Source organism: Lynx canadensis, chromosome A1 (assembly GCF_007474595.2).
Source record: "Lynx canadensis isolate LIC74 chromosome A1, mLynCan4.pri.v2, whole genome shotgun sequence".
Classification (NCBI taxonomy): Eukaryota; Metazoa; Chordata; class Mammalia; order Carnivora; family Felidae; genus Lynx; species Lynx canadensis.
Genome location: NC_044303.2, coordinates 165,259,963 through 165,332,051, shown reverse-complemented (window position 1 = coordinate 165,332,051; position 72,089 = coordinate 165,259,963). Strand labels below are relative to the sequence as shown.

General features: G+C 34.3%; 1 long non-coding RNA gene across 1 annotated transcript; it reads left to right on the top strand.

Moving 5' to 3' along the window:
- Positions 1–34,253: 34,253 nt before the first annotated feature.
- On the top strand, positions 34,254–52,003 carry LOC115506330. The gene is made up of 3 exons (XR_003966333.1): positions 34,254–34,361; positions 37,766–37,770; positions 51,993–52,003. It is a non-coding gene; the product is annotated as an uncharacterized LOC115506330 (long non-coding RNA).
- The last annotated feature ends 20,086 nt before the right edge of the window (positions 52,004–72,089 follow it).

Here is a 72,089-nt window from a genome sequence, read left to right as displayed (position 1 = left end):
CATTCTATCAAAAATATGCACCCGAATTGAGCCATACGATTAAAGTTTATTGTCAGCATAATCCCTCTCATCATCCAACTGGGCAAAACCTGAGACTGTTGAGATCTTAGTTAGGCCACCCTCAATAAGAGTGTTAATTTAATTGTGTTAGGTTCCAGTGATTTACTCTAATTATGGCAGTATCAAAGATGCTGGCATCGTCTTTGATAGTTGGGTACCCACAAAGTCCCTTGACTTAAAAGATATTTGCAAGTCAAGCTCCCAGATCCAAAGCTGCCTTAAAATTCCACAACTGGCTCAGTCTTATAATTCCATGGAGACACAAAAATATGACCAACATCAAAGTAAAAATTCAGTAGAGAAGGATATTCTATTCCCATATCCCAGATGACAATGCACTGCGCCCAGAATTCATGTTTTCATCACCAAGGAGATAACTTCATTTCATAGGACATTGTCCCAGCCAAAGACCTCCCTATTGGAGATGATTTTTTTTCACTTGCACCAGAAACACCTTCATCTCAGACACTGACACCATTGACCTAGCAATGTCTACAGACTATGCCTCCTAAGACATTGACAAATTGGACTTGGTATATTTATTGTTTTTCTTCTTTTGATACATAGAGATTCCTTACAAATGATGAATTCACTATTTATTTAGTCCGACTCTCTCATACTTATTCTCAGCCAAAATGTATACACCTACACTCCTGTGCCTGAAAGGAAATCAGATACAGGTTAGTATTATCTATGCTATTCAAAAAATTAATGGAGGGGTTCCTGGGTTACTTGGTTGAGCACCTGACTTTGGCTCAGGTCATGATCTCACAGTTTATAAGTTCAAGTCCCGCATCCGGCTCTGTGCTGACAGCTTGCTTTTGGAGACTGTTTTGGATTCTGTGTCTCCCTCTTTCTCTCTGCCCCTCCACCACTCTGTCTCTCTTTCTCTTTCTCTCTTTCAAAAATAAATAAACATTGAAAAAATTTTTTTAAGAAAATTAATGTAGATTAGTGTTTTTCTGAGGGGGACCTGTTTCACATCAGTCATCCCTTGATGCTCTGGCAAGAAGACTCCCACTCTTCAGCACCTTCTCTTATTCCCAACCCCAGTTTCCACTATGACCTTTACCCAGCATTTCAGACCATGCCCACCACAACCACTTCTTCCCCTAGGTTACAAACAAATACCACAGATTTACCTTAGTAAACTATCTGTTCATATCTTCCAACAACATAAGCCTGCCACTCTGACTCAAGGAACACACCAAAATATTACTGCAATTATATATATATATATATATATATATATATATATATATATGTATATCATACTTTTAATACATTTTACAAATCTACCAAGATATTATTGGAAACTCTGAAATTCTTGACCTGGTTTTTTTTTTTTTTGTTTGTTTGCTTTTTGTTTTTTGGCTAATGCCATATCATGGGGAAATTAGTTAGTTATGGGATGGCCTAAAATACTTCTTATACTTCCATTTGTCTTCCTCCATTTACTCTCACACTAAAACATTTTCTACACCGTTTGGGCCAATTTGTGATGTAATATTCTCTATATTTCTCTACTATTTGGCCCACTCAAACACACCAAATAAGCTCAAAACTAATCTCAAGACATCAAGGGGTTAACTGCAATATAATTTTTGTTGTTATTTTCTTTTTTTTCAACACTGCCTTTATCCCATTTTGAGGTAATGCTTTGAGGTTCTGGTTACCTTTCTTGAATAGCTGATTGTGTTTACACCTACTATTTCCCTTATGTGGCTCTCACACATTCCAAAGCCACTATACACTAGCCTTCACTGTCTGGGAGTAATATATCACACAACTAGGAACAATCCGCAGTCCCCAAAGTACGTCCTTGTCTTACAGACTTCTCTGTTTTGGATCTATAAGAATAATAAATTTTGTCTTTCATCTGTATGAGTGTCATTGTGTTGTGTTCTGCCATCAAAAATAATATTTTTAGTCCTGTAAAATATGTATGCAACAGACACTCTTGGCAATAGACTATATGTGGAATTAAGTAAATATATTCAGGAAAGTTAAAGAAAAAAATTGCCTATTCTCTAGATAAAATAACCCTATGTTCTGTTTTGGAGAACCCTAAATATAACATACCATCAGTATCTCTCCTGCCAGGTAAGATTGCTATTTCTACAAACTAAGATGTCTTCAATTTAAAAGCTTTATGTTTGATTTTCAAACTGTGCACACCACCCTTCCAATTTTTCACCAATGTGTCTTTCTGATGTAACTGTCTGCAATAAGGAATTGTGTTAAATTTCTGACTCGTAAATATCTATGATGAATTTAAGATATCTACAAAAATTATATGGAAAATGAAAAAAAAAACTATAAAGGTAGCAGTTGATTTTTACACCACTTCCAAATTAGGCTGGTGGCTTCTGTTCAGTAATGTGATAATGATAATAGTCTAGAAAGAAAACAGAAAACACAGGTGATATATATAATAAATACAGTTAGGCAGCTTTTTATTATTAATTAAAAAATGTTTACATTTTGAGAAAGTGATGAGCTTCTATAAACACATTGACTATATTCTTCTATTTGCAGTGTATTAGGCAAGTCAAATAACCTAATCTTATATAGAAGATATACAATGTCAATATATAGATGGTTACAGTAACTACCTCATGGGTGTAAGTATTAAATAAATACTGTATGCAAAGCATTTAGTGGGGATCATGTAAAATGGACTTGATAACTTATTGTTATTGGTAGTAATATTTAAATTATTAGCATATTAAGGGATATCAAGGCATGAAGTATTTAAAAAAATAAAATAAAAACAACCTCAGCTTGAAATAGAATAGGTGTTTGAATCTAAAGTGATCAAAATGAGATATGTGATAAATTTGGACAAAATATGAATCAGAAGGATTATGTAAATCATCCTCACATCTTTCTCCAAAAGTTGGGAATCTATAACAAAGTACAGCATTTCAAAGTGTTAAAATGCCTGCATTATTGTTAAAAAAAATTCCAAACATTCTAAATAACAAAACCTGTGAAGAATCATTCCTGTGCTCTTGAGAACTCTCCAAATTCTCAGATGTGCACAAACCATTTTACTCAACATAGTCTTTTTTTTTTTTTTTTCAACGTTTATTTATTTTTGGGACAGAGAGAGACAGAGCATGAACGGGGGAGGGGCAGAGAGAGAGGCAGACACAGAATCGGAAACAGGCTCCAGGCTCTGAGCCATCAGCCCAGAGCCCGACGCGGGGCTCGAACTCCCAGACCGCGAGATGGTGACCTGGCTGAAGTCGGCCGCTTAACCGACTGCGCCACCCAGGCGCCCCTCAACATAGTCTTTATTTCAAGTTACTTAAACACAAATCTAGCCTTTTCTTTGCTTTGGGTAGAAAAATCTGCTACTGTTTTGAGATACTTTTCAAGTTTTTATGTTTCTTGAAGGATGTGTTACCACTGGATTTAACTGAATAAATTTCCCTTCACATTTTAGCAGTTCATTCCATTTTTCAAACTATATTTCTAAACTATAAATGTTTCCTTGTATTTTTATATTATTCACACAGGCTATAATTATTAGGAAATGATTATTTTTGCTATATATAAAAATCAGACCATCTAAGCAAATGTATTCATAGAAATTGAAGTCTTGTAGAACGAGTTATTAATATTCCATGAATAAATATATTCATGAAAACATGATTTGAAGGCATAGTTTTTCTTAAAAAAAGACAAACTGATGTTTATTCATTTTAGTTTCTACAGAAGAGTTATTCTGATACACAGTAGGATAAATGATCTATGTAAAAATGCTAAAATGATATCTATCCAATTATGTAGAAGGCTTTTTTTCTGTCAAATCAATAGGTTCTATCAAGCCCATAAGGTAAAATGTTAAATGAAAGATAATTCTTATATCTATTCACAGTTTCACAATTTCAACATCTCTCTGTAAGATATTAGACAAATGTTAAAGAATATTTATTTTCTAATATGTAATTGTGATGCCAGACGTTAGAAAACACAAGGTATGAATCCATAAAGTACCTAACAAGTAGAGAAAAGAAAGTAATACACACTTCTTTAAAGTACAAACTTTTATTATATAATTCATATATAAGTAACTTTGCTAAATTACACTTGATATCTAAATTACTTTTATTTTTTTTAATTTAATGTTTATTTTTGACAGAGAGACAGAGACAGAGCATGAGCAAGGGGTGGCTGGGGTGCAGAGAGAGAGGGAGACACAGAATCTGAAGCAGGCTCCAGGCTCTGAGTTGTCAGCACAAAGCCCGATGCAGGGCTCAAACTCACAGACCGCGAGATCATGACCTGAGCTGAAGCTGGACGCTCAACCGACTGAGCCACCCAGGCACCCCTTATATTTAAATTACTTTTATTTTTTTAAAAATTTTTTTTTTCCAACGTTTATTTATTTTTGGGACAGAGAGAGACAGAGCATGAACGGGGGAGGGGCAGAGAGAGAGGCAGACACAGAATCGGAAACAGGCTCCAGGCTCCGAGCCATCAGCCCAGAGCCTGACGCGGGGCTCGAACTCCCGGACCGCGAGATCGTGACCTGGCTGAAGTCGGACGCTTAACCGACTGCGCCACCCAGGCGCCCCTTAAATTACTTTTAAATGGGATATCAGAAGTAAAAATATATTGCAGCTGTTTACTTTTATCTTCCATTGACATAAGTATATGTCAATTTTCTTAATTTTATTACTTATGATTTAAACTCTACTTGAGTTAAATTATGTTTATGTAAATTCCTTCAATGCAGATATTATCTTATTTAATTTCATAATTACACATTTTATTAGTCAGGGTTCTCCAGAAAAACACAAATGAGAGAATGTATATGTGGGTGTATAAGTGTGTGTGTGTGTGTGTGTGTGTGTGTGTGTGTATACATATATATCTATGTGTATACAGATACACATACACAAAGAGATTTACTTTTAGGAGTCATCTCATGTGATCATAGGTGGCTTGGTGAGTTCAAACTCTAATGGGGGCAAGTGGCAGACTGGAGACTCAGCAAAGAGTTGCAGTTTGAGTACAAAAGCAGTCAGCTGGTGAATCAGGAAGAGCCAATGTTGTGGATGAGGGGCAAAGGTAGTTTGATGAAATCCCTTCTGGCTTGGGAGAGGTCAGACTTTTATTGTCCTAAGACCTTCAATTGATGGATTGAGGTTCATCCACCTTATGCAGAGTAATCTGCTTTATTCAAAGTCTAAAGATTGAAATGTAAATCTAATCCAAAAACACCCTCACAGAAACATCCTGAATAATGTTTCACTAAATATCTAGGTTTCATGGCCCAGATGAGTTGACACATAAAATTAACCATCACACATACACATTTCCATTTTCTTTGTAGTGAACATAATAAATGGAATAACTAGAAGTAAATACTTTTTATGTATTTCGGTCCAATATTATACTAAGGTCTTGCTATAGCTGATTATTGTGCTAAAACTGATAATATTAGTAATAAAACATATTTGTACCTCATATTCTACAGGTAAAAATGTCTTTTTTTTATTTGACAGAGAGAACGTGTGTGTGTGCACACAGGCAATTGGATTGGGGGGGGGGTGTGGAGAGAGAGAGAGAAAAGGGAGAGAATCTTAAGCAGGCTCTATGCTTAGTGAGGAGCCTGACATAGGACTTGATCCCATGACCCTGGGATCATGACCTCAACCAAATTCAAGAGTTGGACGCTTAATTGACTTAACCACCCAGGCACCCCCAGGTAAAAATTTCTTAAAAGAGCTTCTCTCATATATAATGGAAACTATCTAAAATATCACAATACAATTATCGTGAATATTTAGTAATTCTTACTTCTAGTAGAAGAGTCTGGCTACAGTCCCACCAGATTACAGAATACAGAAGAACCTGTAATCTCGTTACCTCACGATTAGAATCTGCATTTTCTATTTCAGAGAAGAACTGAAAACTATTGAAATAAAACACAACAAACTGTAAGGTAGTTCTCCCTAAAATGGCATCCCTCAAGCTGTTTAACTTCAAACAATATCAGTATTCTATTTCTATTTTTTTAATGTTTATTTATTTTGAGAGAGAAAGCATGATCAGGGAGGGGCAGAAAGAGAGGGGGACAGAGGATCCAAAGTAGGCTCCATGCTGACAACGGCAAGCCTGATGCAGGACTTGAACTCATGAACCATGAGGTTATGACCTGAGCTGAAGTCAGATGCTCAATTTACTGAGCCACCCAGGCAACCCTCCTATTTCTACATTTTTAGACTTAATAATTTGAAACAGTTCACATAGCTATGTGTGAAATACACACATAATTTGAGTGCACTGTAGTGTGGGAGGGGCAGAGAGATGGAGAGAGAGAAAAAATCCAAAGTAGGCTCCACGCTGAGCATGGAGGTTGCCTCGGGGCTCAATCCCACATGCATGAGATCATGACCAGAGTCAAACTCAAGAGCAGGACGCTTAATCGACTAAGCCAGCCAGGTGCCCCACAATTTTTTTCTGTATAAGTTTAATCTCATTTTCATAAGCATGTAGTTCATGTTTCCATTTGTTTCTTATTTAAAATTTCTATATCTGTAATGAGATTTCCCATCAGACCACTCACTATGTGTAACTTTTCCTTATTTTCTTGAGCATATTTATAACAGTTGTCTATTTATTCTAACTTCTACGTAATTGCAGGATTAGTTTTTATTGTCTTTTTCCTTGTCTAAGGGTAGTATTTTTCCATTTTTTCACATATTAAGTACATTTTGATTGCATGCTGGACATTGTTAATGATACATCCCAGAGAATTTAGCTTCTGTTATATTTCTCTGAAAAGTGCTGACTTAGACTCTGGCAGGCATTTGAATTACTGGTACATTTTCTTCATTCTGTTAATCTTTTATTATTATTATTATTATTATTATGTTAGGGAAAATATGATACAGTTTTTGCTTAGTCCTACAATATGTCCTTTTTCTAGGGCATGTGTTTTATTTTTAAGATGTGATCTCAACTGAATACCTCATTGTTCAGAAGGTCTCTCTATTCTGGGTGGACTATAAAATTCCAGTGTCTTTCAGCAGTACTGTACTTTAGGAATCTTGATTCATTTTTTATACCAGTAGCACCTGTTCTCTTCTCAACCTTGCACTCTCACCCGTGAATGTACATCCAGAAATCAATCAGGACTCAAGGCTGAGCCCGACAAATGTCTAACTAATCTAATTCCTTCTGGCGACTTCTTTCTCTTCAGAATCTTGCCCATGAATTCCAACCACTTTGTATCATAAAAATGCTCTCTATGCCTCCTAATTGTAGAGACCATCACACTCTGTCAGGCTTCATCTCCCTGTGTGACAGTCAAGAAGGTAAACTCTAGGCTGATCTCACATGCTTCCCCTTCCATAGAGGATTAAAGTCCTATGCTGCCTCTCTTGTCCAATGCTTAAAATGAGTTGCCACACATATTTTGTCTTCCTTTACAGTTTTTTGTTAAACTCTGGAAGATCTTATCTAATACCTGTTGCTCCATTGTGCCAGATATGAGCTGTCACTCTGATTTTAACTTAATTTTTTTTCTAATCAAACATTTCACCCCCTCCTCACAAAAACTTTCCAAGCTGTTAAAGCATGTCTCTTTCCTTACTCTATCTCCATTCTTCAGATTAAAAGAGAGATCAGTGGAGTTGTTTTAATTATAGTATGTAAATATTCTTAAACTTCTTAAAATTTCATAAGGTTCTCAGACTATAACCCATGACTCTTATCATATATTCCTTTGCTTAATCTATTACACTAGAGTGTTTTCTACTTCTACAACACTGTATGATCTACAAATCATAATGCTTACAAATTACATCAGAAATAACTTTAAACACTCAGTTTCTTATTTTTTTAAGTTTATTTATTTATTTTGAGAGAGAGAGAGAGAGAGAGAGAGAGAGAGAGAGAGATTGAACACACGAGTGAGGGAGGGGAAGACAGAAAGAGAGAATCCCAGAAAGGCTCTGCACCATCCATGCAGAGCCCATTGTGAGGCTTAAACTCAAGAACCATGAGATCATGACCTGAGCCCAAACCAAGAATCAGATGCTCAATCCAAGCACCACTACTACTTTCTTATTTTCTTCTAAATTTTTAGATAATGAAAGCTTCCTTAAGATATCAATTTTTCTTGCTATTATTTGTTTGAGCTTTCTTTTTCTAAGTTTTGGACAGAAACAAAAATGGGCCATAAAATTCAAGAAGTATATCCATCTCTTTTTACACAATTCCTATAGAGAAATAAAACCAAAAAAATTAAACCTTTAATTCAAATGTTACCATGAAAGGGTTATGAATTGTCTGTTCTTTCATTTTATCTTGTTAGGTCTTAGCAATCTAAGATACTATAGTTACTGTTACATATATAGTTTTATTTACTAAAGTAACAACAACCTCCTCTAGTAAAAAATCCCCACCCCCTCATATTAAGAAAAACGGCTAAACTCCATCACAAACAAATAAGAAAAGCTGTCCTTGGTTAAAACAGACAAACAAAAAAAAAAAAAACAAAAAAAAAAAAACAAACTCAACACAAGTGGTCTGCAAATTGTATCCCAAAAAACTGTAGGAGGTAATTGCAATTTCCCTATAAGTAAACAAATTCTTCTCTCACACCCTAGTTTCCAGGGATTTACTGTCAGTGGGTTTCACAGCATTGAGCTAGAAATACATAATGAAAGGGAGGAAATAAAGAACTATTTAACTTATACTGATCAAGAAATAAAACCATATTTTTCTGCACCACTGCTATTTCTCAGCAGGTTACATATGTACAGGCTGATATACATTCCAGATCCCACAGGCTCTTGAAACTTAAAGACCTCAGTGTCCTTGGCCTGCTTATGACTTACAAGAAACATAAATATGGTTTGGGGATTAGGAGTAGAGGCATTACATGTTGCAAATTTTAAATTGTCAATTAAACAGCATCATTGAATCCTGAGAAGAACTGCCAAGGGCATGTTTGTCTAAAAAAGGATGGATTAACCACAGACAGTCCCCACTGACATTTAAGATACATATCTGTGATTCAGGACACTTGAGGATCCATATCTAAACAATGCGATCACATTTCAAGTGCTGGAAGCAATTTTTGTCTTAGTAAACTGAAAAACCCTCAATCAAACAAAGAAAAACACGCAAGATATACTTAACTTTGGAAACTATTTGTCAGCAGCATTTATATTCACCATTCATACATGTGATATTAAGCAGGTACAAAAATACAGGTCCCTTGGATATGGTTGTATTGAATATAAAAATAAAAGACTGAGTACCATTTCTGTACTCTATAGCTTTTGTTGTTTGGTGAAGATAGTTTATTTGCTTTTATGAAAGGAAAGATTAATAAACAGAAAAGTGTAAACACTTGAGCTGACAGAAATTTAGAGTGTTTTATGTTTCAACTTACTATCCATATTAATTGTATTTCCTTTCACAAAGAGGTAAAATAAATACAAAAAATAAAAACAAAATCAAAATAATAAATCTCTGAGCCCTTATAAAAGACTACAATCCCTCCCCACTACTTTTTTAAAGAATTTCTTATAGCAATCTTTCCATGAATTGAAGGAAATTGAGAATGTTTATTTTAAATAATATTAATTATATTTTCACTTTTATTTGTGTAATTCAGTGATATCACAATTTTTTACACACACACACATACACACACACACACATACAAATACATGCATATCATGATGTTATGAATTATTTGCTCTCCACATTAAGAAGTACACTAGCATAGGGGCGACAGGCTGGCTCACTTGGTTAAGCATCCAACTTCGGCTCAGGTCATGATCTCATAGTTTGTGAGTTCAAGTGTCATGCTGGTCTCTGTGCTGACAGCTCAGAGCCTGGAACTTGCTTTGCATTCTAGGTCTCTGTCTCTCTGCCCCTCTCCCACCTGCTCTCTATCTCTCTCTCAAAAATAAATAAACATTAAAAAAAATTAAAACAAAGTACACAAGTGTATCATTTAGTAGTTTTTAAAATAAAATTATAAAAAATGCAACATTTAATGGAAAGTGGCATCAATATTGTTTTAAAAGGACTTGTAGAAGATGGCAAAGCAGCATGGAGACCCCGAATTTGTCTTGTCCCTGAAATGCAGACAGATCAGCACCAAACCATTACAAATACATCGGAAAGTGATCTGAGGATTAACACAACAATCTGCATAACTTGAGCCACAGAACTTGGCAGGTACGTGGTGCAGAGAGATGAACTGGGGGAGAGAAAAGCCATGGAAGGTAGGGAGCTGTTTATGTGGAGAGAGGACAGAGAAAGAGAAAGGGGAAAAAAGCAGCACATCAGGATGATGCAAAAAAAAAAAAAAAAAAAAAAAAAAAAAAAAAAAAGCATTCAACCAAAAGTAGCTGGAGAGAAAGAGAAAGAGTGAAAACACTCAGAGTACTGAACAAGAAATCTGTTCTCCCAACCATTGACAGGAAGAAAGGAGAGTGTTTCAATATCACCAGGATTCTATAAACAGGGGAGCTCAGAGTCTGAAGTTTCAGAGCTTAGTGTCTGGTGGTGCTCTGGTGAGGAAACAGGGCAAATCCCCAGGAACAGGCAGCGGGGTCTGAGGGATCCCTGTGCCACATGGAGAGAGGCAGTTCCTTTGCTTGGAGTGCATTTGGTAGAGTTCATATGGCTTCTCCACAGGCAAAGGTCCCATTGGAGCCAGAGAACAGCCATGTTTGCTGGTTTTGGGACAAAGATGACAGAGTGTGGCAAAAACTGGCACCAGCTGTGTGGTGTTATTTTCCATAAACTCTGAACCTCTACCACTGCACAATCGCAGGGATGTTTTCTAGAGCAAGCCAGCACCTGGTCATTGCTTTCTCCCCTAGAGAACTGGCATGGGTCCAAGTCATGGGGGACTCTGAAGTGTGAAGTTCTGAAACACAACCCCATCTGAGATAAAACTCAGGAAGGAGGTGCCACCTGGCAGGCAGATAGCTTAGGAATGCACAGGATAGAGTCAAGGAGTGGACAGAAGCCTGAGAAAAAGGAGGGGTACTTGATCCTTGGTCGTGAAACCACCAACTTCCTGTGCCAGAGATTAGGGAACTGGGTGAAGCCATTCCCACCTCTCCCACACTTGTGCATGCAGGCCACACTGAACCAGTAAACTAAGCTAAGCACCACCACCTAGTGGAGAATGGAACCACTACACCAAACCACATCCAACTGCACCCACTAAGCACATCCCCTAAAAGGCCAGCACAAGTCACTTCATCTGCTTAGTATATTGACTATAGAAGGCTTCATAGTTTCAGTCCTAAGGGAAACTGGATGTTACCTCATTTGGATTTCATTCTGTTTGTTGCTTCACTTATTTGTTCATTTTCTTTGCTTCTGTTTTCACTTAAATTGTTTTCTTTTTTTTTTTTTCCACTTTCTTGGATACAGAAGGAAAAAAATATTTTTTTACTTTATTTTTAAAATTTTTTATTCTATTTCATTTTCTTTGTTTCATTTTATTTTATAATTTTTTTCATTTTTTAAAATTCTTTCTTTTATTTTTCTTTTCTATCCCCTTTTTTTTAATCTATAATATCAAGTTTCTTTCAACAAACAGACCAAAACACACCTAGGAGCTAGCTTCCTTTATTTAATTTTTTGTTTTGTTTTCATTTTCTATTTCTTATTTTATTAATTTTTTTCTTCCTCCCAAATTACAAAATGAAGGAATTCACTCCAACATAAAGAATGGAAAGAAACTGACAGAGGCTTAATCAACACAGATATAAGCAGAATGTCTGAACTAGAGTTTAGAACCATGATAATAAGAATACTAGCTGGACTTGAAAAAAATATAGGATCCCTTTCTGTCGAAATAAAAGAAGTAAATCTAGTCAGGACAAAATTAAAAATGCTATAACCAAGATGCAATCTTGAAAGGTTGCCACGATGGCAAGGATGGATGAAATAGGGCAGTCAATCAGTGATATAGAAGATAAAACTATGGAGAATAATGAAGCAGAAAAAAAAGAGCAAAACATAGGCAAAGACGTATGATACAAGACTTAGAGAACTCAGTGACCTACTAAAAAGGAATAACATCTGAATCATAAGAATCCCAAGAAGATAAAGAGAGAGAAAAAGGGGCAGAAGGTTTATATGAGCAAATTGGAGCACAAAACTTTCCTAATCTGGGGAAGGACAAAGACATCAAAATCTAAGAAGCACAAAGAGCTCCCATAAGATTCAATAAAAACTGACCATTAATAAAGCATATGAAAGTCAAATTCACAAAATATACAGATAAGGAAAGGATTATGAAAGCAGTAAAGGAAAAAAAGTTCTTAATGTATAAGGGAAGACAGATCAGGTTTGCAGCTGACCTAGCCACAGAAAATTGGCAGGCCAGAAAGGAGTTGTACGATATATTCAATATGCTGAATCAGAAAAATATGCAGCCAATAATTCTTTATCCAGCAAGGCTGTCATTCAAAATAGAAGGAGAGATACCAGACAAACAAAAACTAAAGGAGTTCATAACCACTAAACCACCCCTGCAAAAAAATTTAGGGGGGACTCTTTGAGTGGAGAAAAGACAAAAGAAAACAAAAAAGACCAAAAGCAAGAGACTAGAAAGGACCAGAGAACATCACCAGAAACACCAACTCTATAGGCAATTCAATGGCACTAAATGCTCCAATCAAAAGACACAGGGTATCAGACTGGATAAGAAAGCAAACTCACCCATATGCTGCTTACAAGAGACACATTTTAGACATAAAGACACCTGAAGATTGAAAGTTAGGATATGGAGAACCATTTATCATGGTAAAAGTCATCAAAAAAAAGATGGAGTAGCCATATTTATATCAGACAAACTAGATTTTAAAATAAAGACTGTAACAAGAGATGAAGAAGGGCATTATATCATAATTAAGGGGTCTATCCAGCAATATCTAACAATTGTACATATTTATGCTCCCAACGGGAAAGCACCCAAATATATAAATGGATTAATCACAAATATAAAGCAACTCATTGATAATAACATCATAAATGTAGGGGACTTCAACACCTGACTCACAGCAACAGACAGATCCAATCTAAGCAGAAAATCTACAAGGAAATAATGGCTTTGAATGACACCCTGGACCAGATAGACTTAACAGATATATTCAGAACATTTCATCCTAAAGCAGTAGAATACATAATCTTCTTTGGTGCCTATGGAACAGTCTACAGAAGAGCTCACATATTGGGTCACAAATCAGCCCTCAACAAGTACAAAAGTATTGAGATCATACCTTGCATATTTTCGGACCACAACATTATGGTGGTCTTTCAGATCCAAGAAAAAAAATTTGGAAAGACCATGAATTCCTGGAGATTAAAGGACATCCTACTAAAGAATGAATGGGTTAACCAAGAAATTAAAGAGGAAATTAAAAAGTACATGGAAGCCAATGAAAATTAAAACAGGACAGCCCAAAACCTCTGGGATGTAGCAAGGGCGGTCAGAGGAGGGAAGTATATAGCAATCCAGACCTTCCTAAAGAAGGAAGAAAGGTCTCAGGTACACAACCTAACCTTACACCTCAAGAGCTTCAAAAAGAAAGCTTAAAGCCTAAAAACAGTAGAAGAAGGGAGAAATTTAGGGAAATTTACTTGGGGAAAAATCACTTTGACATTGTCATTATTTGTAAACCACAGAGTAACAACCTAAATGTTCATGAAGTTGTACAACAGATGGAATACAGCAAAACAAAGGAGCCCTAGAGAATTTATAGTCAAGTAGCTCTGATATCTCTAGTATTAAGCAAAACAAAAGCATGATTTGTCTAGTCTCTTTGATGTTTACCTATGAGATGTAATTAATGTTTTCATTCAAACACTTTTCACATGATTTAGCACAGCCTAATGCACAATTTTAAATCCATCCATACATGTCACAATTATTGTAACGTGATTTGCCCAATACAAGTCAAAATATAACTGTAGTGACACTTAGAGTATGTTTCCCTATTCCTGGGATGTTAGTTTCTCCATTTCCCACATTACTGATTTGATTACAAGCAGAGAGTGAATTTTATATTCTGTAGATAACTGAAATTTAGAAACTGACAGGAAAATAAGTTTACAATATAAAGGCTACATAGGAATTGAGAAAAATGGAATATCTTAGATAGGCTTTGAAAAATAAACTGTGCCCTTCATTTCTACCTTTTTTATTCTTTCCCGCCCAGGAAACAAAATCCTCCACAGAGTTTGCTGTGAAATTGAGCCATGTATCATGACGTACTGTTTTAGCCAGGCCAGTCACTGTCCAGGCACAAGTTGCAGATTCCCACTGCACCTTCAAACTGCATGACAAATAAAGAATCACCCTGTCAGGATTCCACCCTAGCTTACCCAAATTGACAAAAAATTTCTGAATTACACTGTTCCAGGGCTCCTGCATTGACAGGAGGCAGTCAAGCCTGACAGCCCTTTCCCTCTTGTCTGTTATCTTGAAATCAATTGCACAGCCTGATGCACAGAATAATGGCTGTGGACTATTCTGCAGGACTTGGCCCATCTGGTCACTGAGGAAGACAGCATTGCCGGCTTCCTATCGACCTGGGAGGAGCATGCTGCTACACAGAGGTGACCTCCATCTCTCCACCTGGCCCTGCTATTGAAGAAATCAGTTTCACAAGTGTGCTCATTCAGAAATAAAAACAACTTTGCACCAAGGTATATTCATCTTTGGCTTTAATTAAGAGCTCTGGCCACTTTGAGATTAAATAGTGAAGTGTAAGCAAATGAAAGGGCATGAATTCTTTGCATCTGGCACCATGTTTTGTGTAAATCCCTTTGTTAAATTCTTGAAAATATTTCAGTAGAGGAAAAAATTAATTTGGTTGTTTTATGAAATCCCATATATTTTGCCTTTGAAGAAAATTCTTATATTGGTGATATAATACTTTTATTAGCAAAGTTGACTAATTTTACTACAAAGATTAGTATTTCTCAAGTTGGTTCTCTCAGGTAAAAGATCAGTTTGCATTTAATTGAAGTTGATTACGTAGCCTACTTGTTTTACATTTAAAAAGAATTGTGTTATTGGTGAATTATAACAAATGGACCTTGAATCTATGCTGGCTGCCAAGTGCTCCTGACTTCTTTATTGGAAAGAAAAAAGAAAGCAAAAAGAAAGCAAGCAAACAAGGTAGGAAGATGAAAGAAAGAATAAACAAAGACTGACTTATATGTTTAAGTTAGTGAGATTTATGGATGCTTGTATTTCCATTGTTTTATTTTTATAGTTTGTTTTTAGTATTTTTTAAAAACCCACAATTAGCTTTTATGAAATTTCCTTGTGATTCCACTCCATAAATTGCCATATAGCACTGAACATATAGCATTACAAAAGTCTGTTCATTGGATCTCCTGCCCCATTCCTCCAACAGCACATTCACTCAGCTTTCCAAACTGATCTTTTAAGAACATAAATCAGATCATGCTTCTTTTCTGCTCAAAATCTTCCAGTACTTCCCATGTCACTCAGAGTAACAACCAAACCCTCTTCCACTACAAGGTTATAGGATTGGTCCCCACCTGTCCCTCTGACTTTGTCATCTAACAGTCTCCACTCCTGCTCACCCTGCTCTGAATGGAGCACTGTTCATGACCCAGGCCTATGACTTTCACATAAGGTGGTGTCATATGTTAAAATTCATTTGGTCATAGATGTCTGTTAAAATGCTCAATATAATCTCAGAGATCACAAACTTCATGAGGTTAAGAATTTTTCTGTCCTGTTTACCACTGTATTTCTAGTACCTAATAAAGCACATTCAATTAATGTAGTATTAATCATTTAATTACCTTACATAAGCACTATGAGGACAAGATTCTACAGGTGACTGTTTTGTTTTGTTCATCACCTTATTCATACTACCTGGGGGAGCTTTTGAATACAAAAGCCATTTAAAAATTTTCTGAATAAATTGACCTAAGAAAATAAATCTATTAAGTAAGTGTAATGTGAAACCGGGACAGATATAATTTAAAGTACTTATATCATGGTAAAAATTATGATTCTGCCATTTATAACTAGTTGTGACTTTGGGCATAATACTCAAGTTAATTCATTGCCTTCCTCTTCTACAACTGATAGGGAGTACCACCTCCTAATAGGTTACTGTGGCAACATTGGTAAAGTTCATGTAGGAATACTGGTAAATTGTAGGTGATTAAAAACATTCATCTATATATTACCAACCTAAGTAGTATATGTTATACTTCTATGTCTGAATGATTGTAGTTGTATGTGTGAATGATTTAGAAGTGATTTTTTTAAGTTTATTTATTCATTTTGAGAGAGGAAGAAAGGGAAGGAGAGAGGGAGAGTATGAGCAGGGGAAGGGCAGAGAGGCAGAGAGAGAGGGAGAGGGAGAGAGTACCAAGCAGGCTCAGTGCTGTAAGCACAGAGTCTGACACAGGGCTCCATAACATGAATGGTGAGATCCTGACCTAAGTTGAAACCAAGAATTAGGTGCTTAACCAATTGAGCCACCCAGGTGCCTCTAGAAGTATTTTTGAAGCCTTCCTGCCCCCATCTGTTTGCATCTATAGAACATAATTATCTTCTTCTGGGTAAGATGGAATACTGAAAGATGAATCACAGTGAGCAACAGAAATAAATTCCTGGTATTCATACTGCTTACTGGGATTCTTATTCTACCCTGCTCACTGCTATTCTTATTATGTACTAGACAGGACATAGATAGAAGAAAAATCAAAATCTCTTTTTGTTTATTTTTAAAATCTCTTAGAAAAAAAAAAAAAGGTATTCTTTTTCTGCTTTCCATGAACTTCAGAATGAAGCCCCAAACTATTAACTTTAATTAATTCAAATCAAATTGAAATTGTTAAAGTCTTAAGAAAATAGCCTACTGTGTGAGGCCAATTAAGTTTTGACCCAGAGATTTAATGAGTAGAACTCTTGGCTATACATGGTCAATAAAATAGAAGAATCCAAAGTTTAAGAAGATTTGTGGTTGGGTTTGATATTACAGAACACACTCAGGCTATTGGTAGAAGCACTCTCTACCTACTGTTTCATGAGAGTAAGTCATGCAAAGAAGGTCAACTTTGACAAAAGAAACTTTCGTTAATCAGGATTTCTCAATTATCAAATTAGTTTATATCATACAAGTTCAATATTTTTCCACATCATAATGAAGATTAGATATTTCATATTCAAATAGTCTAATGTAAGACATCTCAAAATATGCCATAAATCAAAATCATAAATGACCAGCACTGAAATTGGAAAATCAAATATCATTGTGCTTTATGAATTAGAAAGGAAAAAACAAAAGATCTTTGCTATTGAAAACCAAATAGTTCTGAGAGTTTACTAACAAGAGATTTTTTTTTTAATGAATATCATTATTACTGTATAGTTAAGTAAATCACAGATGTCAAGAATGCATTATTCATTTGTCTAATTTCCTATTCATTCTGGGAACTGGTCCCCTTCTCACCAATGTTTAACAAGGAATACCTATTTAAATACTTTGACTCTGCTCCACTGGTGACAGCTGACTGGTTCAAAAATTGGTGGCTGATCTAAACTGGACTAACAAAAGTACCATCAGGGAATTTTGACAACGGAAGTGAGAAACAGAATTAGATATTCCAGGGACAAACTGGAAAGTCACAAAGCTTCCGCATTGACAGCAGTTATGCCTGGTATAATATAAACTGGAAAGCCTAAGAAGAAAATGTGAAGCATCTACACAGTGGAGACATCTGAATGGCTTTGGAAAGTCTATCTCCACTCAGTTGTTCTTGGTTCTCACAATAAACCATCCCACCTTTTAACATTTCCATTGTTACTTAAATTAGTTTAAGTTGGGTGTGGCAGATACTGCCAGTAAGCCTCACAATAGCTCTCCTTTCCTTCCTTAGTAGCAGAACACATATGCAGAACTCTCACTAGACAAATGGATAAATTAATTCCCCCACATTTCCTTGAAGCTTTATGTGACCATATCACTCCTTCTTTCTCATTTTTTGCAGGATAAAATGTGGATGTAATGGGTGAGGCTCCCAACAGCTATCTAGATATACAAGGTAAAAGTTGTGCATTGAAGTTAATACCATAAAATGTTAAAAGGAGGCAGGATTTCTGTATCTTTGAGCCACCATACCAACTCTGAACTTCTTATGTTTCTATGAAAGATAAATAACTTCTTTTTTATGGGCAACTGCTATTTTGCATTTTCCTTATCTCACAGACAATCTTAATCCTAACCAATAATAATACATTGGCTTTCTGTCACTTGGAAACAAATATATAGCAAATATATCAACAAATATAACAAATATATCATCTTACAACAAATATATCATCTTATTATAACAAATATAACATTATATATTATAACAAACATTATAAATTATAACAAATACATCATCTTATTCATTTATAATCACAAATTCTGTTTCCATTTATCATATAAATAGATGTGATAGAAATGACTAACATCATTGCCATCTGTTAGCTAATATTTGCGATTTTACTTAAGCCAAAGTTCATTACTTCATTCCAAATTGACCCATCCTAAAACTGATGGCTTCTGACAGTAGCAATGCATTGTGGTCTGTCAGCTATAAACTGAATTTGGATGCACTGAATGGAGCGTCTTTATTCTCTGCACAGTGATGCCTACTAGTTTTAACTGAGGCTTCCCATGTTAACACTGGAAGATGGTGTCCCAGTAGAAGGTAGCCCTTGAAAAATTCTTTCATACGATATGAGATGACTGTGTTTTAACATAAGATTTGCATATTAAATAAAGTGACAAGCTAAATAAGAGGATATTATATTTATCTAAAGAAAGTAAAATGAAAAGAATCATTGTTTTTCTTTCCTTCATAGTATTTTCACCTTGTGTGTTCAAATTACTTAAATAACTTGTTATCCAAGGAGAAAACCTTTACTAGAGGCCTATATAGTAAGTCTCTAGCTCCTACCAATTTCACCATCAGCAAGTCATTTTATCTAATTAGATATGTGTTTGTTATTGTTATTCCTTCAAAATTTATTTGTACCATCCTCTCTGTCTATATGATAATGCATTTGGAAGAAATTTGTTACACCTTTCCCAAGAATGAAAACTCCAGTCAGTCAGAACATTTTCATAAATCAGGAATGTATAGACAAAAGGTCATGTTGTTTGTATAAGATATTGAATGGAAATTTGTGTTTCCCTGGAATTGCTATTAAAGCATTCAGGTAAAAGAAAACCAAGGACATTGATTATCTGCATTCTAAAGAAAGCCACTGGAGCCATATATTCTCATTCAAGCCTTAGGAAGAAGCAGAACTGGCCCTACCATAATCATAATAAATAAGCAACCTCCTCTTATTCACAACCATTGGCTAAAATATTGAAAGCAGAAGAATGAAAAGAAAGAGAAGTGAAAAGGTTATCTCCAGCTTGTTCGTAGGCACAATATACTCTATGAATGAAAATTACTTTCCTTCTAAATGGGAAAAGTAGAAGGGTGCTGTACTTTACTGGAAGCTAAATAAGAAAGCTTTCTGAGAATCATTCCTAGAAATTAAGTGTTGGCTTATATAGAATATTTATTCTACCTCTGGGTCTAGCTGGGTGGGTATTGGTTGGAGAGGCGGGGAAGGGGCGGAAACTAGGTAAAACTGAAGAGAGAAGACAGACAGTATAAATGAGAGAAAAGATCTTACACTGATAACACTTCAAAATTTGGTATGAACAGAGTGCTTGAGTTTCTCACTGGTTAACTGGGCACCTCAGGGAAGAGGCTAAGGACTGCTGGCACCCCTACTGACAGGCTGCCTGTCAGATAATGGGATTTTATAAAAAGCAAGATAGATGTTAAGAAGCATACTTTTGGTAGGAGATGATTAGTAGTGAAATAGAAAAGAGGTAAAGCAAGGCACTCCAAAGAATGCACTCATTCACCTCATAATCAGAACAGAGTGGGTATATGTGTGGTATGGTAACTAATTTCAAAGACATGCTCCCCTCACACATACATCTCCCCCCAATCTCAATGAACCACATCTCCTGTTTCTCATGTCTTGTGTAGTTCTTATCCTCAATGAATCTGGGCTAGTCCTCTGTAACCAAAAAAGTATAGCAGACGTGACACTGAATAACTTAAGTATAAGTCCTACCTTGGTCCCTTGGAATTGCTCTGGGGATGTCCGACCCCACATAGGAAGATTAACTATCATGGGTCAATCATGCTGTGAGAAAGACTAAGTTAGACATATTGGAGAGGACACAGAACAAGACAGAGATTCCTTGCCACAGGAGTTCCAATCATTCCAGTTGAAATGTCAGACAAATGAATAAAGAAGTCATATTGAACTCCCAGACCCAATAGGTGTTACATGGAGAAGAAAAGTTACTCAGCAAAGACCAGAGCCAAAGTTTCAGACACATATGATTAAGTCATTTTAGCAATCTCTAGTCATTTGAGCTACTCTAATTTAGGCCATGGATTAAATAAGAGCCATCCTTGTGTGAGCTGTTCAAAAGAATTGTAAGCAGAATAAAACTTTTTTTTTTTTTTTTGAATGAGAGGGAAGAAAGAGATCAAATGGGGGAGTGGCAGACAAAGATGGAGAGACAAAATCTCAAGCAGGCCTCACACTCAGCATGGAGCCCAACTCAGGGCTCCATTTCATGACCCTGAGATCATGACCTGAGCTAAAATCAAGAGTCAGACAGTCATCTGACTGAGCCACCCAGACACCCCAAAAACTATTGAACTATTGTTTAAGACACTAAATTTTAATTATTTTTTAGTTTATTTTTTCTTTTCCTTTTTTATTTTTTTCCCAGCATTGTATTATAGAAACATATGATAACAAAATAGTGACAGCTTATGAAAGAGAGACAATGAATGGAGACTGCCTGTAGCCATGTAGGTTAGTATTTTTTTTCCTTTTACCGTTATACCTTCAATACTGGAAGAATCAGGAAAATGATACCCAATGTTATATCATATTACAAATAGTTTGTAATAGTTTATTTGCTATTTTCATTGTGAAATGAAATTCTACTTAATTGAAAAAACATGTTGAGAAAATTAAATATTCAACATGGAAGAATTTTATTAAAATCTGAAAAATGAGTAGTAAATAATGTTCATACACTTTCACAAGAGTTGCTGGATTTTCAAAACTACTTTACAGAACATAGTTTGCTTTATAAGTATTATCAACAAAACTTCAAGGGACACTCTGGCATACCTATAAAGTATCACTAATACTAATGAAAAGAAATATTAAACAAAGGTGACATTATTGACTCAGTACCAATATTTCAGCACATAAAATTATGCATTAAGGAGGAAGAATGCACAAAATGAATGATTTATCAATAATATAAAGAATACTCTTCTAATATTTAAATTTCCCATTCTATAATAAATTTTCCCTAAATTATGAGGATTTTAATTCACCTTCATATGAAACTTTTCAATATTATTTTGTGCTAAAGTACTGCTGATATATATTTGTAGTGGCATTAGTCCCATAGTGGTATTAGCTCCAATCAGTAGTCAAGCAGGATCATTTTTATTGTGAAGTAGTATTTCAATTATGGCAGGATACCTACAGTCTCTCTAGCAACTGCCAGTGGTGTCCACCAAATGTGATAGCTGATAAAAACTGCCCATAAATTTCTCTAATGCTTTCCGAGTGTTGGCTGCCCTTTGTGAATGGCTGGGCTAGAGACTGAACAGAAAGGGGCATGTTATTCCCAGAGGTAAATTTCCATTCACTGAACAACACTTTTTTTTTTTTTTTCATATCAAGAGTCTATAATGGGAAAAGAAGGGAAAAGTAGATTATGGCACTACTATGTAGGACCCTTGAGCCAAGGTTCAGGTCTGGGGAGAAGATGAGATATAACCAACTTTGAGTTTAGCATTTTAAACTGTACTTTCTACACAGAAACACAGAATCTATGCAACTGAACACAGAAACACAGAATCTATGCAAAATAGAAATTACACAAACCACGATTAAAAGCAATATTTGGAACAATTGTTTCTTTTTTATTGCTCACTATATTGAAGCTGCTCAAAATTGGTTATATTTGTATAAGCTTAGTCATTAAAATAATTATTTGGCCAGAATTTAGATGGGAATAGCACTGGATTCATTAGACTATTTTAGGCTCTTCATCTTGCTTTATAATGTGCAGAGAAAACTACTACATTTATTAATTGTATCAGGAACTATAGGTAATTTACCTATGTTACCTTGCAACAACAACACTGAATTCCATCAAATAGTCTTTGTTACCCCTACATTACAGGTTGAAAAACTGACACCCAGGGAGCAATAGTGACATGCTCAAGATGACATAACTGATAGATGATTAAGTCTGACATTCAAATTATTATGTACTTGTTTATAATGTCTCTCAAGTTGCTTCTCATATTCAATTCCAAAATTTAAAGATATTCTGGCTGTCTCCAAGAGAAATTATGCACATGCTTAAAAAAGACATAACAAATTATTTCCTTTCCTGGTACTCTTCCAATATTTAATTTCAAAAATATAAACAATACTTTCTGAAAGTTTGGTTTAGGGGCCAAAGTTTAAATTTATTCTACTGAGCAATAAAATCTCATGTTAAAGCATCCTATAAAAATAAAAATACTTTATATGGAAGTAGCTCTTATTAAGAAAAATAACACTTAACCAATAGGATAGAAGCAATCACGCTTCCATCAAGGTGAAGTGATAATTCAGACACAATAATTCATTTTAATTGCCCTACCTGCTCCATATTATATGGGTTCTGAAAAGTCTGTACTTTTCCCACAGGTGAAGGGAACAAATAGGAAAAAAAAAGACAAAAAAAAAAAAACATAAGTAATCTTTTACATGCAAAATTGATTACACAGGATATATTTTTTAATCAGTGTCTGCATGTGTGTATAACCTTATATATACATAAATATATGGAAAATTGTGGCCATGGATATAAAGAGTAAAATAAAATTTGACTTTAATACTTAACATGGTATTACATGGCTTTCCATTGAAAGAAATACTTTCCAAAAAACCAATAGTTTTATATGGAAATATGTAAGGGACTTCATTTGAAGAATCAGACTACATGAAAGTTATACATAAAATATTATTTTCATTTTTGAATAATAACAATGCTGTCTCATTAGTATTAATGGAGTATTTACTGTAGGACAAAGGAATCCCTACTACAAGACTCAAATACTGCTTTAATATCAGTTTTCCTACTTTAAGAGCAATATTTCTCTAATGTTTTTATGCTACACTTGCCCTCCTGGCTAGGCACAGTATACCATACTCTTCAGAATAAATTTTGAAGGTTTAAAGATGAAGAAGCATTAAATAACTATAAATACTAAATATTCAAATAATTATCATTTTGGTGTTAAATGATGGCACTCAGCCCATAGCCTAGTTTTGAGCAAGGTGTCACAAATAATTCTTCCAAATAAACATCCTCTAAGTGTTTGACTCATCATGCTCTCCCCTGTCATTTTCTACCTTATAATTTTATTCTTCCCATTCTGTTTCTCATTTATTTTAATGCAACTCACATCTCCTTTATTTTAATTAATTAATTAATTTTTATTTTATTTCCCCATTTTATTTTTTCTTAAAGAAATTTTTTAAAGTTTTTATTTAGTTTTAAGAGAGAGAGAGAGAGAGAGACAGAGAGAGAGAAAGTGGGGGAGGTGCAGAGAGAGAGAGGGACAGAGGATCTGAAGTAGGCTCTGCCTGGACAGCAGATGCAGCACTCAAATTCACAGAACTGTGAGATCATGACCTGAGCCGAGGGCAGATGCTTAACTGACTGAGCCACCCAGGTGCCCCTATTTCCCATTTTAAAATTAAAGAATATTTTGATGTGAGAAACACTGTCAATTTAAGTTTAATCATTATTGCTTATTTTATATTCTACAGTTACATGAGTGTCTCTGATTTCAAATGTCATTGACCAACAAACCCTAATGATCATTTTTTTTTCTTTTTCTTTTCTTATTTTAGACAGAGAAAGGGCGGGGAGAAGGGCAGAGGGGGAGAGAGAAAGAGAGAGAAGGTGAGAGAAAGAGAGAAAGAGAGAAAGAGAGGGAGAGAGAGCATTAAGCAGTCCCCACGCTTGATGCTCAGCATGAAGCCCAACATAGGGCTTGATCCCACAACCCTGGGATCATGACCTGAGCCAAAACCAAGAGTTAGAAGCCCAACCAACTGAGCCATGCAGGCGCCCCATCTAATGATTGTTTCTTGATGACCATTTGGTAACAAAGAAGTCCTCTCTATATTTATTTAGATACTACAAATATTGAAAAACATATATATTATATTAGACAAAAGAAAGCAGAATACTTGAAAGTGTAGAGATCTCTATAGAAATATTAAGAAAGCAAATAATCCAATTAATAATTGGGCCAAAGACTTGAACAGAGACCTCACCAAAGAAGATACCCAGATGGCAAATAAGCATATGGAAAGATGCTCCACATCATGTCATCAGAAAAATGCAAATTAAAATAACATTGAGATATCACAATACACCTTTTAGAGTGGCAAAATTCCAAAACACTGACAAGACCAAATGCTGCCAAGGATGTGGAGCAAAAGGAACTCTCATTCATTTCTGGTGCAAAATACAAAATAGTACATTCACAGTGGTGGACAGTTTGTAGTTTCTGATGAAACTAAACATTGTCTTTCCATATGACCTGGCAATTGTGCTTCCTGGTGTTTACCCAAAAGAACCAAAAACTTCATAAAAACTTACACACGGGTGTTTATAGTGGCTTTACTCATAATTGCCAAAATATCGAAGTAACCAAGATGCCCTTTAGTAGGTGAATAGATAAATTGGGGTCCATTCTAGACAATGGAATGTTATTCAGTGCTAAAAGGAATGAGCTGTCAACCTATAAAAAACATGGAGGAAACCTAAATGCATATTACTAAGTGAAAGAAGCCAATTACTGTGTAAATCCAACTATTTGGCATTCTAGGGAAGGCAACACTGTGGAGGGAACACAATGAAAGGCACACAATGAAAAGAGCAGTGGTTGCCATGGTTTTAGGGAGTGAGAATGAATTGGCAGAGCACAGAGAATTTTCAAGGCAGTGAAAATGCTCTATACAATACCATGATGGACACATGTCTATTCATTTATCCAAATTTACAGAATATGTAACACCAAGTATGAACTTAATTTAAACTTTGGACTTTGGATGGCTATGATGTGCCAATATACGTATCATTTTGTTTCCTTTTTAGATTTATTCTTCCAGCTAAAAAAGATCATCCACTTAAAAATTAAAATGCACTCATGTGTATGATTATACATGTGTTCTCTTGTCCAGTAGACTGCACAACACAAAAGAATCTCTTTTTATCCTTTTCTCTTATGTGTTCAGAAACTGCAAAAACAGAATAATGATAATCACATAAATTATTCAAATGACTACATTTGATGAGTAACTTTTGAGAGAATTACCAAAGCTTCAGAAGTTCTTTTCCTTAAAAGGACAGAGTCTGTTCTGTTTATCTCTCTCTTTCATGGGGCCTCACACAGTGACACTAGGAGATAAGTGTCAAGAAATAATTCTAAGCATATGGACAAGTAAAGAAACTCAAACTCAGATTGGATAAAAATGGATTCATCATTGGCCATTTACCTGTATATTTCCAACTTCTATGTTAGTAAGTGTTATGAAAATTAGAAGCAATATGGTAAAAGTCAACCATTTCTATTATTTTCTTTTTATTTTCTTCATGGGAATTTTCAGCAATCAGTCTAACTTCCAAGGCACAAGTTCACACTTTTGTAAAAATGAAGGCATTTGACTCCTAAATGATCTTCATATTTCTTTCCAACTTTGAAACTTTATAATTCTTAACTCCAGCAATTACCCATGTTGTGTGTCCTGACTGTATTTTAAGAACCTGATTAAAAAATGCTTTATGTAATTAATGGTTTTACTTAACAAAACAGAGATAGGTTAAACAAAAGAAATGTAGTCTACCTTTTTACCCTTGAGAAAGAGAAGCACTGAAATTAACATTTTAAAGAAAAAAAATGATATTGCAGTTAAATAGCTATTTCAATTTAGGTCTTAGAGATACAAGTGCCACAGGAAGTAGAAATTTGTGGAAACTGTGTGCCTTTTGCCCTAGGTTTTCTGAAAAGAGTGTAATGAAAATGTTTCACTGTCCTGACCTTTCACTACTAAAACCTGGGTGTATTTCCTCTTTAGTCTCAGCGAATGGGACATAAATCACTCTCCTTGGCATTTTGCATGGTCTGCCATGCAGGCAGCCAACTTTTACAGATGCCCTTCCTGGCTTCAAAAAACAGAAGCCTGCAGGTAGCAGAAAATGCCAGGTTTCTTCTCACGCCTGAGAAGGTTCTGTTTGCCATAGAAGAAACCTGTGTGCTGTGATAAATGCCACTGTGCCAAGTCAGCATGGTGGACAGTTTAACTCCATGACCTTCTGCAGGTAGACAGCCTCTCCCGTAGATTGTCTTTGACACAACCTATAACATAGAATGTCAACACCAGTCTAGCAACTGGGATCTGTATTCATTTTGCCGTGAAACAATCGCTTCTCGGGTCTGGAGCTCAGGTGTCTCACATTCTCCAAGATTATTTTCTTAAGCTTTATTCTTTTTTTCATTAGTCATGTATGCATGAAAACTTCATCTATGAGTCTTCACTGGCTAACCTTATTCTGTCACTTTACATCTCAAGTGGGTCAAGGCCTATGACCTAGTTTCTAGAATCAGTTTATGAAAAAAGATAACTAAGTGTTGCCATCGTATTTCCTATCTTCACAATCAAACAGCTCCTGATTCCATTACTCGGACTGTTCATTACTCAGAATAACTTAATCCTATATATCCCTTTCAAGTATCAACAACTGACCTGAAGAAAGAAGGAAGAGGAACACACTGGAAGAAGTTGATGGCCTCTGGAATTAAGAATTTATCTTAGTTCTTCCATATGAAGTTAAAGAAGAAAAAAAAAAAGGATATCTTTTTTTTTTCTTTTTTCCTTAGATGTTTCTATCCTGTGGAATTAAGAATTTATCTTATTTATGAAATAAATCTACCTATCTTTGAAGCACTTATTTCCCCCCCACCCTTTTCTTTCTTTGGCCTGGATTTCTGCTCTTTAAATGGTTTGGAACAACATTTGTTTTCTTTTAAAATCACAGGATTTCAGAAAGTTTTAGGGGCACCTGGGTGGCTCAGTTGGTTAAGCATCTGACTTTGTCTCAAATCATGTTCTCACGGTTCGTGAGTTCAAGCTCCGCATTGGAGTCTGTGCTGACAGCTCAGAGCCTAGAGCCTCCTTCAGATTCTGTGTCTCCCCCTCTCTCTGCCTATGAGAGAGAGTGCCTCTCTCTCCCCCACCTGCACTATGTCTCTCTGTCTCTCTCTCAAAAATAGACATTAAAAAAATAGTTTTAGTATGCAAGGTATTAAATTACAAATGACTAAGCCTTTTTTATTAGAGTGTGAATTTATGTATAAAACTTTAATCTGAAAAAGAAAACTCTCCAGAAATTTATGTTGAAAATCCACTTAATGTGTATGTATTTTAAGATAACAACCTAAGAAGCCAACATAGAACCACATGTGCCATGTTTTCTTGTCTTACTTTCCTCCCTTCTTGCCTTTTAGCTACTACACTCCCAGTCTTCTTTACTTTCATCCACAAAACATGCTATAGTCTGTACAACAGAGATAATACTGGCTCTCTGTCTTATTCTGTATAACAGAGGTTGACAAACTACATTCTAAGGTCCAATTCAATGTTCCACTAATTTTTTGTAAAGAAGGTGTTGTTGGAATAGAGTCAGGTTCATTCATTTATTTACCTATTACACATTATGCTTGACTGAATTAATTCTACAGATTGTTTTCATCTATTGAGTAAATGCAACAGAGACTATATGACCTACAAAGCCTAAAATATTCACTGTCTGGTACCTCACAGAAAAAAAAAAAAAAAAAGAAAAGAAAAAAAAGTGCCAGTCTCTGATCTAAGTTTCTGTTCTCTATCACAAAGTAGCTGTGTATCCTTGGTAAGTCACCTCCTTTCTCCTACTCTTTAAAAAATAAGGTTGCACTAGCCAACTTCTCCTAGGTTATGGGATTCATTGAAATTTACACAAATGACAAATCTTATAGTCCAGCCTAAATCCAGTTCTTCTGCTTTGTGCTTCAGAGTTCTTTCCATCACACCATGCATTTATTTATATGTTACAATCTACTTCACATTTTAAATTTAATTAGTTTAATTTAACTTAACTCAAATTTATTATATAGGGATTTGAGATACTTGGTAGAAATATAGTTAAGCTAAATCAAAAGGATAAATAAAAACTAGGTAAGAAATGATAATGAGGAGAAAGTAAACATGAGCAAAGGCTTTTTCCAGAAATAACATTTTAATCAATATGATTGTATCTTAGACTTAAAGATGTCCTGCTTTTTAATGAAACATTAAGAAGGGTAAAATATGACTCAATTATGATACTCCCTTATTGTAAAATATATGTTCATTTCAGATTCTGAAAAAAATTGTATCTGAAAAAAGGCACTACTCATGACCTATGGCATTATGATACATTTGGAGCGGGCCAGTATGGTTACAGAACAAAGACTAAAAGGAATTCTAATAAGGGAAGAAATAAGAAGAAGCTCATCTGTAAAATCTGCAAGAATGTGAAGATTGCAACAGAGGGATCTCTCAGAATATAGAGAACTAGCTTCAGGTAAGGAGACATATACTTTCTCTCTCCTAACAGGGGAGTTAGAGGAGACAATAGGTTTAGATGTTGGTATGGGTTGGGGGTCAGAACATGGACGGGAAAATAAACTGCTGCCTTATAGCATCTGTTTTCTCTGATGTATGGTATAATAACATAATGAAAATTTTGAGGGAAGTGGTAAAGTTTTAAAATCCTTGTGGCAGACAGTAAAAGATCAAGACAGTTAAGATATTTTATTAAGCTATCTAGGAAGTATTGGGATGCCCATATAATTTGGTAACTTGGGAATTTCTTATAGCCTAGATCTGCTGTGTTTCAAGTACATGGTATATGCAAAATGTATATGTATATGCAGAATGCAAGTAGTCTCAATGATTTTTATGTGTAATGATGTTAAATGTGATATTTTCTATTGTCTTAAGAGCAGAGAAATAATTTATGAAATTATCCTAGATTCTATAGATTAACCCTAAAGACCTTCAAATGAGTAAATATTTTATCTTGGTAGCATCAGTCCACCAAACACCACTAAAAATACCCAAATTAACTTTAAAAATAAAATGAAAAAAAAGAAACAAAAAGAAAGGAAGGAAGGGAGGAATAAAGGAAGGGAGGAGGTTAAGGAAGAAAGGCAGGCAGGCAGGCAGGTAGATATAAACCATTGGAAAATATGGAGACTGAAGATAATATGCTTCTCTAAGGAAAGAGAGCAATGTACTATGCACCTCCCTCAGGGAGGAAGAAAGAAGTGAGTTACTTTCTTTTCTTAAACTTAGTCAAGCCGCCTCAAGTTAGGTTTTGAAATCATTACACGTAGTTTTGTACTTACTGTAAACCAGCTCTCTGGAAAATCAATCAATCAATCAATCAATCAATCAATCATTAGGCCCTGATTTGTAGTGTTTGGTGATATAATTGATATAAAGATACTTAACAACATCAGTTCAGGAGACTAACAGTTTAACAACTTACTCACAAAATTCCTAAATATTTAACAAACTGTTCCGGAGCCAGTATGAGCTGACTCCAGTATACTGCTGCCTGTGTCCACAATACTTCGAAAAAGAGGGACTGCAGTCTTTGGTGGTTTGTAATACCTGAGAATGAGTGGAAAAACCCCAGTAGTTCCCTTAGATACTAACCAGACCACCTAGAACACAAACAGAACAAGCCTGGTTTGCATCCAACTGAGTCCAACTTATTTACTAAACTTATTCACTAAAGTAGTAATGTTTATTTTGTATAGTCAAGTTAAGTCTGTCTTATACTCAATCAATAACAATTGCCAGAAAAGCCAATCTTGGTCGTTGCCATTGTCATGGTTCTCCTTTTCTTGTTGGTTGCACTACATAGAAGACTTAACTGGAGTGGTTTTTGAGACAAGCTGAACAAAGAACAGGAACTGAGACCATCATGAAAAAGATCTGAATTCTGGATAACAGAAATGTATTCTTTCAGAAAGTTCACATACATCTGGGCCACTGCACAAGCCTATCATTTTCTCCACTATTACGTTTTATGAAACCATGTTAGTTCACCATTAACTGACTAGTGGCATCATTGAAAAAAACATACCCTGGAGTAGAAGGTAGAGAAGGCAACCTTTATGAGTTGGTATCATGACTTGGCATTAAGGCTTGCGGATTCTACTGCTGTCTTTTTACTTTCTTGTCCCTAGAGAGGGCCAAAAAAAAAAAAAAAATAGAACAGGTGAAGAGATTATTCTGCCATATTTGATCTTCATTATGTCTCCTGAATTTCGCCTTATTATCAATGCTGTCATCTAAACACAGGTTTCTTCATTTTTTTGAGAAATAAAGAAAATAATGAAATTTCTTTCAAGACATTACAGTTGACCCTTGAACGATGCATATGCATAGGTTGGGGTGCCAAACCCCAGGCAGTCAAAACTCCACATATAACTTTTGTAATAGCCTAACTTAGTAATAGCCTACTCTTTTTTTTAATGTTTATTTATTTATTTTGAGGGAGGGAGGGTGAGAGAGACAGAGAAAAAGAGAGAGAGAGAGAGCTTGCGAGCATGCATGGGGGAGGGGCAGAGAGAAAGAGGGACAGAATCCCAAGCAAGCTGCACCACCAGCGCACAGTCCAATGTGGGGCTTGAACTCACGAATTGCAAGATTATGACCCGAGCTGAGATCAAGAGTCAGATTGCCCAACTGACTGAACCACCTAGGCACCCCAGTAATAGCCTACTCTTGATCAAAAGCCTTACTAATAACACAGTTGATTAATACATATTTTGTATTAGTAAAATACAGTGTATTCTTATAATAAAGTAAGGTGGAGAAAATTGAATTTCATTAAAAATATTACAAGGGAGAGAAAAAACATTTACAATACTGCATGGTATACATTGAAAACATCCACATATAAGTGAACCCATGTAGTTCAAATCTGTTGTTGTTCATGGGTCAACTATACTTTAAATATAATGCAATGAAGACATTGATATCACTATGTCTTAAACGTCAAGAGTCTAGTTTGGAATAGTGAGCCCTGACTCTCACAATTCTGTGTATCCACCCCCTCCAATATGCTGCTGGCTGAGGCCCATCCAAAGTGGTGCCACAAACCTGGCAGTGTGCAAACAGCCCTGATAAGGGACAGTATCACTCCAAGTGATTCCTGCCCTGGGGAGATGGGAAGATAACGATACATACCAGTCCAACTGTAGCTTCAACTGTGGGCTGAAAACAGACATCAGGTCTGACTACAGACACCATCCATCAATGAGAGCTTCTCACAGGACAATACAGGGAAAGTGCCCTGCGGTTCAGTACTACTGCATCTCTGGAAAATGCCTTGTCTGACTCAACTCAAGCCCAATGTGGCCCAGACTGGCCCACTAACAAAACAGGGAACATACCTGCCCATAAAAGATAAGCAGTTATTGCACATGAGTGTACTAAATGCAAAAGTGGCTCAGCCACAACTGTAGAGTGCACATAACACACATGGGAGACGTACCTGAAGTGCCAGGTTCTAGTGAACAGAAGACACTGCAATGCAGGGCACTACAGGACCTCTTCTTCATAATGTCATTACATTCAAAAGCAGGAGACATAGCTGAATTCCCTATTACATAGAAACAGACACAGAGTTAGACAAAATGAGGAGACAGAGGAATATGTCCCAAATGAAAGAACAGGACAAAATCACAACAAGGGAGCTAAATTAAACAGAAATAAGTAATATGACAACAGTGGAAGGCCTCAATGAGACTCTTAATAAAGACATAGAAAATATATTAAAAAAAAGATCCAACCAGAGATGAAGAACTCAATAAGTGAAATTAAAATAGCTTACATTGGGATAAATAGTAGACTAGAGGATACAGAATAACTAATTAGCAACCTGGAGGATAGAGTAATGAAAGCAATCAAGCTGAATAAGAGAGCAAAAAAATAATAAAAAGCAAAAATAGACTTAGAGAACTCAGTGACACCATCAAGCACAGTAACATCAATATTATAGGGATCTCATAAAAAGAAGAGAGAGGAAAAGGAACAAAAAATGTGTCTGAAGAAATAATAGCTGAAAACTTCCTGAATCTGCGAAAGGAGACAGAAATCTAGATCCAGTAGGCACAGAGCTCCCCCAAAAACCAACCCAAGGAGGTCCACATAAAGACACATGGCAATTAAAATGGCAAAAAATAGTGATAAAGAGAGAATTTTAAAAGCAGCAAAAGAATGGAGTGCCTGGGTGGCTCAGTCGGTTAAGTATCCAACTTTGGCTCAGGTCATGATCTCATGGTTTGCGAGCTCGAGCCCCACTTTGGGCTCTATGCTGACAGCTCAGAGCCTGGAGCCTGATTCTGATTCTGTGTCTTCCTCTCTTTGTCCCTCCCATGCTCACAATCTTTCTCTGTCTCTATCTCACTTTCAAAAATAAACATTAACAAAATTTAAAAAACAAAAATAAAAGCAGCAAGAGAAAGGAAAACAGTTATACACAAGGGAAACTCCACAAATCTATCAGCTGATTTTTCAGCAGAAACTTAGCAGGACATAAAGAAGTAACATGATATATTCAAAATGCTGAAAGAAAAAAAAAAAAAACAAACTTGCATCCAAGAATGTCCAGCAAGGGTATCATTCAGAATAGAAGAAATAAAAGAGTTTACCAGATGAATAAAAGAGAAATTCATGACCACCAAACCATCTCTACAAGGAATTTTAAAGGGGACTCTTTGAGTGGAATTGAGAGACCATAAGCAGGAGTAAGAAAAGTAGGAAGCACAAAAGCAGTAAAGTAAAGTGTATCTATAAAAGTCAGTCAAGGGATTCACAGAACAAAAGGATGTAAAGTATGACACCATATACCTAAAATGTGAGACATACAGGAGTAAAGAATGTGTTCAAACTTAAAAGACCATAAACTTAATATAGACTGCTATAGTCATAACATGTTATATACAAACCTACTGGGAACCACTAATTAAAAACCAGTAATAGTTATGCAAATAATAAAGACAAAGGAATCCAAGTATATCACAAAAGAAAGTCAGCAAACTGTGAGAGAACAACAAAGGAATAGAAAACAACTGCAAAAACAACCATAAAACAAGTAACATAATGGTTATAAGTACATGCCTATCAATAATTATTTTGAATGTAAATGAACTAAATGCTCCAATCAAAATGGATCAAAAAGCAAGACCCAATTATATGCTGCCTACAAGAGACTCATTTCAGACCTGCAGATTGAAACTGAAAGGATGCAAAAGCATTTACCATGCACGTGAAAGGGAAAAAAAGGCTGGAATAGCAATATAGATAAATATATTTATATATATTGGACAAAATATACTTTAAAACAAAGACCTTAACAAGAGACAAAGAAGTACAATATATAATCAGTAAGAGGACAATTCAACAAGAAGATATAACAATTCCAACTATTTATACAGCCAACATGGAGGGACATGAATACACAAAGCAGCTAATAACAAACATAAAAGAAGTAATTGATAGTAATACAGTAACAGTAGGGGACTTTAGCACTCCACTTACATCAATGGACATATCATCCAAACAGAAAATCAACTAGGAAAAAGTGGCTTTGAATAGTACACTGGACCAGATGGATCTAAGATATATTCAGAACATTCCATACTAAAACAACAGAATACACTGTTTTCAAGTGCACATGGTACATTCTCCAGAATAGATTGCATATTAGGCCATAAAACAAGCCTCAGCAAATTCAAAAAGAGCAAACTTATTCCATGCATCTTTTTGACCACAATGTTATGAATCTACAGGCAACCACAGAAAAATTCTAGAAAGCACAAATATATAGATGTTAAATAATATGCTACTAAACAATAAATGAGCCAACCAAGAATCAAAGAGGAAATAAAAAAATACATGGAGATAAATGAAAATGAAAACCCAATTGTGCAAAATCTTTGGGATCCAGTGAAAGCTGTTCTAAGAAGTAATACATTATAGCAATACATGTCTACCTCAAGAAACAAGAAAAATCTCAAATAAACAACCTAACCTAATCTAAAGGAGTTAGAAAAAGAAGAACAAACAAAACTTGAAATCAGTAGAAGGAAGGAAATAAAAAAGATTAGAGCAGAAATAAAGATTACAGACACTAAAACAAAACAAAACAAAACAATATTAGAACAGATCAATGAAACCAGGAGCTGATTCTTTGAGAAGATCGACAAAACTGATAAGCTTTTAGCCACACTCATGGGGAGACAGAGGGTGAGAGAGAGAGAGAGAGAGAGAGAGAGAAGACTCAAACAACATCAAAAATGAAAAAGAGAAATAATAATTGACACCATAAAAATACAAAGGATTATAAGAGAATATTATAAAAAGTTATATACCAACAAATTGGACAACCTAGAAAAAATGGATAAATTCTTAGGAACATATAACCTCCCAAAGCTCAATCACGAAGAAATAGAACATTTCAACAGACTCATTACCAGTATTTAGATTAATCAGTCACCACCACTACCAACAACAACAAACACAGTCCAGGAAAAGATGTTTTCACAGGTGAATTATACCAAACATTTAAAGACAATACCTATTCTTCTCAAATTACTCCAAAAATTAGAAGAGTAAGGAAAATTTTCAAATTCATTCTATGAGGCCAGCATTATCCCGATACCAAAACCAAATGAAGACACCACAAAAAAAGAGAACTACAGGCCCATATCTTTCAGATTAACATAGATGCAAAACTCCTCAACAAATATTAGCAAACTGAATCCAAAAAATATGTATAAAAATCATTCACCATAATCAAGTGGGTTATATTCCTGGGATGCAAAGGTGGTTGAATAATGGCAAATCAATCAACGTGTTACATCACATCAATAAAAAAGAAAGAATAAAAACCATGTGATCATTTCAACAGATGCAGAAAAAGCATCTCACAAAGTACAACACCCATAAATGGTAAAAATCTTTTGTAAGTTGGTTTAGAGGAAACATACCTCAACATAATAAAGGTCATATATGAAAAATCCAGCTGACATCATACTCAAAGGGGAAAAATGACAGCTTTTCCCTTAAGATCAGGACCAAGACAAGGATGTCCACACTAACCACTTTTATTCAAAATAGTACTGAAAGTCAGCATCAGCAATAAGACAAAAAAATAAATAAAAGGCACCCAAATTTGTAAGAAGTAAATTTCACTATTTGCAGATGCCAAGATACTACATATAGAAAACTCTAAAGACTCCACCAAAAAATTACTAGAATTGATAAAAGAACTCAGTAAGGTTGCAGGATACAAAATCATATATAGAAATCCATTGTATTTCCATACAATAATAATAAAATAGCAGAAATAGAAATTAAGGAATCAATCCCATCCACAAATGCACCAAAATAGTAAAGTCCCTAGGAATAAACCTAACCAAGGAGGTCAAAAACCTGTACTCTAAAAACTGTAAAACATTAATGAAAAAAAAACTGAAGACGGCACAAATCAATGAAAAGATATTCCATGCTCATGAATTGGAAGAACAAATATTCTTAAAATTTCCATTCTACCCAAAGCAATGTACACGTTTAATACAATCCCTATCAAAATGCCAACAGCATTTTTCTTAGAAGTAGAACAAACTATCTTAAAATGTGTATGGAACCATAAAAGATCATAAATAGTCAAAGCAATCTTGAAAAAGAACAAAACAGGAGGTATCACATTTCCAGATTTCAAGATATACTACAAGGCTGTAGTAATTAAAACAGTATGTATGGGCACAAAAATAGACACACAGAACAGAAATGAGAGCCTAGAAATAAACCCATGATTACATGGTCAATTAGCCTTTGACAGAGGAGCAAGAATACACAATAAGAAGAAGACAGTGTCTTCAACAAATAGTGCTGGTAAAACTAGACAGCTACATGCAAAAGAATGAAACAGGGCCACTTTCTGACACCATATACAATAATAAACTCAAAATGGATTAAAGACCTAAATGTGAGACGTGAAATCATAAAAATCCTGGAAGAGCGCACAGGCAGTAATTTCTCTGACACTGGACATAGCAATATTTTTTTTTAGGTATGTCTCCTGAGGCAAGAGAAATAAAGCAGAAATAACCTGATGGGACTACATCAAAATAAAAAGCTTCTGCACAGCAAATGAAACAATCAACAAAACTAAAAGACAACCTACTGAATAGGAGAAGATATTTGCAAACGATGTATCCAATAAAGGGTTAGTATCCAAAATATTTTAAAAACCTACATAACTTAACCCCCAAAACCAAATAATCCAATTAAAAATGGGCAGAATACATGAACAGGCATTTCTCCAAAGATGGCCAACAGACACATGAAAAGATGCTCAACATCACTCATCATTAGGGAAATGCAAATCAAAACCAGTATGAAATATCACCCCATACCTGTCAGAACGACTAAAATAAAAAAAAAATTAAAGAAAAAAAAACCTCAAGAAATGAAAAGCATTGGTGAGGATATGGAGGAAAAGGAACCTCTGTGCATTGTTTGTTGGTAGGATTGCAAACTGGTATAGCCAATGTGGAAAACAGCAAGGAGGTCCCTAAAAAAGTTAAAAATAGAATTACCACATGATCCAGTAATTCCATTACTGAGTATTTATCCAAAGAATATGAAAACACTAATTTAAAAAGATATACACACCCCTATGTTTATTGCAGCATTATTTACAATAGCCATGTTATGGAAGCAGCCCAAGTGTCCATCGGTAGGTGAATGGATAAAGAAGACACATACATATACATATAATGGAATATTATTCAGTCATAAAAAAGAATGAAATCTTGTCATTTGCAACAACAGGGATGGATCTAGAGAATATAATGCTAAGTGAAATAAGTCAGAGAAAGACAAATTACATATGATTTAACTCATATACATAATTTAAGAAACCAAACAAATGACCAAAGGAAGAAAGAGACAAACCAAATAAACAGACTCTTAACTGTAGAGAACAAATGATAGTTACCAGAAGGGAAATGGGCAATTTGGGATACCTATGTGGTTCAGAATGAACCTTTGAGTTGCTAGCCTTATTTTCTTGGTGGTTCTCTATTCTTCACAATTAGTAGTTAGACCCAAGTGAACTAGGCAGTTTCTTCTCTGAAATTTGGAATTGCAAGACCATTAATTAGCTTCTTAGTGTTGTTACATCTTAATACATGAAATAAGAAGTGGCTGCCTAACGTCTGTATATCCATGTGGGTCAAACAGGAGAGAAACTTAATCCAAAAAGAAAGAAAATTTGTAAAATCTAATACAGAGAAAAAGGAACCTAATATACAGAAATAATACTCCATTCTCTGTGAACTTGGCTTTCAATTCTGCTCTTAGGTTTTGTCAGATACCTCTTGAACCATATATAAGTATTACATCTGATTAAAAGTACATACAACTGAAATATTTTGTGTTTAATATTCCAAAGTCTCACTACTTCATGATAAAGAAGGTAAGATCCTACATGAATATGAAAATATTCCAGGTTTATCTTAAATTAATACTTATTTCATAATTCATGAACCTGTTTGATACTTAAATTTCAAGGAAATGGACCCAATGCATACTCAGAAATAGTCATACAGACCTATCTTGACTGATAAATTATTATTTACATTATAATTAAAAACTAATTTTTATAATAACTAACAGTATAGATATAACTCTATCAGCACAGTGTCCTGACCTAAAGTAATTATTATGTTTTGAAGAATACAAAACACATAAAGTTCAACAAATTCTCTAATATATTGCCATGCATTAGTCCTAAACTTCTCTTCTTGCTTAAGTGTGAACTCTAAGGGACCTTTCAAGTAAGCATCAGTGGAGAAATGGAGTTTCTGATTAAAAAACTTAAGGTCATTTTAGTAAATTTAAGAAGCAGAGGAGAGGAGAGGTGATCTTATTGGGAAAGCAAAGGAGGTAAAATTATTTCCTCCCATGAAACTCTCTTTCTTCTTTTCCATTTATAAGAGGTTACAACTTTAAGAGATAAGTATGATCAGAGTAGACATATGGAAAAAAAAACCTGATGAGTAGTCTAGTCTGTACTGAAGTTTAGGTATTACATACACTACAGGAGTAAAATGTATTTTTAACAACATGAATATGAGGATTTTAGAGCAGATTACTTAACCAGCATTCTTGCAACAAGTATTTAGGGAGATTATATGCCAGAATGTATAGGTAAAAAATATGTTAGAAATTATAAATGCCATGAGTAAATGGAAAATAGAAAATGGCAACTTTTGTTTTATTTTATGGGATCTCGGACTGGGTCTGGGTTATATAGAGAGTTATTAGGAAATGTCTTCGTATTTGGCAATATGTGAGCTAAGATATAACAAAGGCGAAAGAATCTCACATAAAACCCAAGAATAGAATAATAATGTATTACATGGTGGGGGGAGGGCGGTGAATTGTAAGGAAGAATAGAAGGGATACATTTAGAAAGGAGGTGCTATAATAAATGATTTTGAGGGTGAATAAAAATTTACTACTTTAACATCTTTGAGAGACTCTAGTAATGATGCGGATTGCACTGTGATGTTTCATTAGATGTGAATCTTGTTTCTTTTGAATGTGAAATCATGTTTGAACCTAACCACAAGTTGACCCAGCTTTATTTGGGCTACATACTGATTGTTTCAAAATAAATTTTGGCAGATATATTACAGACTTCTGCACACCTACTGCTGTTTATACTCACCTGCCTTTTAACTGTATTGATTTTTTTATTTGCCTGTTTTTTAATGTATAGGGCTTTATACTTGTATCAATTAAACTTCATCTTGAGAGATGGTAAGTATGTAACTTCAGCTGATCAAATTCCTTGGAGTCTTGTTTCATCATCCAAATTACCAACTAAAGTTCATTTTTTCATATCATGTGCAAATTCAGTAACATGAAATCTATATTCTTTCTCCCTAAAAAAATTAATGAAAAATTTAATAGATCAGGCTATATACATAGCCAGGAGATACGTTTCTCTCAAAACTCACTTTCAGAGTGAAATTAAACTAATTATCAGATCACTAGTAAACTACTTCAAATATCATCAATGTCACTCAACTCATTTTTCCATCTTACTCACAAGAGGATTATGGAAGGCTTTACCAGATGAGTTATTGAATTGTGAATATGCTTTTGATGAGGGAAGTTTGAAAAACCATTCATACTGAATCCATGATGGCTCCCAATGAAGAGTAATGCTTTTTGCTTTAAATGCTCTAAAAAGACTACATTTCCAAATACTCCCTAGCATTGTGTTCAAGTTAATGGTCTATATTCAAATCAATCAAAAGTATATCACCTCTTTCCTCACCTAAATTTATCTTCCTCATTTCCCAAGACTTAGTAAATTTGAGTGTTTTAAATAGCCTCGTCTATAAGACTGCATCATAAAAACAAGCTGGGATTTATTCAATATTTATTTGAAGCAGTTAAGAGCTAACTTAAAACTCTGCTTGTCTTAGGCATCATTTCCATATTACCCTCACTAGTTTTGCCTATTTCCATCTGAAAATCACCTTGACAGAAAATAGTACAAAATACTAAATGGATATGACTAAAAAGTAAAACATTTAACATTAACAAATATAAATAAAATAGGTCATTAGTGATCTAAGAGTATAAATTAAGGCCGTACAGATAACAAAATTATTCTAAAACGACTACCTATACTTTATATTCTTTACTATTCTTTACTATCTTTACTACCCTATATATTTTTTTTCATTTTTTTAACGTTTATTTATTTTTGAGAGATACAGAGACAGAATGCGAGTGGGTTAGGGGCAAAGAGAGGGAGACACAGAATCTAAAGCAGGCTCCAGGCTCCCAGCCATTAGCACAGAGCCCAACACAGGGCTTGAATTCATGAGCTATGAGATCATGACCTGAGCTGAAGTCAGACGCTCAACCAACTAAGCCACCCAGGTGCCCCTATAATATACTTTATTAGTAAAGTACTATTAGTATTAGTATTAGTATTAGTATTAGTATTAGTATTAGTATCAGTATAAAGTATTAGTAAAGTACTGTTCTTTACTATCCTATCATATACTATGGGAAGAAAAGTTAGAGTTTATCAAGCTGCGAATAATGGTTAAGTCTCAGTGCATGCAGAGATACCTAACAAAATGTCTGATCACAGAGATTCCGTATCTTCTGGCAAAACAGGATTTGTGAAATTATTATTTTCTTCATATTCTGTGAAACAACAATTATTTAAAGAACTGACATATATGTTGTGTGTTGAAAAAGATTTTATGATTGATATATATTTGTAACTATAATTAATGCAGAGGAAATATAATCCTAAACATTCTGGTTAATGACCTCTTACAGTATTTAAGACTCGATGCATCCCAAAAATCTACTTTAAAAATAAAAATCTGTATTTTGAATGTTCTTCAACTTAGCACAAGCATTTTTAAATATCCATCTTTATGTTGGAAAATCACTTGTATATAGAATAGAACATGTGTTTCCCCCAGAGCTGTCCTTGCCCTGGGCTTCTCACATAATTGCTGTATTCTTTCCCAACTACCCATCCCTGCACTTGTAGTTCAACAGATAACACAGGTTGCTGGAAAAAAGTCGAGTGGTGATGAAAAAATAGGTCCCGATAGCTACATGAAACTCCACAGTCATGTGAAGATCAAAGTTCCAAACTGTCTTAGTATATTTTTGATCTTTAAATAGGCACATTTAAGTTGTGTCCTCATGGGACTAGAAGATTGACTATTTTGACTAAATTGGTGATGTTTTACACCATTGTTTTTTAAACTTAGCTGAGCCTCTGCTGCACAAACAAGGCTGGCTACAATCAGTTTTGTGTTTTTTGTTTGTTTTTGTTTTTTAATGTTCTATAGACACTGCCAGAAAATACCAATCTAGTTTCACATTTTGCAACTGGCTTTTTATTGTTTTTGTTATTTTTTTATTAAGGCAAATCTTATTTACAAATACTGTAAAGATTTCATTTCAATAAACTAAATTTTTATTTAACTGATGATTTTTACTTTCCTTGAAAAAAAAAGAAAATAAACATGTAACTCCTTTTGAAAACTTCACCTTGTGATAAACAGAAGTTAAATGATTAAAAATGTTTCTGCTTACCAAAATACTTCTAGGTTTAGACTTCTGTAGGTAAATGAAAAGGGAAATATTAGTCAAGGTACTTTTTACAAAAAGTTTTGAATAGAAACATTGTTAGCTTCTTCCTCGCCCCATCATAAAAAGATCAAAGGATTTTTGAAGCTAAGAATAATGCAACTCACATTTAAGATAACTACTGGTCGGAGGAAGCTTGAAATCCATCTCTACAGTCTGGAAAAGGCTCTATTGTGCATGTACCCAAGGACAGTGATCTGCTTTCATCATATTGGCAGAAAATCACAGTGAAGAGATTAAAGTATGACTATTACAAAAATAGTTCTGCTTTTAACAGCATATTTTATATATATTTTTGTGTCATTTACAAATATATAAAGTTTGAGTAATATGGTAATTTAATCCTCAAAGGAGATAAACACACAAACCCACATCTTTTACAAAGTTCTTTATACCCATCAGAAACTTCGTATTCCTTTCCTAAATGGAATTTAATCATTTATTTGATTTCATTTAAAAATGAAACTTTTAAAAGAGGTTAGAGTGGAAGAGAGCCAAAGCATAAGAGACTCTTAAAAACTGAGAACAAACTGAGGGTTGATGGGGGGTGGGAGGGAGGGGAGGGTGGGTGATGGGTATTGAGGAGGGCACATTTTGGGATAAGCACTGGGTGTTGTATGGAAACCAATTTGACAATAAACTTCATATATTAAAAAAAAATAAAAATGAAATTTTTTATCAAATTAAACATTTATTGTGTATAATTTAGAAATCACTGATACATAAAAAGAAGTACATATTTCCATAAATTCCTAACTTAACCTCCATAAAAAACCACTGTGGTGTGGACTTTGAGCTCTCTCTCCCATTATTTACACATATAATGCATATTATTTTTAAAGAAAATTATTATGCTTTAAACTTAAATTTTTTTATATAATAAGAACTGTATAATGAATACTGTTCCATGTCATCAAATATTATTTTACAATATGATTTTAATTGCAGAATTTTAATTTACCTTATAAAGCAGCTTTAACTAACCATGTAACTTTATTTCAACTTTTGAATACAACTTCTTGTCTGTAAATTAAATCCACAAGATGATGTTATAAGGAGATGATAAAAAGTGAAGCAGTTAGATTTTAATAAATACCATTGTTTCCTAACTTCTTCCTAAACATATTATACTGGTTGATTTAACAAATATTTTAAAAAAGATAATCTTACAAGCACTAAGGACATTTACTTTTCATTATGAATATACAATCCTTTTGATATTATGTAAGGAGCTTAGAGATTAAAAAACAAAAGTTCTGTAAATGGAAAATAGCATAGTTACTTCAAAAAATACAGAAAGAAAGAAAATAAATTCAGCCTGTTTTTATTTACTGCATCCATAGGAATTAAATCTGATATCATCCCTAAAATTTATAAATTTGCTTTAAATAGCTAATTATAACACCATCTGATATCCTGAGAAGCTCAAACTCTCCAGTTCAAAACTTTCATCCAGGAATCTCAAAATTCAATGAAGGCATTCTCCTGCCTTTTCCTATGGGTTTATACCTTCCTTCTGCACAGTTACAGAGAGCTGTCAGCAATTCTGACATCACTGATACTGTCTCCAGGTTTAGAACTCACTGGCTCACTGGGTTTACCTCTTCTAGTTATTTCTACATTGCCTTCTTCAGCAGTTCCTCTGGAATTCAGGTTCGTGTGTAGACTCCAATCCAATTATCTCCTTATCCTTTTTTCACTCTCTGTCTCCCTTTCTCTCTGTTTCTGCTTTTGTTCTGTCCATGTCTCTCCTCTGTGTTTTATTTGGGTCTCAGGTGAAAATACCTTCCTTAGTGTTTCTGTCCATCCATCTCTTAAGTTCAACTTATTTTAGACCCGTGTGACATTCAAACTAGATATGTTTATCAAAGCTCATCTTCACTTGGTATCTAAGGCCACACTTCTTTTATTGCTTTAAAACACACACACACACACACACACACACACACACACACACACACACACACTAGAATGAATGCTTCTAACAGTCTCCCTTTTCCAGAATTAATTTTTTCTACTTATAACTTTTGCTACAAACTCTAGTGTATAATGAATGGTTTACACATTCTTAGATTTTATTTATGGTCTGCATGTGTGTGCATTTGACTTCTGTTTCTAATTTTAAATGGCTGGAATGCAGAGATTAAATCTCTTTTACTGTTTGCATATAGAAACTAAAAGATAGATAAAAATAATGTTCAAAATACAGTAAGATTTTTGTGGGTTTTTTTGTCACCACTAGCTCACCCTCTACATCTACAATTATGAAAACTTAATTTAACCATGATTTCAAATTCTTGTAATATCAAAAACTCTCAGAGGAAAATATATTATCATCTAGATGAACAAATATCAAAGAATATTTTACCTTTTCCACAAGGATGGAAACAAAAGACTATGAGTTTTTCAATGGCTATCTTTTGATCACATTTCTTTATTCCTTCCAGAGACCCCCACAGGCTTCTGCAAGGGCAGGCAGCCAGGGAGGCTTTGTGTTCTCGGGGCTAAATACAAGGCAAGATCATTAACAAGATGCAGACAAAAATGAAGCAGCACATTTGTAAGATAGAAAGGGGAGTCAGTTCCTTCTCCTTCATGTCAGATCCAGGCCTTGGCTATCTGACCATAGTGCACATTATCTAGACCATTTATCATACAATATAGAAGCTGGTGTAGGAATGTAGGCTCTGTAGTCAAACTGGGCCAGATGAGTTACTGACTTACTGACTCTTAGTAGCTTCAGGAACTTAACCACATCACTGAACTTCTCTGTGGTTCAGTTTGGGCTCTGCAGAGTTGGAATAGTAACAGTACCCACTTCTTAGCATTGTTTTGAGAAGTAAAAGGGTGTGAAATACCTACAATAGAAAGTGCTCAGTGAATGTCTGTATCATTTGCCAATTTCAAGCAGAGAACATTCCTCTTAGGCATGCAAATATGTAAACACCAAATACTGGAATAGAGATAATTTTTGTTCACTTTCTTGCTTTATTTGCCTCTTAGTGATCTAAGTGCCATCATTTTGTTTCATTTTGTTTTTCAGTTGTTAAAAAAAACTTTTGCCAAACTTTAATGTCTTTAAATAATAATATTATTCAACAGTATTTTGCTAACTGCTCATCTTGCTCAATTTGAATCTGTTTTCCCAATGTCAGCTAGCCTTACACCTTTTCCCTCCAGGAAATTTTAATTTTTCTGTCAATACCATCATACAAAACCAAATAAATTAATTTTTTTAACCTCTTCCTACTGTAGGAGGACCCATATTTGCAGTTATACTTACCATCTCTCACTGCGTATCACAATCACCTAGAAAGATTGTAAAAGCCCTTCTGCCCTGACCCAATCAGTATTTTTAGGGGTAGAGTCTGGACTGTGACTTGTTTTCATTTCCAAAGGTAATCCAAATGTGCAGCCAGAGTTAAGAGCTTGTAATGAAGGGAGCATTGAAAACACTGCCTCTCCTTTCAAGGGGGAGTCAAAAAATTTTAGCAACTGTTAATTATGCAAAAGTTTTTAGTCTACCAAGATACATACTGGGATAATGAAGAATTGGAAGAGTCAGGATGACTTTAAAAGAAAACTGTCCAAAAGAAAAACTCTTTAGGTTATTAGAAATTTTAAAATATTAATACAGTGCTCTCTACTTACTTCATCCATAATGCAACTAAAGTAGAAATAATAAAAGTCTTTCAATTCAATACAAAAACCTGCTCCAGAGCAACTTCCAGCTTATTTCACTTTCATGTTTTATGCTGCATTTGGCAAAGGCTTTAACCATATATGTTGCAGTTGCATTGTGATTGGTGTAGCTTGGTGTACAACTGCATATCATAAATAATGGAAAAAGGACAAATTGACTTTATAGATAACATAATTACCTACTTTAGGATCAATTAAAGCAGTAAAGATGTTAAATTTACCTGATGTTCCCATTAATTTGGTACATGGTCCCAAACAACTAAATGCCACTGTACAAAAACATTCAATTTACCATATGTTGCAATTCTAATGTAATTGCCATTGATCACTAAGTCACATTCTCTTTGTTGGATGATTAACAAGTGTAGTAGCAGTCTATTACTATCCAATCACCACCAGTTATATACAGTATAATGAGAGAGGCAATGCTTATATATTACCAAATAAAAACATATTAACAAACTACTCTGTTGATGGTGACTACAAAGTGCATTTCAAAATTGATCCATTTTTCTACTAATTTTTTTGTCTTTGTCAAGAATTCTTTATTTCTCTTATTCCTATTTCTTATATTTGGTGGAAAACTGGATGACATTTTTTGAATTTTAAGAACCCATTCTCAGTACATGTTTACAAGGTATCAGGCATCTTCTTAGAAAAACATTTCATGTCACAGCAATAACAAAATGATGCAACTCATCTCAAACTAAACAGGCCTCTGTTGCATCAAATACACACAGAGTGCTAACATGTGGCTAAGTCAATTCATGGACATGCTGCAATATATGAAATGTATGATTCCCTCCAGCTCCCATGCTTCTATAAAGCAGTTAATCTGTGATCAGTTGGTACATTTTATAAAGCTTAGAACTAAAATTTTAGAAGTGCTAGCTAACACTGGATATACCCTTCACCAGAAGATCTTTACACCAAATTGCTGCCATTTGCATGAAGCTAGTTGAGGAAGAATATCCATCAGCACTAATGAGGAAAGGGTAATTGGCAACTGAGTGTGCAAGTGATCAGTGATACCTTTTGAGCAAGGTCACTCTTTATGTGCTGAACTGAGAATTCTGCAGTTCTCTGTTAATAGCAGGTGAAGGAGCCCAAAGAGGCCTGTATTAGGCCAGTTGGCTTCATTGAATCACCCTGTGAAGGTAACATCAGCTAGCAAAAAAGAATCCCTGACTTAACCTCTGTTCTGTAGCATTAAAAAAGAGACAATGTTGGATTTTAAAAGGTAAAAAAAGAAAAGAAATCTAGCAAGCTGTTCACCTAGCATCTAATGGAATGGTAGGACCTTTGTGGGGTCACTGATCCCAGAGTGTGTCCCTGGCTTTAGAGGCAATGAAATTCAGTTTAGTCAGTTCACCCAAGGATGACTCAATGTCTCAATTCCTTGATTATATGTGAGTCTTCAATTTCAAATTCCTGCACTGTGATAACTCTGGTCTAGATCCCCATAATCTTTGATTTAAATTATTGCAATACTTTGATCATTGCAATAAGTCTGTTTTATGCATGTCTTCCTCTCATCTATTTTATACCCTATAATAAGAATGAACAATCTGAATTTCAAATCCAGTTATGGCATTTGACAGGTTAAAGATGTATAATCCCTAATATGCTTTTAGATAAAGGCCAAGAATATTATTAAGGTGTAGAGAGCCCTCTTGTTCAGTTTGTCTACCACTTCCCTACTTACCCTGTTTGATTAGATATGCAAAACCTTTTTCTGTCCTCCAGGCACACCATGTTCTCCCAGGTGTGGGCCTTCATAAATGTTCCTTTGTCCTTGTCCTGCCATCTTATCTGTAACTCCTACTGATCTTTCTTATCTTCCCACCTGTTGTTTCTTCAGGGAAACTACTTTGCCATGATCTTCTATGTAATTCTCCTTGCTCCTTCTATGTGGTTCTATAGCTCCTTGTGAGCCCTATTGTAAAACACTTTCCCACTCTCTAAATGATATGTTTGAGTATTTATCTCTATCTATAATTGTAATCTCTTGGATAAAAATATATACATATAAGTCCTTGGAGGGTTGTGTTTTCAGTAGCATATCCCTAGGACCTAGAGCAGAATATAGTACATAGTGGGCATTCAAAAGATGTTTGTTGAAAGCACAAAAAAAGAGTGAGCAAAATGTATTTGATAAGCCAAAATGTATCAAAGACTCTCAAATGTATCAAAGAGAGGATTCTCTCTCTCCCTCTCTCTCTGCCCCTCCCCTTCTTGTGCATGTGCGTGTTCTCTCTCTTTCTCAAAATAAACTTAAAAATATAAAAAATAAAATTCACATTCTTTATAATTTTGAACTATTATATTGTCTGTATATTCATTTCTTGTTTTAATAAAAGTAATTTCAAAATAATTTAAGCTTTTCTAGAAGATGGCATGATCTTGAACTTCAATTACTATATAATATTGTGATACAAATTATACTTTTGGTCAATAATTATTTAGATTTCTAAAGTTATTCTTGCGCTTTTTGGCTAGGAATGTGTTCAAGTCTCTATTGTGATTTTTAAAATAGCTTCTTTGATTCCATTCATAGTACATGTCTTACCACTTCATGTTTCCCTGTGTGCCTGCCTATAATTTCTAATTCATTGTTTCCAACCTGCTGGAGGTTCAAAATCCAGATCACCAGGCTTGACAGAACTACATATAAACATAAATAAATGATCTGATTGGAATACTGGTATGATACCTAAGCTTTTACACATTACTGTGTACAGATACATACAGATACACTCATAGACATATATTACAGAAGTACATATTTTCAGGGGCATTGCATTAGGTTTATACATTTCTAAGCACTAAATATGAGTTGACTAGAAAAGTTTACAATAGTCATTTAAATTCACATCTGTCATGATGTATATTTTAGAGCTATAGGCTACTAAAAATAACTTCCTAGAAATTTCAAGAAGATTCAATAATTTCCCAATGATAAAGTTCTTGTTTCTGAAAGGGTGTGCATTATTTCACAACTAATGTTGTCTAATTCTAGAAACACAAGTTTGACATTAGATCAACTGAATTATATTTAAGTCATTTATGAAATCATCATGTCAGTATAGAACCTTGTGGCTCTTAAGAAATCATGTATGAAATTTGCACCTTATTTTTAACATATAAAGTCCCCTAGGCTTTAGTAATGACTAAAGAGAGAAATTGCAGATAAGTTATGTTTGTGAAAACATCTCTATGCAGTTATAGTTCATAGGAGCACAACCACCTTATACCTATCCAACTAAACTGCAGTGACATGTGGCAAACGCTTGAATGAATGGGCAAATTGTACATCTTTAGTAAGTACCAAAAAAAGGTTGCATCCTACCAAAACAATGGACTTTGTTTTCATAAAGATCTGAAAGGAGAAATATCACCTCATTGTTCTTAACTTCTATTATCACAAAAATGCTTGCATTTAATTTTAGATCAGGATACCTCAGATGAATATACTACTAGCAGATGCTTTGTGTGCCTTTGCTGCCCCCTTAAGACAAATAAACAAATAAAAAGCTAGCAAAAACCTGCAGTATCCTGATTTAGTCTCTTCAGAAACCTGTTCCTGTCTCTCTTTAACGTATACACACACACACACACACACACACACACACACACACACAGGTATGTGAAAGGGGAAATTAAAGATTATTGGACAATTAAATCTGTGTTTTGACTCTTCTCTATAATCAATGAAAACATTAGTTTGTTTACCAGTATGAGAAAGCCATGTATATTTTAGGTTCTATCAAGTCTGAGCTCAGGACCTATTTTTGTTAGTACATTTTTGTGATTTTTCTTGAAGTAGGTAATTGAGGAAAATAGCTTTTTTTTTTCATTTTTATGCCTTAATTATAACAACTGAACTCAAGACTTTATAAGCCTTAGCCATCTAAATAAAAATATATGGCTCATAAGTGTTTTCATAAGTATTATTTGAGGAAAAGAAACATCATAGTTAAGATGATGCATGAAATAGTAAATTTTAAATTAAAAAATACAGTTATGCTAACTGTTTATAAATTTTGAAAGGGGACAGATCATAATGTGATGTTTGCTATTGGCCTTATTTCTAATTCAACAGACATTAGAATAATTCTGGGTACAATTTATCCTTTAAACGAGGTTTTCTCTGTGGAGTGCATTAATTTTTAATGAGAGGAATATTTAGTTTTATTTAAAAGAAATCAACAAATTTTATTCAATAAATAAACATTGAGCAAAGCATTACAGCCAAGACTGAGTTACTATAAGGCATATCTGCATTTATCAGAAACATGAAGCAATTATGAAGAGATGCAATCTGAAAATACTAATAAAAGATACTGAAATTTTCTAAACTCTGTAATATATTATTATCATGCTGACACAATAAAAAGACACAATCGTGTCATTTTTCTTTCAGCTTCAAAAATTTAACTCCTTATTAATCTCAATGAGAATATTCAATGGTCATCAATATCCTTTTTTTAACTTTTAATTTTGATTATATAAAGGAAATATTAGATATTAGAGGAAATACTAATATTTTTAAAAAGTACTTGCTGGGAATATGTAGTACACTATACTGAAGACTAAATAAGATGTTTTATAAATGTGTACTTTGGTTGTTATTGCAACTGCCATATTTAAGCATAAAGGCTTCTGCAGCTTATGTATGACAAAACATTTCCTCTATCCTTTTTGTTTTATTATCCAAACAATTCTATCACACATAAAGGAATATAAGTTATTTATATCTATTGCTTAAGCAGAAGTGTTCTTAAAATAATTTGTTTCATAATTCCATACTGAAAACAGAGTGACTTGCAAAGAAAGGGAAGTGTTTGTGTGTGTCTACATGTGTGCGTGTGTATGTGTATTTGTGAGTGTATGTGTGCATCTCAAGGAGTTAGTATACTGAGCAGAGCTGGAAGAAGAGTGGTGTGGAAATCCTCAGAATGGAACATGTCAACCTGAAGGAAAACCCTTTCATTCGACAGAGGGAATGGAAGTAAAAGGTTCTAGAAGGCCAAGACAAGCCTGATTCATATTGGTCATAGGGGTTGATGGTACAAAGAAAATCAACTTGAATTATATTTGTCCTAGGTTTTCTGACTTTCAGGTTCAATTCCTGTGAAACCACTATCTCCTTACTGCTGCCATCGCCTCTCTCTTGCCATGTACAGAAGATTAAAAATGCTGTCAGAGCTGGGCATACCCAATAACCACAGGCAGGCTTTGACTGCAAGCAAAAAGCTATATCAATTCCCCTTTGCATCTGCATCAAGTACCAGAGAGCAATCAGATATATCAGTGAGAAGCCTCAGCTCACTGTGAATGAACTGACCAGTTCAAGCAGGATGATTCCTAAGCTGCCTTGCCAGGATGTCCAGGGCACCCAGTGGGTTTTTTAGTTCTGCTACTAAGCTAGTACTCCTGAAAATGATCTGTTAGTTCCTTCAATGGACATTCTGCCTTCTATAAACACAACTTAAATGTTTCAATGTGAAACAAATGTGTTATCATTTAAGAAAATAGTACTTTTTGACCTACAGTTATTTTTATGACTATTATAATGTTTATTCAGGATTATAGAGTATAAAGGGTATTTTAAAATTGTTCTCATTTATCATTACACCAAGTCTATGTAGCATAAATCAAAGTTATTATCATTGTTCAAATATTACGAAGAAAAAATAGAAGCTTTTCAAAATGGAAATGTAAAGTATATCGTAAATGTTCGAGCTGATAGCCTCTAGAGTGGAAACCGCCTCCCTCAGTTTTGACCACTGCATTTGTCAGATTAAGATAAGCTATGTTGTGGTAACAAATAAACCCCCAAACTTTAATGGAAATCAGTGATATGTGATTTTGTTTTCTCCTTTATGTTACATATTTATGAACAGTCAGCTGCATGTTTTTCACTTTGAGACCAAGAGCTATGGAGTCATCTTATCTGCATTATTAAAAGAAACAAAAATGATGGAAGAAATTAATGACTCTTAAATATCCTGCTCAGAATGACAAATATCTCTTCAGTTTATATTACACAGGTCTAAACCAGTCACACAGACAAAACTGTTATCACTGGAATGTGCTAAGCATTAACTTCACAGGGAAGGCACTACAAAGTCACAAGGTCAACGCAGCCAGACTTGATATCAATAGTGTGTGAAGGGTGTTTTCCCTTTCTTCCACAGGAAAACAGAAATAGGTGATGAGAATATATAATCTTCCACAACCATCAAGGTGCCGAAATAACTAGGAGGCAATTACTGACTAGTACATGTCAGGATAGCATCCTAAATGTGAAGGCTCAGACTTACACAAAAAAGAATCTGGGCAAGAGAACTCTTAAGTTCATGTCTCAACTGCAAGCCTAATGCACGAATGTTTAATCTAGATAGTGAAATGAATCTGGTGTATGTATCTAGGGAGGAAGCTTGATATAATAAATTACAAAATTATATTTTGGAAGTCCCAATATTATATATATGATGTGTGCCTCATACCTATTTTTTTTTTCTTTCTTGTCTTTAATAAAGTCTTTCAGAAGTTTTAGATGTCTCCTACTAAACAAAGGAGTTTTGTGTACTACCGGGACAGACAGTTAAAGCATGAGTTGTATGTGTTAGCAATCTGCTTGTTAATGGCAGGGAAAGCGAGTGAAAGACCTCAAGGAAAGATAAAATTCAGAGTGAAAGAGGCAGTGCCACTTGTTCCTGCTACTTTATTTCTGGAAATACTCCTTCCAGTGTTAAACATCTGCAAATGAAAATTTTATTTTATTGAAAGAGGCAGCATGCCCCTGTGCACCCTCAGGAAGTAAAATTAACCCTATAAGCATGTGAAGATAAATAATTTTAATCACAGTAAAATATGAATTGCATTTTCAGAATTATATTTACAAAAAGTTAATAAAAATGCATCTATACAATGGCTTTACAATAACTATTAGAAATCATAGGTTTCTCATAACAACTTCAACATCTCCTTTCTTTGTATGTAAAACAATGACTGCCAAAGCATAGGATAGTATAATTGAAGTGGCCAAAATTAAAGAAGATTCAAATAGAAAAGCCTATTTTTGTTATCACACATTTTTTTTTTCCAATTAGAACTTGAGTTTCCATCACTTCCAGGCTCAAGGTTTCTAGAAAATGTGACAATCGTTTTTATCAGGGCCAAATATTCTCAAGTGTTAGTGCTCAGAGAGCTCCCTCAGCACAGGTCTGTTCCACTCTCAGTATCTTTCAGGTTTTAATCCTCTTTTGATACAGTAGCTGAACAGAATGGGGCTCATGAAAATGAAACCTGGGAAGGTCTTCATATAACTCACACTGAGGAGTATAATTGAGCTTAGCTTTTCACACTGTTCTAATTATATGTATTCAGTCTTCTTGCTGCTTGGAAAACGTGGAACTCTGAATTGAGGCTATTTTGCCAGAGAGATGGAAAATTCTCAGACACATGTATCATGATAAACAATTATGCATACATACCTCTGTATTAGGCATTTCAAAGTATAGCTATTTGATATTTAAAACATATAGACATTTGATATAGGTACTTGATACAGGCACCAATTACTCAAATTAGAATTTTAATAACATAATCGCAAATTTTTGTCACATGCAATCAAAAGCACTTAATAGCACTATACAATAAAATTAAAATAGATTCATTTCATATTTGTACTTTTATTCTTTTGCTAATCTGAGTGTGAGCTTATCATTTTATTAAGAAATAAATGTCATGAAAGACAAAAGTCTTATAATATGATTTGAAATTTCATAGTGATGTTTGTGCCAGTGTTTCTTAGCATAAAATGCTCATCAGTGTTGTGCAGGAAAATATTAATGTCAAATTCATTTAGGAAAAAACTGTGTTAAGTGAATATACTTTAAGTATATCTCAGAGCCTTTAATTTTTTTAATATACATTGTATTTTCTAAAAGAAGACATTCTGTGTAGTATTTCCCAAATTCCTCAGACCACTTCCTTCAAGGATTTTTTTTCTACAAAAAGATTTTTGGTACACATTACACTGGGAATACACTGTGGTGACTCACATTTCATATCCATACCCAGAGATGACCCTCCAAAGCCAAATCTGACTACAGCTCTAGAGAGAGATAAAAAGTTGGTGAAATCACCTCGGCCCAGAGGTCTAGACTTAAACTAGAAAGGGCTAACTTGGATAAAGACAGATAAAGGAAGTAATTTCAAACTTTGTCTTCCTAACCATCCTGTTTATTTCTCTAAAAGCTAACGTGAGCCTTCAGATTCAACCGAAAATTGACCTTGCTCTTCAGTGTTTCCAGGATGGAACTGACCGTGCAATAGCTTTAATGCACAGTCATTCCTCCCTTCCTTATATTTCTGCTGTATCCATCTGTGCTCTACTCTGCTTACTCATTTGGACTTATCATATGTAATGCTGTATTCAAATATTCCATTGCAATTAAGAGGGCATGCTGAGTTCACATAGTCTGACTCACAATCTTAGTTCCATCACTTAACAGCTTCATGGTGATAGATAAATTACCTAACCTCTCTAACCTCCATTTTCCCGTGTGTGAAATAGAGATTCCTTTTTCAGTAGAAAAGATAAACTAGATGAACAAAATAACCAGAATGGCATTTTCATAAATCCTGTGAAAGAACACCTTTAGATACAACAATATATGCTTAAACACTTACACCCAATAGACAGAATAAAGAAAGCTTCTTAATGGAAATCTAGGTGAATAAAGACTTCCATTATTTAACTATTATAAAACTCAAGATATTTTCAGTTGCAAGCAAAATAAAACCCAAGTTGAATTGGCTTAAGCCAAAAAAGAAGTAATTTAATGGCCAATATAAACTATAATTCATGGGTAATTCTGGTTTTAAGTATGGCTTGATTCAGGTCTCAAACAAATTTGTCCATCCCCATCTGAGCTCCAATTTCTCTACATAGGCAGCATTCCGGCTTTGTGTGGTCTACCCCAATCCTATCCCACTTCATCTATCTCTAGTTTCAGGCTCTCATGCTCACATTAATAAAGTAGAAAAATAAATTCCTTGAGAATATATGCCATCCATGTCCTAGAGTCACTTATTCTTATGAGAATTCACTTATTCAAATGAGTTCACTTTCTTATCAATGAAGAATTACTGACTGCTTTAACTCTGAGTCTAACGTCCACCTCTGGAGTGAGAAATGTATTTAAACTCATATGCAGAAAGAGACAAGGAACTGGTGCGGTGACATATAATGGGAAGGAAGACCATAGGTAGGGCAGTGAAAACAACTTTCCTGATCTGGTCTGCCTCCTGCCACATTTGCTTACAGGTAACATATAAGAACATGATAAAGAGAGTTAACCAGGGCACCTGGGTGGTTCAGTCTGTTAAGTGTCTGACTCATGATTTCAGCTCAAGTCATGATCTCACGGTTTTAAGAATTTGAGTCCTGCATCAGGCTCTGGGCTGACAATGCAGAAACTGCTCAGGATTCTGTCCCCCTACCTCTCTGCCCCTGCCCCACTTGTGCTGTCTCTGTCTCTCTCAAAATAAATAAACTTAAAAAAAAAAAGAGTGAAGCAATAGCTTTCGGCTAGTATATACTTTCCCAACTACTCAATGTTTTGGCAAAAGTTCAGTTTATCTTCAAAATATTTAGCTGTTATTTTTGGCATGATGAGATATTTTTTCTAGATCAATTTTTCTCTGTTTAATATTTTAATTGCCTTGTATTGCTAAACTCAATAATAACTAGCAATGTGGAGGAAGAAGCACAGAATTATGTGTTATCAAGTATACCATATTTTAGTAGCAAATTTTTATATAAATAAACCTCAGAAAATAATTAGTATTAAATTACCCTTTCAATCTTACATGGACACTACAGTTCTAGGGAGCTTGGCTTCTCTATCATGACATGTTGTAATTTTGTTTTATTATTTCAAATACTGGTGAAACATAGACAAAGAAAAAAAGTGGAAATTCAGCAGATGCTACACGTCTATTTATAAATATATTTGTGTATTAACCTAACTAAGGCAACATATATAAAAGGTATTAGTATGTAACAACTGTGGGAGACAAAGTTCTAATATAATATTTTTTATGAGTTATGAATGTTTTTCTGTTGCTATAATTTTGTATGCATACATATCTGATATCTATTTAAAATTCATAGGATATTTAAGTTAAGTATTCTATACTAGTGTGTATTAAAAGTTAAAAAAATGTGGAAACGTTTTGCTCAGAGACAGTCCTAACAAAGGGATCCAGAAGAATATAAAACAAATAGAAAAAAGTTCATTCATTCATGCATCCACTCAGCAAAATTAATGAGCACTCACTATACAAAGTACTAAACATGTACAATAAATTTATCAGGATTGAGACATGCATAGTGCTTACCTTGAAGAAGTGTATTTTTTAGCGGACTGTTACTTTTTGATGAGTGCCTACCATCTACTAACGTAAGCCCTGAGATACCTAATAATAATATTGAATATTTGATGATAATAATAATAATAATAATGAATATTTGAAGGTGCATACATTCAAACAACTGAAAATAAACATACAGTACTATTTTAGTGTGAATACATGACAAATTTTTTTTTGCAGGGTCCTGTGGAGTTAATAAGAGATGCTCTTAAAGACTAGAATGATGGAATCATTTCCTGACAAAACTGAGTCATAAGGAATGAATAGCAATTCTCTAGGGCAAGAAAAGGGATAAATTGTTCTAGGTAATAGAGGAGAAAGAGGAAATAAAAAGGAGTCACATATTAACTCACGTCATTAGGCAATCTTCAAATGTTTAGTATAACTGAGTCATGAATTGCAAAGAAAGAACTGAAAAAGGCATGACTGACTGATGTAGGCAGAAATCAAACCATGGAAACGTTCCTAGCAACTCAAAGGGTTTTATTTGAAGCTATAGTAAACCGCTGAGATTTTAAAGCCGAATAGCATTTATTTATGTGAAATATCATGCTGACAATGGCATAGTGCCTAAACTGAAAGAGAGCAAAAATAAAGATATGGTTATTTATTAGAGAGGTATATCAGTTATTTAAGTGACAAATAATTGGAGTGGGAAGTAAGCCAGTAACTGAGGAATAGTAAAAAAGGGGCTAAAATCAGGAAATATTCATGAGTGAGAGTTGAAGAGTGAGGGTTGGCAAATAGGAAATGGTTGTTTCTAGTTTTCTAATATGATAGAAATAATTTCCCCCCTTGTATGGCCATTAAAGAGCAATCGAGCATCTTGCATGTAGGAGCTAAGTAGGAACTTAGAGGAAATGTATTATTTACGATAGAGAACAAGGTTTATTAGTGACCAATTAGACTTGAAAGATTTTCTGCCATCTGATTTAATATTATTTTATTAAAAATATTCATGACATATTTTTACTTTTTAAGTGTGACGATCAAAGAAATAACTTTAATAAGTTAAATTCCACAAAATAGTATTAAACGATTTAATATATTTAATCAAATCTAAGTATCCTTGTCCAAGGTGTCTTTCCTTTCATTGATCTGTTTAAGTTTAGTTCTTTGCCTTGAAGTCATATTTCAGATGTGCACACAGGTATTTTGCTTTTTCTTCTGTGGCAAAGACAACATTAAGACATGAAAGAAGACATTAGACATAAAAGAAGACAGGTAATAGTTTAAAGCCAATTTTATTTTCAAGTCCCCATTTGGTAGTCATTCCTCCTGACTGTTCCTGAGCCACAGAAAAATGTCCAGGTGTGGGAGACAGCACCTGTGAAATTTCAAATGAGGATGAATGAGGGTGTGTAGCTTATGGAATATATCTACCCTCAAACCTACAGTTGGGGCCTTATTAGCAAAATATGAGTTAAAGCTAACCAAAAGTAAGTACAGCAGAGTTTTTATTGTTTTATTTTTAGAGCAAATAATCACCACTTTAGATGGCTTAGATATGTAGGTTTTCTTTATAATTTTTTTTTTCAACGTTTATTTATTTTTGGGACAGAGAGAGACAGAGCATGAACGGGGCAGGGGCAGAGAGAGAGGGAGACACAGAATTGGAAACAGGCTCCAGGCTCCGAGCCATCAGCCCAGAGCCTGACGCGGGGCTCGAACTCACGGACCGTGAGATCGTGACCTGGCTGAAGTCGGACGCTTAACCGACTGCGCCACCCAGGCGCCCCTGTAGGTTTTCTTTAATGGCAGCCAGGAAAGAGAACAAATTCAAAAATTGGTCTGAAAAAATGTTATTGGGGCAGGGGAAGCGCTGAAGTACATCTTTACTATGCTTATCATTCTAGTGACTACTTGATGAGTATACTTATTTCAAAGTCAAAAAACTTGAATATAAGACCAAGGAGCACCTGGTTAGTTAGTTATGCAGTTAGGCGGCTGCTGCAGAGGAAAGTTCCATTCATGGTTCAATTAAGGAAGCAAGAATGATAATACAGGATCGGGTGTGCTATATAGCAATTTCTGATCACTACAACATATTTATTCAGAGGGTTGGGTTAGAAGAAAGATGGATAAAGGTGTATGAGGAAAAAACATATTTAAGTAAGTAACTATCATCAGCAATATGATTTCCTTGTCTTGAAGATGTTATAAAGCATACATAGTTAATTTGATCAGGGACCATTGATCACTTGTCATTTTTTCAGGTGGTAGAAATTTGATCAAACTAAAGATTTCTATGAGTGGCTCAAAAGACTTAAGAATCTGTGTTAAATGTACCTTTGCTCAAAGAATGTAATGTTAAAAACATGTTTTTACTCAGTAAATTTTCTATTCATGTTTTTAACAAAAAAAATTTAGAATACCTAGTTCTGTGATGAATAACAAGGATTTCTTGTATCTTCTATACATGAAACTACGCAAATCCTTTACACCATACATAGAGTAGCAAATTCAATATGATTACAACCGTGTGAGTTCTAAATAATATTAACTTTCAGCTGTGAATGTGGTTAGACTACCTACACTTTCACATCCTGAAAATGTTGCCTCTTTTCTTCTGTAATTAATCTGCTTCATAAGTAGGTGATCTCAAAGTTTATGATCAGGATGTTTTCTCAAATTACATTATCACTTTTAATAGTCTAAGAAGAAGAAAGGAGTTTGCTACGTTTGTTTACCTCAGTGAATAATTATTGACAAACAGGGTTGGATTTCTAGAGAAACTGAGTTTATAAAATTTGACAACCAGTGAAACTTAAATTTAATTACAAAATACCCTGAATCAAGTTGGGTCTGATTTGGTCCTATTTCAATGTAATAAATACAACACTATTTTTTTGTTTTGTTTTGTTTTGCTTTATTATTCAGGAATAGTTTTGATGCCATCGGCCCTTTCTATTACAAAGTTTCACTGTTTCCATTTTAATATCACTCAGACCAATAAAACGATGGCCAGACACTTGGAAATATTTTTAATGGCAAAATAATAAATAATTTTAGAGAGGAAAGGTACTAGAAGAACAAATATTGTTTCAATGTCTATACTACCCAAAGCAATCTACACATTTAATGCAATCTCTATTCAAAGTATCAACAACATTTTTCACAGAACAAGAACAAGCAATCCTAAAATTTGTATGGGACCACAAAAGACCCTGAATAGCAAAAGCAATCTTGAAAAAGCAAAACAAAGATGGAGGTACCACAATTCTGGATTTAAGTAATATTACAAAGCTGTAGTGATCAATACAGTATTGTACTGGCACAAAAACAGAATAAAAATCCAGAAATGAACCCACAACTATATGGTCAATTAATCCTTGACAAAGCAAGAACGTATATCCAATGGGGAAAAAAAAATGTCTCTTCAACAAATGGTGTTGGGAAAACTGGGCAGCAACATGAAAGAAAGAAAGAAAGAAAGAAAGAAAGAAAGAAAGAAAGAAAGAAAGAAAGAAAGAAAGAGAGAGAGAGAGAAAGAAAGAAAGAAAGAAAGAAAGAAAGAAAGAAAGAAACCAGACCACTTTCTTATAGAATACACAAAAACAAATTCAAAATGGATTAAAGACCTAAACCTGAGACCTGAAACTATAAAAATCCTAGAGGAGAACACAGGTATTAACCTCTTTGACACAGGCTGTAGCAACTTCTTTCTAGATATGTCTCCTGAGGCAAGGGAAACAAGCAAAAATAAACTATTGGGACAACATCAAAATGAAAAGTTTCTGCACAGTGAAGGAAACAATCAACAAAACTAAAAGGCAACGTACAAAATGGAAGAAGATATTTGCAAATGGCATAGCTGATAAAGAGTTGGTATCCAAAAAAATATAAAGAACTTATAAAACTCAATACCCAAAACCACAAATAATCCAATTATAAATGGGCAGAAGACATGAATAGGCATTTTTTCCAAAGAACAACATAAGAAACAACAAGTGTTGGTAAGGATATGGAGAAAGGGAAACTCCCTTGCACTTCTGATGGGAATGCAAACTGGTGCAGCCACTCTGGAAAACAGTATGGAGGTTCCTCAAAAGTTGAAAATAGAACTACCCTACAATTCAGCAATTGCACTACCAGGAATTTACCCAAAGGATTAAAAAAAATACTAATTCAAAGGGATATATGCACCTTGATGTTTATAGCAGCATTATCTGCAATAGCCAAGTTATGGAAACAGCCCAAATGTCCATCAACTGATAAATGGATAAAGAGCATGTTATAAATACACACAATGGAATATTTCTCAGCCACAAAAAAGAACAAAATCTTGCCATTTGCAACAACAGGGATAGAACTAGAGAGTATTATGCTAGGCAAAATAAATCAGTCAGAGAAAGACAAATATCATATGATTTCACTAATATGTGGAATTTAAGAAACAAAACAAATGAGCAAAGGAACAAAAGAGAGAGGGAGAGATGCAGACCAAGAAACAGACTCTTAACTATAGAGAACAAACTAATGGTTGCCAGATGAGAGATAGGAGGGGACATGGGTTAAATAGGTGATGGGGAATCAAGAGTACACTTACCATGATGAAAAGAAAATAAAGAAAAAGTAAAGAAAAATAACAAGTAATGAGCACTGGGTATTGTATGGAACTATTGAATCACTACACTGTACACATGCAACTAATATATTTTATGTTACTAACTGGAATTTAAGTAAAAAGTTAAAAAATATTTTTAAATAAAATATATTTGGACAAAATTAGATAACTATTCACATTTTGGATAACCTTACCCTCACAAAGTCAGGGATTCTATAAAAATAGAATGTCTAGTCTAAGACAGTAGAAGAGCCTACAGAAAAATTGAAACAAAAAGTCCCTTTGTTTAAAATGCTTCATGATATTGTCATGTTTACCACTTAAATTATTTAAAAAATATCTTCACTTTCCAAAAGTAAACAGGTATTTCTGTGATTGTAACTATGTGCCATTTTATACATTTCTTATTATCCACAGACCCAAACACAAAGAATAATTAATCAAGAAAAAATGTTCTCAGTAAATAATAAATAATTCCTTTATATTTTTCATTACCAATTTCTTCAATATTCTTATTGTCTTTAAAGGCTTAGACAGGTTCCACCATTTTGTTTATGTTTTAGGGCTTACTGATTTACTATTCACTTCTGAATTGAGATAATTGATATTGATCTTTATGCCTTGTAGATTATCATTGTCTAGGAAGGAAGTTATTCTAAGGGTTGTATATCTGGAATAAATAGCATTCTTGGTGGAAAAAAAATATATAAACCTGAGGAAGCAGCTTTATTCTATCTTGTTATTCATAAAATGGTTGAACCAAAGAGAGCATAAGTTGGGTAGTTACATTATATGAAACTTTCTAAAGAGCTCAAAGTGCTTTGGACATGAGACTCACAAAGAAAAAGAAGAAAAAAGAAAACAATAAAGAATGAGAAAGGAGTCATTTCAGCAAGTAACTACTTGCCTTGGAAAAGACCTAATATGAAGTGGCCAGAGACTGAGTAGATCTTCAAAATCATTTTCAATGAACAAGGTAGCAAAGGAATTTTACACTTTAGAAATATGAATGAGAACTTCTTTTTCAAAATTTGTTACACTTCTCCTTTCTTCAAAATGTGCCTCTTTTTTTCCATCAGATAAAAATTATTTCTAGATTGTGAATGAAGATATTGTTCTTGCTGGTTCTTTCTCCCTCCATATACAATGATAAAGACGTTCAGTCTAGGAGCCCTTGGGTGGGTGGCTCAGGCAGTTAAGTGTCTGACTCTTGACCTTGGCTCAGGTCATGACCTTGCAGTTCGTGGCTCTGCCCACCACCACCCACACTGTGCATCTGTGTGTTCTCTCTCTCTCTCAAAATCAATAAATAAACTTAAAAAAAAAGAAAATTTTCAATATTATAAATAAAACATAGCTGAACGGTAATACTTCTGTTTTTGTATTTGGACAGAGAAGACAGATATATAAGCAAATGAACAAATAAAAGGGTTGGCTACACAATTATGGAATGTCCTCCCTAATTATCTGTAAAAATATAAATATCATATCGTAACCTACAGTAAGTGCTGCCAAGATATCATAGATAATCTATAATTCAAATAATTACAACATTGGTATAGGAGGGGCTTTAAAAATGTGTCTCCAGTCTCTCCCATTAAATCTCCTCCAGGAATATTTCCTACCACTTAAGTGTGACACTATCTGTTTGGTGCACTTTGGCAGCTTCCACTCTATTCAGGAAGCCTCATGAATTTGATAAATGACACAAGAATCTAACTTAGAGAGTCATAATATTTACCTTAAGAAAATCCCTGTACTCACATTTTACAGAAGAAGTCAGTTAGGCCTGGAGGATGTTCTAATGGTCAAATAGTGTTAATACAATGCCAGGAGTGACATTTTAATATTAAGTATTAAGTTATAACATAGATATATCATAGAAATATTAACATAATTTCTTTGACTTTCTTGTCCTGGATTTAGAGCAGAACAAGAAAAAAATTAAAATGGTATTGCTATCTATACGCACACTAAAGCAACTAAAATACACACTGAAGAAATGATATAGAAAGACTAACATGAGGACTGCATGATTTAGATTAAAGCAACAGGTAAATGAAAAAGGAAAAGAGGAAATCCCAAATTACTACTAAGAATATCAGGCTTTCTATTATAATATATTACACTACCCCAACATATCAACATATGTTTTTCACTACAGCCACCCTAACTCGATAAATAAATTCAATATTTGTCCTAAACATTTTATATGGATAGTTTTTTTATAGTCTGGATATTATTTTTAGTTACTTCTATTACAGCATATTCTCAAAGCAATACAACTTTAACATATTACTGTGTTTAATAAAGTCACAATTTTTAAATTTTAATTAGAAATTTCATTTTGTGATCAGTGCAGATCCACATGAAATTACAAAAAGGTAATAAAGGGAGACTCATATATCTTTTACCAAGTTTACAATAATGGCAATGTCCTGAAAAATTACAATACAGTGTTACAGCCAGGAGTTTCACCATATAGCCAGGATACAGTATAGTACCATCCCACCAAGACCTCTTCTGTTGTCCTTTTGTAGCCATACCCACAAGCTTCCTCTCCATAATGTCTCTAATCCCTGGCAACCACCAACTTGTTCTCCATTTCCATATTTTTATTTTTTTTAATGTTTATTTATTTTTGAGACAGAGCATCGACAGGGAAGAGAGAGACACACAGCATCCAAAGCAAGCTCCTGGCTCTGAGCTGTCAGCACAGAGCCTAATGCGGGGCTCATAAAACATGATATCATGACCTGAGCTGACGTTGGACGCTTAACTGGCTGAGCCACCCAGGTGCCCCATTTCCATATTTTCAAAGTCAGTTTTAATAAAAGGCATAGATATAGAAATATATGAAAGAACAGCTAAGCTTATAAAGTATCAAATGGAATTTTATATTACTGTTCTCTCAGTATATGGAGTTCATATTCTCTTAAACTTCACATTTAAGTTAATTTTTAAATTACCTAGTGATCTAGATTTATCAACTGATATTCCTTATTAAATAAGACTTCTTTATTGTTTATATTTTCTATGAAATTTTAAAAATTTAAAGGAAAATACCATGAAGGATAAAATCAATAAGTTGGCATTTAGAAAATGGATCATGCTATTTCTTAGTGATGTGTCCTTGAGAAAATAAATTATCTGAGACTATGCTTCCTCGTGTAGAAAATTTCATGATTCATGGGAAGAGGTAAAAAGATCAACATGAACAGGAGTTTGGAAGAAGTTGATTCCAACCCTCATGGATAACTTTGAAAAGTTCAAGACTTCAGTGGATAAAATAAATGTAGATGAGGTAGAAATACCAAGAGAAGTAACATTAGAAGTAAAACCTAAAGATGTAAAGAATTGCTGGATGAGCAAAAAAGTTGTTTCTTGAGATGGAAACTACTCCTGGTGAAGATGCTATGAAGATGGTTGAAATGACAACAAAGGATATAGAATATTTCAGAAACTCAGTTGATGAAGCAGCAGCAGGGTTTGAGAGGACTGACTCCAATTCTGAAAGAAGTTCTACTGGGAGCAAAATGCTATCAAGAAGCATCGCATGCTGTAGAGAATTTGTTTTGTGAAAGGAAGAGTCAATTGATGTGGCAAACTTCACTGTGGTCTTATTTTAAGAAATTGCCATAGCCACCCCAACTTTCAATCAACCACCACCCTGATCAGTCAGCAGCCATCAACATGGAGGCAAGACCTTCCACCAGGAGAAAGATTATATCTCCCTGAAAGATAAGAAAGCTCAGATGACAATTAGCATTTTTTAGCAACAAATTATTTGTAATTGAGGTACATACATTTTAACACAGAAAGCACACTTAATAGACTAAAGTACAGTATAAACATAACATATTTACTAGGAAAACAAACAGTTCATTTGACTCATTTTATTACAATATTCACTTTATTGCAGTGGTCTGAAACCAAACTCGCAGTACTTCTGAAGTATGCCTGTAATGTATCCTTATTCCTTTTTCACTATTTTTCCTTGTTTGTGACAACCAACATGATCTTAAAAGAAATGCTAAGGGAACCAAAATGAGGGTTAGAATTCCTTACTAGAGTAGAATCAATAATATACCAGTTGCACATATATGTGCTGGATACATCAATGTTCTAGTTTTGAATCATAACAATTTAGGAATCCAAATAAGCAATAAAGCAGTGCTTCTACCATTACTAACTTTAAGTGAAGAAGAGATACAAATTATGGGTGAGTCAGTAACTGTGAAGTCAGGTTGGTTATAACATACAGTTAATGAGATAATACATACCACTTCTTTGTAAGTTAGTTATCTAATAGGAATTTATTTTCTTGATCATGAAACCATGATGGATGGAATTCAGCTAACAAAAGTGACAAATATTGCCTGAATTTGGAACTGATGGTAAATCAGTTGGAATTTATTGAGCACATTTTATAGTACAAAAAACAAGAAGGACATAAAAAGTACTATGATTCCTATATTTTATACAGTAGACACATGTTGCCTATGTGAAAATATCAATAAGACAAGCTATAAGTAATATATTACAAGAAGTATATAACTAGACACCTGGAAGTCAAAAGTAGGAAAGTTCAGTTCTAATGTTCAGAGAAGGAATGGTAAATAAAGAAGCATTTGTGATGAATATTTGCTGCTGAAGAGAATACTGACACGCAAAACTGCTGTAGGCTTGAGAAGTGTAAGTGCAAGTTGCAGCAAATCCTCAGGAAATGATGAATCCATCAGATTAAATGGAATAATATACTTGCTGGGAAATGATTAGAAAAGTGGTTTGGGGCAAGACTATGAAATCCTTAAAAAATTATAGATATGTTACTTCATTCCAAAAGCAATGAAGAACATTAAATAGATTTTGATCAGATTAATTTTACCCTTAGATTTGATCTCTATATAGCTAGCCATAGGGTTAACAGGAAGAATAGTTTGAAATTGGAGGGAATTTTTACTTATGAGAATCACTAGAAAAACAGTACTTGGTATAATGAGGAAATAATTAAAGCCTATCCTTGAACTAAAAACAGAAAACAAATAGTAGTAACTGTTGTGTGAATGTAGGAGAACATATCCATCATGAAGCCCTGGAAACTCTGCACATCTCCACATAAGGCAGACATAGGCAAAGCTTAACCACAGTTTGAACAGTCTTGATAAAATGTCCCAAGATCATCCTTGGAACATGGTGGGTGCAATGTACATGTCACCTCCCTATCTTTCAGAAGCACTCTATGTGTGGAAAGCTGCCACAAGGATACTTCCCTTCCCTTTCTGTCCCATCCTCTTTGGGTATAAAACTGCTTGGCTGTAATCTAGGGCTGAGTACTAAATGATAAAATGACCCACTGCTCATGTCATCTATCATCTGGCCCATCTGGTTTTGTGTCATTCTGTGAAACTAGGGATGCAGGGAGCTGACACCATGATCTTACATTTCTGTATGTGTAATGAACTGTTTAACTGCATTTTTAAAAAAGGAAGTAAAAGAATGAAGTCATTAAAGAAATATGGAGTAAATAATTTAAGAAGGAGAATGGAGAAAGTTGATGATGGAAATGGCTCAAGATTGAGAATTGTCAAAATGGCAAGTATGGTACTTGGTGTTACTTAAGGGGAAGTACAAGAACAGCTACTCATGTTTCCCAGCTTGGAAAATTGATGTGAATATCCTGCAATATATATAGATGTCTAACAGACTGAGTGATAGAGAAAGAAAATCAAAATACTAAAAATACTAAACCTTTTACAGGAAGAAATCTTTGTTTTTTATAATTAATAATATTTTAATGAGTTTTTGGAAAAACCTTGAACCATAATTTTCCAACACTCATATATATTATATGCTTGTGAGCACTGTCAAGTATTTGCTCAGCAATACTCATCAGTACTACTGTTAGAGATCAAGTATTTGCTCACCAATACTCATCAGTACTACTGTTAACAATAGAGAACATAAAGTCTTCAAAAAGTAAAGTTACTTTTATGACTCTTTCTTGTTAGTGATAAAAAATAAATGAGTTTCAGATTTTTTAATTTTACTAAATTATTTAATACACATTAATTATTATCTTTGACTTCTAAATATGTTACCTTGTGTCTAGGCATTTGATGCCTTTCCAAACAAGCTTCATACTCAAGTGCTGAAGTGAAAACAAAGAAGGCAGTAACAAAGTCTGCAACATGACAATGCAATCTGGTGTATGAGACGACTTCCAGAAAAAAAAAAAATTCATACTTTCTATAGGCAAAATCTGAAAGTCAGTTTTTCTCACTTGCCAGGTGATTAGCATAATCAAAGTAAAGTCCTCTTTGGAGAACTGTGGACAAAATGGAAAAGAAAGCCCTATATTTACCATGCTGTAATAGAATATTTTATAATAACACTCATTTTGAAGAATTGCCAAGGCTATTGTGAGAAGTAATGGAAATGCTGTGTTAGTATGAATAAGAAACGATGATTCTCTCCAGCAATAAAATGAATGATAGAATTCTTTATTACCATTGCCAGAAAATTTATACTGACAAGTATACTCATATAATTCATGGCATGACACAGAACATTTTATTGTCTTGTCAAATAAGGGAGCATTTTAATTTAAGATAAATTGTACTTCACAAGCTGGTACAGTCTTCATAGATCACTTATCAAATTTCTAATCATTAAGACTAATTTTTAAAAAGTTAAAAATGAGTTTTCAAATACTCTGATGTTGGGGGGGAAAAGTTTTCACTGGTAGCCATGCTTTTAAGATTATAATCTGGAGAATTTAAAAAGATTTTTTTTTAATGTTTATTTATTTTTGACACAGAGAGAGAGAGAGAGAAAGCACAAGTGGTGGAGGGGGCATAGAGAGAGGGAGACACAGAATCCAAAGAAGGCTCCATGCTCTGAGCTGTCAGCACAGAGCCCGAAGCTGGGCTTGAACTCATGAGCTGTGAAACCATGACCTGAGCCGAAGTCGGACCCTTAACCGACTGAGCCACCCAGGTGCCCCTAAAAAGAGAGATTCTTTATTAAAAGAAGCTCTTTTGGTAACATTAATTTCTAAAGATTAAGGATGCTTCATGCTTTGATTAGTTTATGGGAAAAATAATTTTGACATACTCCACTTAGGAAAAATTGTGAATGAAAGTTATGGTGTTCATTAAGATACTCTAATCGCTTATTTTGAATTGTCTAATGAATGCTGTTAATATAAGTAATTCATTAAATGGTCCCACTCTGATTCAATAGGTATGAATCAATAAAGGATGAATTAAAAACAATGATATGCTGAAATAGATTTTCATGCCTTTTTTCTATAAGATCGTTGAAATAAAATATTCCATGATTGACAGTCTCTTATAACCAACTATGTCTAGTTTATAATAAATTTCATTTCAGCTCTAAAATATTTACTGAATAATAGCAAATAATCCAGAACAAAAATAATTTAAAGCTCAAAACAATACATTTGAGGGGTGCAAGTCTGGCTCAGTTGGTAGAGCATGCAACTTTTGCTCTCAGGGTTGTGAAGTTCGAGCCCCACATTGAATACAGAGATTACTTAAAAACAAAATGTTTAGGGGCGCCTGGGTGGCTCAGTTGGCTAAACTTCTGACTTCAGCTCAGGTCGTGATCTCATGGTCTGTGAGTTCAAGCTTTGCACTGGGCTCTGTGCTGACAGCCCAGAGCCTGGAGCCTGCTTTGGATTCTGTGTCTCCCTTTCTTTCTCTCTCTCTTTTTTTCTCAAAAATAAACATTAAAAAAATTACAAATAAATAAAATCTTTTAAAAAATCAATTGGACAAAATGGAAAACTTTACTCTCAATAAATAACAGAGAAAATTTTGCTAACATTTTATCTGTTAAGCTATCCAGCTCTTACACTAAAAACAAAACAAAAAGTATTAGTTTATTTTTAAAGTTCTTATTTGGCAAATGTTGATTTTTATCTTTTTAATTTATTTTTTAATTTATTTTTTAATATTTATTTATTTTTGAAGGAGAGAGACAGAGTGTGAGTGGGGGGCGGGGGCAGAGAGAGAGGGAGACACAGAATCTGAAGGAGGCTCCAGGCTCTGAGCTGTCAGCACAGAGCCCGATGTGGGGTTTGAACCCACAAACTGCGAGATCATGACCTTAGCCAAAGTGGGACGCTCAACCGGCTGAGCCACCCAGGCGCCCCAGATTTTTATAACTTTACACATTTTGATGTCAAGTTTTAATGAGAAACAAATCTCTTTTGGAATAAAAATAGCATAAAACCTGGGTTTTAATTTTTGCTCTATTATTAATTATGTAGGTGTTATTAGATAATCATCCACATCTCTATAGTCATTTCCTTATTGGAAAAATGAATAAGTTTGATTAGGTGAGCTCTCAAATTTTTTTCTACTATTACTCAGTCAGCCTATGATTCAATTAGGTGTCAGACTTACAAACAAATCCCGTTTATTAGTAAGAGCAGAGCCTCCTATCCCTCCATCTTACCTTCTCCACTCCCAACCAAAAACATACTTTCACATATTCCACCCCCCCCAACACTTGCCCATAGCTGTGCCATGCTGGAGACTTATAGACAGAGGCTGACTTTTCGTGCAGATCCTTAGATATTTTTATTCAGTTGCTAGAACCCAGAAGTATGGCTGCTTCAACTGGCTGCCCAACAAAGTGAAACCAAATTGCATTTCAGAGTTCTTCTTTTTTAGTTTCCCAATTTCGCCAATGTCCCCACATTTGTCTAGAATGCAATTAGTCATACTAACGAACAATAAAACCCACACAAATACATTAAGGCAAGCTAGGGGGATTTCTTATGACTAATCTAAAAATATTTCAATGAAACATAATGCAAACATGTATTTGTTTTAAACAGTAAGAAAAAAATTTCAAAGTGCAATGCTAGATTTCCTAAAAATCCCCTGGGTAATTATGCAAACCTTAATTTTCACTGTTTAACACTTTACAGAACCACTAGCCCATATTAATTGTTAATTAAGTATGCACAAAGAAAATCATCCTCCTTGACCTCTAAAGAGGTTAAATAATGATCACCCAACGACATCAGGCTCTAATCCCTGGAAATTTAAAGGTTATTTTACAAGGACAAAGAGTCTTTCCAGATGTGATTAAGGATCCTGACATAGGGAAATCATCCTGGATTATCAAGATGGGCCTTAAATCGAATCACAAGTGTCCTCGTAAGAGAGAGAGATCATATATATATATATATACACACACAGAAGAGGAGAAAGCAAAGTGACACAAAGGGACAGGCTGGAATCATGAGACTATAAACAAAGAAATGCAGACAACCACTTAAAGCTGGAAAAGGAAGGAAACAAATTGCTACACCTTCAGAGAAAGAGTGCAGTCCTACTGACATCTTGATTTGTTCTAGAACCTGATTCTGAACTGCTAGCCTTCTGCTAGACAGAGTAAGTTCTAAGCTACTAAATTTGTGGCAATTTGTTAATGCAGTCACAGGAAACTATTCTATCCCCTAAAAGAGCTCTGCAATTTTTTATAATATTTAGCAAATGCATTCTCTTACATGACTTGTAGATGACAGTTTGTGATATAAGGACTGGAGCTATACTTTAAAAACAAAGTAGAAAAATATTTAATAGTAATTCAGCATTTAATAACAGAATAATAAATGTGTTTCCTTTCAGTAAATGCTTAGGTATTATTTTTCTAAATTTTCCTGGTTTATAAATTATTCCTAGAACAAATATAACTTTTTAGTAGGTTTTTCTAGTACTCTAGGCTAATGAGGTAAGATTTAGTTGGCATTTAATGTCATCACAGAGTAAATTAGTATATAAAATATTTCTTTATATGTAAACTCACTATTTTTTAAGAACAAGGAGTAAGATTCGTGTAATTTATAGTGACCTTCTTAACTATAATATTAAAGTCATTTTGAATACATAAATATAATGATAAAAGCTTTAAAAACTCATGAAAAAATTGCCCAACCCAATTACTATGAAAACAGTTTCCTTATTTATATAAACCTTTAATTCTAGTATAGTTCTAGAAATACAGAAAAATGCCAAAGATAGTACAGAGTTCCAATATACCCACATCCAGTTCCCCTATTATTAACATCTTACATTATAATGGTACATTTGCCAAGATTAATGAACCAATATTGATATGCTATTAAGTAAAGGCCATAGTTTATTGACATTTCCTTAGTTTTTACCTAATGTTTACCTAATTACTAAAAATTAATGCTGAGGAAAAATAAAGCATATGTAAATAAATGGGGAGATATTCATATTTATGAATTGGAAGACATAATATTATTAGGATGTCAAGTCTTGGTCTATTGATTGAGTATAATCCCAAACAAAATCCCAATAAGCTATTTGTACCTATGACAAATTAATTTTAAAATTCATATGGAAAGGCAAAATACCTAGCAGAGCCAACATAATATTAAAAAAGAAGAAAAAATTGGAAACGTCAACTTGATTTAAGGGTAATTATAAAGGTACAGTAATCAAAATGGTGTGGTATGCTTGAAAAATAGAAACAAAGTCAATGGAATATAATCAAAAGCTCAGAAATAGACCTACACAAATATAGCCAATTAATTTTTTGACAAAGGTGCAAAGGAGACACGATAATCTTTAAAATAAATGGGAGGGAGAAGAACACATAAACCTTATACTTTTCATAAAAATTAAATCAAAATCAATTACAGACTTATCTGTAAAATGCTAAACTTTAAAACCCCTAGAACAAAACAAGAGAAAGTCTACATAACTTTGTGTTTTGTGATGAGTTTTAGACACAACACCAAAAGCACAATCCATGGTAAAGATTATTGACAACTTGGGCCTTATTAATGTCATATATTATTATACTTTCACTTCCAGTATTTATTTATAATTTTATTTACTTTGAATACATATAAATTCTACATGATGTGTTCTGTATTCCCGTTATTAGTATATATTTTTCTATATCATTACGTAGCCTTTATGGGCTTGATATCATTTTTAAAAAGTGTTTGCATAATTTAATTACTTTTAAATGCAAATGTAGAAAAATATTTAACAAGTGCTGAACCAAAATATGATTAATATCCTATGTATACATAATAAAGGCTCAGGAGAAATGTAATCATAAAATTGTGGTAATTTTGATATTTCATTCACTTGAAAATTTATAGTATATCGCACACTTATATATATGATTAGTTCAAAATTAATGACCACAACACTTTTGTTTACATTTATTATCAAATACTGTTTAGAAGTACACTTTTGTAAAACCAAGATGACTGAAATAATGTTTCCTCAGAGAGCGAAGGTAACTCTGAAATCACAGATATACATACAAAAGTGATGCTGGAAAATCACTATATAGGGGTTTTGTCTCAAGAGAAAAATGATGAGATTCTAAACATCTGTTGAATTTTAGAAATAATTTCAAACATGTCTCAAGTCAGACTCTCATGTGGACATCAAGTGGAACTGTGGCATTGTGGTAAAGAACATGGCTGTTAATAACACTAGAGATGAAATCCAAATTTTGCTAAGTGTCAGCTGGATGACATTCTTTCTGTGCCTCAGTTTACTTAACTTCAAAATAGGAGCAATACAGTACCTTTTTCAGGAGGATGCTTTGGTTTTGTTGTTGTTTAAAACTTTTTTAAAAATATTTATTTATTTTGAAAGACAGAGACAGAGCATGAGTGGGGTAGGGGGAGAGAGAGGGAGACACAGAATCTGAAGCAGGCTCCAAGCTCTGAGTTAT